Source organism: Xenopus tropicalis, chromosome 2 (genome assembly GCF_000004195.4).
Source record: "Xenopus tropicalis strain Nigerian chromosome 2, UCB_Xtro_10.0, whole genome shotgun sequence".
Lineage (NCBI taxonomy): Eukaryota > Metazoa > Chordata > Amphibia > Anura > Pipidae > Xenopus > Xenopus tropicalis.
Genome location: NC_030678.2, coordinates 141,977,221 through 142,049,309, shown reverse-complemented (window position 1 = coordinate 142,049,309; position 72,089 = coordinate 141,977,221). Strand labels below are relative to the sequence as shown.

Genomic DNA, 72,089 nt, shown 5'->3' with positions numbered 1-72,089 from the left:
AGGCTATTGTGATACTAATATCTACAGTTAGTACTAGTGGTTGTATTTATAGTTTATGAGTGTATAGATTGGTAGGTGTGGGTTAGGTGTGCTGGGTTTACTTGGATGGGTTGAACTTGATGGACACTGGTCTTTTTTCAACCCTATGTAACTATGTAACTATATAACTATGTAACTATCCCACAGCCACAGTTCCTTCCCAGAGGCTATTATTTCCCCACTGCTACTATAGGCACCATCTCTCCCTACTATACCTGCTATCCCACAGTCCCAGTCCCTTCCCAGAGGCTATTATCCCACTTCTACTATAGGCACCATCTCTCCCTACTATACCTGCTATCCCACAGCCACAGTCCCTTCCCAGAGGCTATTCCCACTGCTACTATAGGCGCCATCTCTCCCTACTATACCTGCTATCCCACAGCCACAGTCCCTTCCCAGAGGCTATTATCCCACTGCTACTATAGGCACCATCTCTCCCTACTATACCTGCTATCCCACAGCCACAGTCCCTTCCCAGAGGCTATTATCCCACTGCTACTATAGGCACCATTTCTCCCTACTATACCTGCTATCCCACAGCCACAGTCTCTTCCCAGAGGCTTTTAGTCTATATTATTCGTTATCCTAGTATTCCTACTATGCTACAGCAACAGTGTCTTCCTAGAGGTTGCTAATCTCATTGCCATTAAAAGAACCAGGAATTTGTGGGCTCTCTAAGTATCTGGACCCCTCGTGCTGCACCAATACAAGTTCTGCCTGTAATACTGAAATATTTTTGCATGGATCCTGTAAGTGCGTTTAAGGGAGATTTTAAGCCACTGAGTACACCCTATGAGTATGCCCTGATATATATTGGTGTGTTTATATACTATACACATTACCCCACTGGGAAAAAGATTAACAGACAGTTAAGTTTATAGGTGTTCCTTGACCTCTAGGGTGGTTAATAAATTTCCATCTCTCGCAAAGTTCTCTTCATCTTATCTTACTAGAGATGAATATGGCTAAAAATATAATATTATTTTTTACTGAACTTATTGAACCAGCCTAAAGGTTCAGCATCTCTATAGCAATATTGATCCACGCCTTCAAAGTTGTCACAGTGGCTCCTATAGATTATTTGTTAGACGTGTCAGTGACATTGCACATGCTCAATGGGCTCTGGTTTCTGAGCTGCCATGTAATGAGAATCTGTATTGTGACATTTATATTCTATATATATACAGTGTGAGTGGGTCCCTAAGCTCAGTAAGTGACAGCAGCACAGAGCATGTGCAGGGAATCAGCAGAAAAGAAGATGGGGGGCTACTGGGGCATCTTTGGGGGCACAGATCTTCCCTGCTAAAGGGCTGGGGTTGCCTTGGGCTGGTACAGAAGCACAAAACATAATGTACAACATTTCTGCCCTATTTCATTCATTTAGTCATCATTTAAGGTCTGCTTTTATAATAACATAATACCCTACTACAAATGCCTGTTAACCACCTTCATGCTTCCATTTCCCTCTGTACTGGAGTGCTCATTTACCAGGTAGCCAAATGAACACAATACAAAATTCTGCATGATGATTATGGCTAGCATATGAGTTAGTGTTAATCGAAATCAATGGCTATATACAGGGCAGATAAATGTATGTGTATGTGAAAGTGGCCATTATTTTTCCATGAAACCAAAAGGAAGACTTACTCTCAGTAAGAACAAAGTCAGACGCAGAAAAAAAATACATTATTGTTACAGTTCAACAACAACATTAATAAGCTATCTAAAAAATTGCAACACAGAGGTGGAAATTTCTGAGTGCATTAATACCTGGACAAACAGTATACACATGTTAATGACTTTAATGAACCACAAACAATTAACCAGATAATATTATTTATTTATTATCATTTGAGCATTTAAAAAAAATAAAATCTTTGTGGGAAGAAGTCAAATATTTACATTTACAATTTATACAAAGAATATCATAAAACGTATGCAAATTGATGCCAGATAGTTTTTGTTGGAATACAGGATTTTATATCACTGATACAGTCACTTTGCAGATCTAGTTTTATTAATTCGCAAGTCAGAAGCAGGCAAAATAGACTGTGGAGGTAATGAGAGAGGAGATCTGGAGATAAATTCAGTGATGTAGAATTGGCAGAGTGGCGTGGCTGGAGAGGAGCGGTTGTTGAGGTGTATGAGCCTGGAGTTTCTGAGGGGAAAGGCCAATTTCCAAAGAGTTATGGTATTCAGTATGTGATATGTCGAGAGGGTGAAAGAGAAATTTAGCAGCATGCCCCTGAATATGAAGCTCTATGTTTACATATAGATGGTTGGGCTGTATGAAAAAGGTGAGAAGTGTGAGAAAATTTCAGCAACTTCAATAAAAGAAAAATCCTGTTTATCCCATCTAATAAGTTAAAATCTGGTGGACTTTCAGTATCTGCTTCCAGATACTTTCCAGGTAGGGGAGAGATGGACAGTGCTGGAGCTCATTCAAAGCTCAAAAGGCACCAGTTGCATAAACCTTAACAAGATGAAAGTGATTTGGGGCAAATATATTGAAAAGTTGTTGGGTATAGAGGAAAATCCTTGAATGCAGAGCCACTTGCCAAACTGCTTTATACCAAAAGAACTGATGCAAGTATAACCAATGGTAGCAATGTTATAAGGATTGCCATGCTTGGCCTCCTATCTAGTTGTTTTAGGACTTATTTGCCTGTGCACACTGTTTATTACTAAGTTGGATCAATTTGCAAACAATCAGTGCACTGGTTTACAATATTACAATGCAGATATATTTATGTCAAATTTAAGGAATGTAGAAAAAAATAAAAGCATAAAGGCAGAGTGCCATACATACCAGTAATGTGTAATATGATACAAGTATTTGGTTTTGGACACTCGGCCAAACGTTCCTTAGACAGTGATATTTATTACCTTCCGAGTTACTGATTGCATTATAAGATGTCTCATAACTTTTCTTTCACCCGTTCATACTCTTGTTCTCCATTTCCCCCAGGCTATGATATGCACATACAGGAGATTTCAAACATCTGAATACTGCATATGAGATTTCTAGTCTCTGCATTTAGTATAAAGTCACTGCATATATCTATACAGATTTGTATTATACTGTATATAGTGAATACTGTACTCCCTACATCACTGAGGAGTACCATAACCATATAAAAGCACGAGGCCGAATACCAAGTTGTGGAACTTTGAGCTTAGTTCTAATATCCTCATATTTTACAACAGGGAGTACATCATTTATAATAATACACAAGTTTCAGTGAGGCATGTGACAGAAATTACATCACTGAGCACCAATTAAAACTGATGATATCACCAAGCACTGTTTATAAGGATATAATTTACATGATATTTATGGGTCTTTATTATATATATATAAATTATCTTCCATTGCTATCAACAATCCAACTAAGATACAATACAGGGGTGTGGTATGATGGGTCCCTAATTTTGAAAAGACCAAATAATAAATTACTAGTGTAGATGGTGCCTTAATGGTTATGATATTGGTGGGAGAGCTAAGGGTTGCCCTTCGGTGTTTGATTTCAGATTCTGGAGGCAGGGTCAGACTGGGGTGCCTGAGGCCCACCATGGCTGCCGTCTGTGGACCCTCCCACCCCAGTTGTGAGCTCCTACTTAATATCAACCCCCTCCCCCCACTGTATACTGCACTTCCTTCTTTTGGCCTTGATTGGGGGGATACGCTGGAGCTGGCAGTTACCAGCAGAGGGAGCGAGCCTGGGTCGGCAGGGGCCGTGTGGCCCACCATGCTTTTTCCTGGTGCCCAGTTGGCCCAGTCCAACCTAGCCTAGAGGAATGTACAGTACTGTGTACTGGCCCACAATCAGTCTCAATTATCACCCTCATTGAGCAGTGCGGAGGCATACAATAGGATGGGAACATAAAGACCTTACACACATTTGGGCAGGGGACCCCATGTCTGTGAGTACTGTGATACTCATCCCTGAAAACTAATGAGTCTAGTGCAAATTTTTTTGGACAGCAATATGGACACCAACAGATATATTAAACACTGTAATGGGGAAAGTAGAGTTTTTCTAGCTACTTAATCTATTTTGCGATTTAACAATACTTTCCTGACAGTCAAAGCTGACAGATGTGCCAAATTGTCTGCTCTGCCATTTTCATATGCAGCGCTTTGTACTAACACCTATCTGACTCATTAAATTGCACTCTGGGATTCATGACTCGGACAATAACTTTCCACACTGGAACGATTTGTTAAATTTAAAGCTGTTGTCGACTCTTTTACAAGTATTACACATCGGAACCTCTTATAAAAAGTTAATGATAGTTAATAAATCAGAACCGTAAGTCTTACGAATAGCGTTACATGTGCTTAATGATGCAGTAGTGTTCCCTAAGACAGCAAATCATCTACCTGCGGGGAAAGTCTTCTAAAACATTGGAATAATGAAAAACAAGTTCAAAAGTTATGGTTATATGTGGGAATTTATTCCACCTGAACAGGGGTATATGGAAGATAAGAAGAAGACAGACTGGTCAAACATTTTATAAGGTATCCTTAATGAGGAAGGCAAATTCTACTTTGTGTGCAAGGCAAAATACACTTTGAAAATGTGGTTTATCCTAAAAGAAGAAAACATTCAGAATGAAATGTAATACTGTCATGTTTGTCCATTATTGATTTATGTTTAAGTTGTACATATCCCTGTTTGCTTGTTGCATGCCTCTCAAAGACCCCCAGTGCACCCCCACCCAAGCCTTGTGCCACCTAATTTCAGTCACCTTTTTGCACCTGTTTATTATCATGAAACCAGTCTATAAGCCAAGCTGACATGTTTAATCAGGGGTCTGCCTTGCGTCCAATTCTTGCCTTTAGCATGCAATTAACTGGCAGAGCATTGCTGAGCTGCAAGAATCCTTCTTCCCATTCGTTACTATAGACTACTTGATTTCTCAGCTGCAGTTTGAAAATAAAAGAATCTTGCAGATATATGTGCGATAATTTTCATCAGGATAAGCAACTAATCCTCTATTTCTTGTCTGTCATCTTTACTATTCAGTTGAACTTTGTAAGCTGTGTTATTTCCACATTGCATTCAAAAGTCAAAGCAACTAATTAGTTTCCCTGCATATAAATCTGTTGCCTATCAAACAAATCTGTTGTTTGATATGACTAATTAGTTGATCGCTGTACCCAAACTGCAGTAATTAAATTATATGAGAAGGCACAGTGACCATATAGATCAGGACACAGGAACAATGTTTTGTCTGAATGGTATACATCAGCAAGCAATTATATGTTTTAAACTGCACTAAAGGGGCAAGGAAGGATATTTCTCCAATTAGATATTAGAATTAGTTTATGCAAGCAACTGGAAAAACAATCACCATATTTTACTATGGTGGGTATACCTCCTCTTCAAAATAATATAGATATGCCTCTTGAATTATTATTATTACTATTATTAACATGTGGGTTTATACAATGAACATACAGAATTACATACAATGCAACTTTTAACCAATACAAGAGGTGAATTTAAAAACAAGCTGATCTAAATCCTGCATATCTATCTATCTATCTATTTATCTATCTATCTATCTATCTAGTGCTAGTGTTATTAATGGGGAAGAAATGCAACATATATATATATATATGATAATATATATATGTTGCATTTCTTCCCCATTAATAACACTAGCATCAAACAGCATTTTTACTGGCTGGACAGGTAAGATACCTTCTGGGTGACAACCCTGTGCTAATCTAATTATCATTTGTGTCTATTATTTCTACCCAATATGGTTGACTTCTGTATACAACTGACACAAGCACACCCTGCAGAAAAGTATATAAATTACATTCTTATTTACAGGTGAACATTAATTGCACACTTAATTTTAAAGAAGAACTATACCCCGGGTGCTAAAAGGCCCCTTAACTATCACTGCCTTGATCCCCCTCACCTCTAACTTATCGCATAGTTTTTAAGTTTAAACACTGTCCCTATCGCTAACCCCTAGCTAAAAATGCAGAGTAGCGCAGCGGCCTACCTGCCGACATCTTCTTACCAACTGAAGACACTTCGGGTCTCACCGCCGATACAAACCCTGCTTGCGTATTTGCAGTTGAAGCGGATTTCCTGCTGCCTCCAACTGCGCAAGCAGGTTTGTATCGGCGGTGAGACCCGAAGTGTCTTCAGTTGGTAAGAAGGTGCGCTACTCTGCATTTATAGTTGGTGGTTAGAGATAGGGACAGAGTGTAAACTTAAAAACTATGCTATAAGGGAGAGGTGAGGGGGGTCTAGGCAGTGATAGTTAAGGGGGCTTTTTGCGCCTGGGGTATAGTTCACCTTTAAGGAATTTAAAATTAGCCATTGGGCCATTCCAGATGTTTTACTTGCTGCATTTTTATAGTCAACGGTCCTTGGTCCCACGGCTCCTATGCCTGCCGTTGTAATTTGATCATTTATCCCAAGGGCGATTTCATGGATCTTACCTTTAGTCTACTCTCAAAGAGGGGAATTCACAAAAGTGGTGTTAGTTTAACAAATTAAAGGGGAACTCCAGCTTCTTAACCAAAATGTGTTAAATAGCCGACACAACACAGAAAGCCTTTATTTAGCTATCGCTATAATCTTTTCCTTTAAATAAGCAGGAATAAATAACATTTTTAATTCTGAAATCTGGCTGCAAAACAGCTCTTCTCATTCTCCATTCTTTAAAATCATGACAGAAGAGGAGGGACTAAAACATGATGTTACAAATTGTAAAAACTTCTCCACAGCTCACAGACAGCATGCAGGGACTACATGGACTACATGACCCACAATGCATTGCACTGTGATGTTACTTTCCTTATTGACATTACATGTGCAAGGTATTGTGGGATTTGGAGTATGCAGGCTGAGGACAGTCGACTACTGTTACATTTTTTTTTTTCAGTCAGGCAGATCAGCAGGAGAACAGGGGGCCGGGCATAGGTAACAGTTCGAAACCATATTATTGCATTAAAAATGATAAAATAGCATATACTTCTAAAAAAAAGATTAAGTTGTGTTTGGGTGGAGTTCCACTTTAAGTTGTAAATATTAATAATACAGGTATAGGACCTGTTACCCAGAATGCTCGGGACCAATTGTATTCCGGATAAGGGGTCTTACCATAATTTGGATCTTCAAACCTTAAATCTACTAAGAAATCAATAAAACATTAATTAAACCCAATAGGATTATTTTGCATCCAGTAAGGATTCATTATATTTTAGTTGGGATCAAATACAAAGCACTGTTTTATTTTTACAGAGAAAAAGGAAATCAAGTTTAAAAATCTGAATTATTTGATTAAAATGGAGTCTATGGGAGACAGGCTTTCCGTAATTCAGAGCTTTCTGGATATTGGGTTTCCGGATAAGGGATCCCATACCTGTATTTACAACAGAAAAACACTTAAGGATCAATTAGTTTGAACAAATGTTACAGATTGTTTTCATGTGAGCTCACGCTGAATTTGTGAGATTCACAAGCGTACATTGAATTCATGAATGTTTTGCACAGAGTGACAATTCAACACTGTATAAAAATGCTGTGTTCATGTTATGGAAATAATGTTGAAACTGGACCGGTAGAGACTTCTGCTCCTAGCTTCATCCTATGACATCAAGAAGAGTAGGATTTGTTAGCTACATCTTCCAACTTTTGATTTATGCTGTGTAAATTCTATTAGGCATCAGAAGTACCAGTGATGCGGGGTGTGATGCACTGGAGCTCAAGGCTATGGGGTGCACACAGGTTTTACATGGGCCAATAGACAGCTAACTACACCCTTACAGCCAATCTCAGCATATAGCTACACAGCTATTGCCTGATTCAGAAAAGGGCTAGAATGGCAGTCATATGTGGGGATAGTGGGGAAATGTAATATTTGGATGCCATGGCTTAGAGCAGCACAAATGTAAATACACCCCTGGCATTACTGACTGTAAAAAGTGGCAAAAAATTGTCAAACTGAACCAATGTTTTGCTGAAAAAAATGAAATAAACCATTTTCAGACATCAGGTTATTGGTGTCAGTATGTTTGGTAAAGCTTTAATGACATTACCCTCACACGGAGGCTTATTTATCAAAATTTGTATTTGTGTACAATAATATTTGTACTTTGTAATTTTTTTTTATTACTTCAAATAACCTTGAATTTAAAAATTAATGTGAATATTACCTTATTTATTAAACATTTAAATAAGAAAAATGCATTTGAACAAAACAATAAAAGAAACCTAAATACCTCAAATTTGTTATTTTTGCATCATTTTTAATGGGTTGCATAGCTCGAAAAAAAATTAGCAAAACCATAAAATCCTTAAATTGACTAAATTGTTAATATTTTAGCTAGGGCAGCTCCCACTAATTTCTACATGAGGCCCTGATGGGCCTCCCCGATCTATATCTGGCTGAAAATCATCAGACGAGTAGATCTTAGCATGTATGGCCACCTTAAGATGTAAGTGTGCTGTGACAATAATTAATACACTAATTGAGTTCAGTGGTTCTGTACTGAAAGGGAATTTGTGGTTGCTTTGAAGTCAATTAATTAGCACATTGAAAGGTTTGTCAGCTGATGGAGGAGTTGAGCAGCAGGTCAGGCAGAAGCATGAGATACCCTCATTTAATGGTAACCAGACCATAGAACCTACTACATTCACACTAGCTACATCCTGTTCTTGTGGCAGATCAAAGCCTTGGGCTCCAGTGCTTTGTTTTACTGATCTCCAGGCTGACTATCTATAAACACTTGACCTGGTTTCTGTGAGCTCTGTTCCCCCTAGGCGCAGCAGGAAATTGGAGTCAGGCATGATGGGTGGCATGGGTCATAGTCTCCCTGAACAGTATTTAAGGAATCTAGGACTTGGTACAAATTCTTGAACAGGTGCTGTGTGCTGTTTTTAGTAATGGTGGGGCCTGGAACAAAACGGGCTTTTATATAAAGTAAGACTTCTAACTTTATTGTTTAATGTCAACTCCTCTTTGCACCCAGTATGACAATCAAAACCAGAAGGCAGCATTTACTGGTCACTTGTTTGAAAGGAAGTATTTAATTCATTGCTCTTGGTTAGTAGATCCAGTGCAAATGTTGTACCTTCTATTACTTTGCTGTAATAGTGTCTTCTTACCTTCATCATCTGCTTGTGTGCAGCCACAGGAGGAACTTTAAGAGGGTAATTTAGGGGACATGTTTTTCTTGACATCTAAAGTAATTTTGGTGTTCAGATTCATGGTATACAAGGCAACCCCTCTTAGATCACATAAAATCCATGTGTACAATGCCATTTTCTTTCTAAATATAATTATTGCTTTGCAATTAATGGAAATCATCATCATTCTTCTAATTATGAAAACCTATTAATAGCAATACATTGTCAACTATTTAAAGAACGAGTAGCAGCCTTGTCCTTTTATGTAGGTGTAGTTCCTCTTAGCAACTGAAATGAACCAATACACAGCAGAACGTATCTGTAAATGCTGCAACCCTTGGTGACCTTTGCAATCCATCTGTAGGTCTGAGAACTGAGCCGGATGCAGGCTTGAAGGAACGCCACATTCCTTACATTCTAATCTTCCTACAGGCCCTCTCCAGACAGGCCCTCCTCCTCCTCTGCTGCCTTCCTGAGACTGGAGGGCACACTTACTGCACACAGAGAACATAAAACAATGCAGTTTAAAATAATGATGGGCGAAGTCTCAGTTCTAAGCAAATGCCTGTGTCTTTGCTAGTATGCTGTATAATGTATACTACAAGTTTATTTAGTTTGGAAGAGACTGCAGGTGTTTAAGAAAAACACGTTCATAAGATTTGCATTCTCGCCCTAAGAAATATGGCATATGGGGTGTGTTAACTGCTGCTGAGCTCAGCCATAAAACTGGGACATGCTAAACACCTCTAAACATCTGTCACATTTGCCATAGTGAAATATGGGAAATGCACTGCTTTAAGCAGAGGTGGTGATGGTGGGGGGACCGTCATACAAACGTTAAAGCAAGCATTTCTGGTAGGAGGTCTGCCTGTTACGTCCATCTTTACTTTAGCATGTACATTTCTTATATATCTCTATGGGAAGAGCTGGTAAGCTAGCACGGGTGTATTGACTACCACACCATGTGCTATTATTCCTAAGAAGCCAGTTCCCATGAGCATATAGTTAGTGCCAGCTGCCAATGACTGAAGAGGGCCTAATCTTTGAGATGCATAGTTTTACACTCAACTTATTTTGGAGCAAGCAACCTACTTCTATATTGTATGTTTCAAGAAGAAAAAAGCCAATTTTAATAGAAGCCTTCATCCTAGGGTTTCTTTTGACTTTTTTTTTACAGTCTATTTATTATATGGGTTTACTATGTTACTATGGGTTATGGGTTTTTATGTTACATACTGGAAAAGGATAATAGAAAAGAGTAGTAGAATCTCAGCCTTGTATCTGTATGTATATGTATGTAATAGCCTAGAAAGTTGTAACGTTAAGCAATGTTGGCCGACAAGTGATTTTGGGAACAACTGCAGTCGGCAAGGTTCTGCTAAGCTGAACATGAAGGTAAGCCTTTCTATGATACACTTATTGCTGTAGTGCTAAGAACACTCAACAGATACTGTATCTCTCACAGTACAATTATAGATTTCATGCTCCAAGTTTCTGTAGCAGAAAAGCCTGTTCTGATTCCTGTTTGATCTTTGGATCATAGAGATTTTCTAACAAAGGCAGAATCGCTGCTGCTGGCACCAATCGTGTAAATGACCAGGTTTCAGTAGCAATCATTCCACCATTTAGGTGGGGTGTATAGTAGGAACGGCACATCACAGCTCCTAGCAAAATTGATAGTACAGACCTCAGCTCAATATGAATGACAGATCCCGTCTAACTGACAGTTGCAGACTTTTTCTTATCACATTCAGTATAAAATCTGCCACACTGTAAAGGTGGCCATAGCTGCCGATTTGGAAGCTTCTCGGCCCCTGTGGGGGCAGCAACGATGGGCATGCACGACCAATATCTGGCCTGATATTGGGCAGATGTCAATCGGGCAGGTTAGCTTGTTGATGCAGTCCCTGAACCGACTGCGCCCACTGCTGTTGTTATAATTTGATTGTTTGGCCCCAGGGCCAAAATTTGCCCGATATCACCCACCTGTAAGCGACCTCGCCAAGTGAGCGGATCTTAACGTATATGGCCACCTTTACCCTTCTATAATATTCCTTGTATTATCCTACTGGGAATATTAATAGGCATGTAGTGAATTCCCTCTTGACTTGTTTTCCCAAGCTAATACTATGCAGTGCCAGGCCTGAATAAATCTGGCCATGCACATGGCAGTATGACATTTGGCTAATGACAGTGGAATTGCCAAGGCCCAGACTTTGGTTTCTGACAAATGCCAGAGGGGATTTTGTAAGATGCCATAGACAGTTGCTAGTTAGTGGCCTGGTGAGGGCTGTTTGGGCCTTTGTGTACTTGGAATGCCAGGGCCTAATTTGACTCCCAGTCCAGACCTGCCTTTCAGCACTGGCAATCATTTCAGATTATGCTTAGTCGGGCTACACATAAAATTCAGCTTGATAATGTATGCTTCCCAAGACAACAGGGGCATAAACTAGAATGAAATGTAACAGGGCAACATTACCTTTACACTTCTTTTTATATCCCATTGTTCAGTCCATATATATTGGCCTATGTGTGTGGCAACTTTTGGATGCCAAGCTTGGTCACAAACTTCCTATAGTGCTAAGCATATGTGGCCTACTAACCAAGGGGGATTGGACTTTTTAGGGTGTGGCTACCCAGAAATACCTGCTAAGCTAACCACAGAGCATAAATGCAACAGGATCAACCCCATAACTTTGCCAGAAGAAATTCCCTGTAGTAGTGTACAGGGGCCCTCGGTCCTTTATATCGGATAACCACAGGTCTTAAACCAATTCTTTAGATAAATCTTTTGATCCCTCTTTTTCTCAGTCGTTAATATTAGCTTCTTATCCTATGACGTAATGATTTTGTATAATGAAAAATCAAATGTATTAACCGTGTTAGGTCTGATACCATGTAATTGCTTCTGTATGCCTTTCAGATTCTGGTACCAGATTGTGTGAAAAAGTCCCTCAATTTAGTAAGTATCTGCCTTTAGACTCCATCACCTCTGCAAAGCATGGAGGGGTGGGGTGAGGGGGAGGCTGTTGCTCAGAGCTCAGGAATGCATAGCCAATGTGGCAGCAATAGGAAACAACCTCAGATTATAGCAGGGGGCCCCTGAAAAGGGAAACTTCCAGTGCTCAGGATCAATGTAAACAACCTCATAAAGTAGACAGACTTCGGAGTAATAGTGAGACTTGTGGAAATAAAACAAACATGCAAATATACAAGCACTTGTTTTGCCTCTGAGGCAGGGGGTGTCCAACAGGCGGCCCTCCTACTGTGGCAGGCTAAGGATGCTGGGAGGAAGAATACAATTAAATAAAGGGCTAGAGGTGGCATCACCTGCTTTTGAATGTTGTTCTTTCTCACTTATGTTGAGAAAATAGCTAATAAAATATCTCCAGCTTTAATATACATTTATACTCATAATATTGCCTTTCCTCCTACTCTAAAACTGGATAAAAATCAAGGGCACATTGAAGGGGGAAGAAGACTAACAAGGAGACATTCTTCTCATGGGTATCAGTTCTGTTGATGTTGAGAAGGTAGAAATGGGATTTAGTGAAAAATAGTAAGCTATAAGCCTATGTCATTTCAGCATCTCTTCTTTTTTGTTCGTGTGCAGACTTTATGGTGTCGACTCTCTCCCGCTTACACTGGGTGTCTCAGGATTTCTTGGAAAAATGAAAACAGACCCTGGCGTATGATGGACAAGCTGACTTCTTGTTTGTCTAAAAGTTTTTTTCTCTGCTGAGAGCAAACGAGCGGTGAATTACTCTTCTCACTGTAAAAAGTGCAATTTTAACCCAGCAGCGTGTTTTTTTCTCTGAAATGTATCTGAGCTAATTTCTTCTATATGAGGGAATTTATTTGGTATATAATTTACTCTAAAAGGAGTGCTGCTTATAATATTTCCTACTTATCTGCTTTAGGGCCCCGTGTGCTATGCAATGTTAATGTATAATGAAAATCAAGTCTTAGGTACCATGTACAGTACATATGTTATACAGTACTGTTAGTTTTTTTTTATGGCTTCCAACATGCCCCAGATCCTCATAGAAGTCTTTGTATGACTTAATAGTTTTATAATAATCCGGCCAGCAAACATGTGAACTGCATAAATGGCCCACGGCTTGGACAGCACTACTTTAAAGTCGCAGTTATCTTCCTTACAAGGACCAAACATTGATTAACTTCTATCTTTATGTTTGTGCTGTTTAGCTCAAGAACTAAGAGTTTTTTTTATTAAAACAATAAGAAAATAAGTAAGTTCAGCACAAGCTCTATTCATTGCTCTCATAGAAAAAGAAGGTATACTGCCCATTTAAATAATTACGAAAAGGCAAACTGAACAGACACAGGCACTAAAGCCTCTGATAAGCAAGGCCCTTTCCCCAAGGTTTATCTTTTTGCCATTTCATGTGTTATGCCTTGCAAATAAGCAATAGTTAAAGCAATCGCAGACATCAAAGTGGTTATTTAATCTGGTGGCTCTTTAGAGACAATGCTAATGGCCCTTTTGATGACAGGTGTGGACTGCTGTATTTTCAGATCTGTGTATATGTTCCTGACCCTATTACTTATTTTATGTAGTTAACAATTGCCTTGTTGTATCTTAACCTGGCAAAAGAATAACAAACAAAACTAAATTGTAAAAAAAAAAAGCTTTAAAGGCAACCATTTGATTATAGGCTTTTATGTTGGTGCATGTAAAATGTTCTCCATTCCACTGCTTTGGAGAGCGTAGCTTGTAATGCTCCTTTTAGCTAAACTGAAATTATATGTGTTGCAACTATTTATTTACTGACCTTCAATACTAATGCATGCCTCTTTTTATCCAGTTACATAATGTGGTTTTCATTTATTGGGATTAACTGTAATATATACATGCATACAGGTATATATTTTAATGTTAGTATTAAAGGGGCCACTTCAAGTTAGGGGGACACACTACAATTTAACTTTCTGCATCGAATATCCAGTTAAAAAAAACCAGAAATTCAGCTTCTAAAGTTACAAGTGGCTGCTTTTCGCTGCCCCTTTACCTTACCTAATTGCAAAAATGCCCCTTGTCTGGTATTATCTTTTCCTACCAGTAGATTGCCAGCATACAACCATAACACTGTACCACTTAAAAGGTAACTTTTCACAATGGAGTTTCTGGAGAACTGTGCTTAGAACAAAGGAATCCTGCCAAAAATGTATGTACAGACAACTCTGAAAACTCTTATAGACTCATTCCAGTGGCATCAGATAATACCTGTGACTACTAATTATCATATTAAAGGGTGTGGCTAGCCAGCCCAAAGACAATGGCGAATTTGCAAGCTAAGGCTTTTGTCAAACAGGAAGATAACTTCAGGTTTACAGAGGACTTAAGGTGGCCATACACGAGGCGATTTCGCTCGTTGTGCGATGAACGATTATATCGACAAACGATCGTATGGCGATCGAGTTCCCATACGATATGCCATCCACGGGCAACGATAATTCGGGAAAGATTTCGTCGCATCATTATCGTAAAATACGTACGATCGTACATCTACGTACGATCGAATGTCGTTGACTTCCGCTGCTGGCAATCGTGACATGCGCAGAGAACAATTGTTGAAAGACAAATGTCTGACACCAACTGGCAGATTTTATCGTTAAACGACCAAAATTTTTAAACCTGGCCGATCGATTTTGGGGACGATAATGTCGGCTCGTTTAGTGGGCCGACGATCGTTCGTACACCACCAACTATACGATAACTTAACGATAGCATCGGATCGTTCGGGAATCGGTCGTTTGTAAGTAAAAAATCGGTCCGTGTATGGCCACCTTAAATGAGGCCATACACGGCCCAATTCTAGCTGCCGATATCGGTCCTTTAGACTGATTCAGCAGCTTATCTGCCCGTGTATGGGCACAAAAGACGGGCCTGAAATCGGGCAGATCTCAATCGCACAGGTTTGGTTTTTCTGGTGGATCAGGGACCGCATCAAACCGACGGCACCTATACCCACCACTCTGATTTGATTGTTTTCGACGAATTAGAAGATCGCCAAGTGAGCAAATCTTGCTGTGTATGGCCACCTTAAGATTATTAGGGGACAAAAAAAATGATGTACAATATGGGTAAATGTAAAATGAAAATCAACTTTAAGTAATCAAAGGTTATAAGGAGTGAGGTTATTTTGAAATACAATATTTACTGTGTTAATGACAAGGGTTAAGCAGTGCAATAATCTTACAACATTTGTAAAACCAAGCTAAGAGTCAGATGCACAACATAACGCAATATGTAATTTGTGGGTGGCTGTAGGCAGGTCCAAAACTATGGCTATGTAAGGTAGGTATGTACATTGGGTGCAGTGGGGTTGGGGCGCAGTTCCAGCTGACAGACAGACCGCTGGGTGGGGAAGTAAGCAAGTGTGAGTGGTAGTGATTGGTGGGGTTGTGGGTGCAAGCTGCCAGGGGACACGCTGTGGCAGTGGCAATACTACTTGGTGCAGCTCTGGATATAGGAGGTCCAAACTAACTGGAATTTACTATTCATAGAAGGACGTAGACAAGATATCACATGGTTAGTAATATAAACCTCTAAATATCATTTAAAATAATATTCACAGAGCAAAAATAGGCAGTTTTAGAAAAACTAAGCCACATTTTTGGTTTAAAATATGGGAAAACATTGTGTAAAATCCAGGAAAATCATCCATTGAAATGCATTACAAATTGGTGGGATCACAAAAAAATTGTCAAACATGGGAATATAATTATCTAGGTTTGACTGTAGCTGCTTCTTGTAATTCAACAAACGAAATGTAAATGTATTTCCATCCGGCTACATGTGACAGGTATTAGGCTCCCAGTCTAAGGTCTTTGGCATGCTATTAGTCTCATTTATGACCACAAACTCAGTTGCAGGCATGCAAAAATGGACACAGCTGTTGTGCAGTCTATCTTATTCATTAAAGGCACCCAAAGCTGCTCCTTCCACATAATTGTGCTCGGTGCCTTTGTGTACATCGCACCTACTGTTGTTGAATTCTACAAAACGCATCTACTGACAGTGCTAGTGTCAATAGGCACATTGTACACATTGCCACATTGTGCCTAAAAAATCATGAGCAGACCTCCTTTTGATACTCCAGAAATAACACAATCCCAAATTTAAGAACATTTTATCAGGATGTATTTGCATCAGGTTCATTGTCTCTCAATGCACACTTTTTTAGTATCCCAAAGAACATGGTGCTAAATCTCCTGATGCAGCCCACCAAAGACTAACATTGGAATTGCTTATTAAAACATGGCAAGTGCATGTGACAACCCCATGTAACTGTACCTTAAAACTGCATGGGAAGCCAATAACACCCTCATAGTAGCAAGGGTTGGGCAAGGGTTTCAAAAGGAAAATAATTGTACATTCAGGACTTAATACTTACATAATGAAAATATAAAAACAATTACGATACATTCTCCATACAATGTATGGGATACACAGAGCCCAAGTTCACACAGTTTAGTTATTTTGCTTTTGCTACGTGTGTGGGGACCTTGGTTCTAAGTGATCAAGATCTGCCTGGTTTGGAGGGAATTGAGACATTCAGAACTGAAAATTTTGGTAGAGTATGACCTGAATTCCATTTGTGAAAGGTCATTTGCTGAAGGAAAATGGCACAGGTACCAACAGGGCAATTTGATTCCCTATAGCTCTTCTGATATGCTATAAACAAACAAGGAACCAGTAAACTTGTACTACATTTTGTTTTGTAGCCTTGCTCCAGTCTGAATACTAACATTGACTCTTCATCAATTTTTCCCAGCCTTAAGTTGGCCATACACGTGGCGATCTGACGATGTTTCGTGCGACCATCGGTCGCACGAAACATCGTCAGATGTGCCACACACCATTCAGGGCTGAATCGGCAGGTAAGGAGGTAGAAACAATAGGATTTCTACCTCCTTCTGCCGATTCAGCTCTGAAGGGAGATTTTGATCAGGCGCCTTCTATGGTGCCCGATCAAAATTTTCCAACTGGTACGTCCTGCGATATCGGTCGACTCGCCGACATACCATACACGCACCGAATATCGTACGAAACGAGGTTTCGTACAATATTATCGGTGCGTGTATGGCCACCTTTATGCTATCAGTGGTGTGTCTTGAGGGCTGTAGGTTGCCCTTCCCTGTCCTAAAGGACTCCAACAGAGTACAGTACAGTACAAAAAGAAGAATGAGCCTAAAACTCACTTAGATTATGTTACAGGTACCTGCCTCTGTTACATCATTTGTAGGGGTTATATTAACAATTAACTACAATTCATACTTTGTGTTCCAACACCATACCCGACATATTCCCAAATAAATGATGGTAAAATATATTGCTTTGGTAGCCTTTACAGCCACTTCAGAAATCCTTGTATTAGAGTGTTGTACTGTATGTATTAAGGGATGCTAATGCAGTGAAGTTGCAGTAAATCTGTGCTAAAATGTATATCCTTTATGTAGAATGCCACACAATGTTGTTGCTTTGGGCAGGGGAGTGTGAGGTAAGCAGGGACAAACAGCAGAGTTAACACAATAAGGCAGCGACTGCTGAAAGGATTTCAGGAACGTTCTATTCATTCCATCACTTAATACATAGCATTGCACTTACTTTGCATTGATAGTTGGTAAATAGGAAGCTGGCAGGGTTCTTTCTGAAAAGCTGTTCATAGTCATCACTTTACTTACCTGTCAGCAGGCATTCTGATGGATAAATGTATTAGGCATACAGCAAGAGACGATGAGGAACTTATGTAAAGGGAGAGTAAGTAATTCCTTCTGTGTACACCTAAGTTTATAATGTATTGTGCTACAATATGGCAGGACACAATGAAATCACACTATATACATTTTCCTTTCATGATTTAAAGAAAACTGAATATGGGCATGATTATTATGCCATTGGTGTTGATACAAGGGTCAAAATCAATATTTAGGCCATAAAGTAACTCAAGGGATAAATATGAATTGACTATCGGTACAAATATTTAACTTAGTGGTGCAAAGAGTCGCTGGTGGAAAGCCCGTCGCATCGCTTCCGTAATCTGAAGTCACACAAAGTTTCCTCCTGCCGGCAACTTCGTGTGACTTCTGAAAATGAAGCAATGTGATGGGCTTTCGACCGGCGACTCCTATTGTTGCAAGTGGAAAGCCTTTTTGGAGCTGTTTGTTGCCCGTTCCTGCCTTAACATTTACCTGAAGATTAGATGACTAGCCATCCCTTATCTACTAAAGTCAGGTCATACACATAAAAGTCACCTCATTTGGCAAGGTCCCCAAATGAGCAGATGTTCTCCCAATATGCCCACCTAAGGTTGGCCCTAGAGCCAAACAATCAAATGAAATGACGGGTATAGGAGCTGTCAGACTGAGGACCACATCAATGAGCCAATGCAGCCCCAGATCAGATAAAAAAACTCAAACCTACCTGATTGACACCTGGCTGGTTTAGGGGGCCCTATATACGGGCAGATAAGCTGCCGAATTGATCTAAAGGACTCAAACTGCCAGCTTAAATCTGCCTGTGTATGGCCATATATGGCCACCTTTACTGCATTCCCAAGGACTGCTTCTCTTTTAAGTTGGCCATATAATGTCCTCTCCTCCATACCATATGAGCAGCCATACAAATGCATTTCCTCCCTTTGTTTTGGTTGTTTAGTCCGACAGCAGACAATCAGAACTGCAGGGCATAACATACATGCTGAGACAGTTGGCTAGTATTGGGCAAGTATCTGGGCATGTACGGCATGTCTTACTCCATTTAACAGAATTCCATGTAAATGGAAAGGGTTTTATTACTCCAGCACACAGAGAGTTACCAATGGCACTGTAGCTGCCAACTGACCTCATATTACCTCTGCACTAGAGACTCAAGCCCTGATGTTGTTTTGCAAACTACTGCTCTGTACACAGCTTTTATATGACATGGACAGATTCTAAGCAAACACATGGCCAGGAGGCTTGTATCATGGGCAACTGCAAGCTAATTGTTAAGCAAGACAATATGCCTTCTGATTTAGTGAAAATCTGCCATACGAAATTCTCCATTCTTACCATGTCTAGGACAGAAAAGATACAATACTGTAAGTGTAATTGCATTTTACTGCATAGCTTTGGGCAAACCAACATAAATGTATTGCGAAGATGATCTTATATTGGTAATTTAGACTGTTGTAGACAATAATAAAATAAAACAATTTTCCTTGTTCAAATTCTCTCTAAATGTGACTTCTATAAGTTTGGCCATTTATACTACACACCTTCTGTTCTTTTTCTTAGCCGCAACAAGCCATTTAGTCATTTATATTGTACATCAATCACAGTAGTTACCTGCTCCGCATACCTCATAACAGATCCTGACACTGTCTAAGGATGTGTCCATACCAATCAACATGTTACATCTTGCCTTCCTAACTTGCTAGAAATCAGAATCTGTTTTGTACTACCAGTACTTCTAATATGCATATGTTGACAATATAACATTATGGACAAATTAAAGGAAAGCTAATCTACAACCTGACTGTTCAAACATAATATAATCTAGATAAACTGCAGTCCTATTAGAACTAGGAGGACATTTTTACTAACCCATAAAGGGTCATTTATTTACTGGTCCCCAGTGTGCAAAGTACAATATTGGACAAAATCATCATGGTTTTTCTACAGTATTTTTCCCCCATAATTCCAGATTCATGAAGCAATTACAGATAATGCAGAAAAATTTGTGCGAATGGAGGGCAATTGCTCTGAAAATGTCTTAATTTGCAGCACCCAGCACCAAAATAACTTGTGCAAATTCATAACGCAAGGTGGGACAAAGGCTGCAAAAGCAGAGTCCTGCACAGTTGGGAAGACCAGTGCCCAAACCAGTCCCGCTGACCCACACATCTCCTTCCCTGTCCATAATGCCTGACCCTAGCTGCAAGTTGATAACTTCTAACCAGGCAGGGTACCTGTGGACCACCCTCACAGTCAAGGTATCAGGGGCTTTCTGCTTGAAACTCGACTGTTTTGCAGGTATTTCAAGAGCACCTGACCCAATGCAGGATTCTAATGCAGAGTTCAACTATACAGAAATGAAAAAATCAGCTTTGAACACATATACCTTTAGTGAATGGAATTTTTTACACAACAACTAGAGCGAGAGAGAGAAGGAGAGAGAAAGAGGAGAGACCCCCACCAAACAGAAGTTTAACACATCTCAACACAATCCTTCAGCACTAACATCTATCAATAGGCTAAATAAAGAAAATATTTTTGTTCCAATGATCATTCCAGATGATTGTTTTAATTGAGAATTGATAATCAAAAAGTCAGAAATACAGTAACTTCCTTGCACAAACTATGATCACCAGAAATAATGCTGCACTTCTTTACCTACAGCATGTCTCACAAAATGTTAAGCCATATTAAAGCTGTTCCCTATCCAAATGTCCTAATTAAACATTTTCAGTGGTTTTAAATGGTTATTTGTAAGTGTATTTGCCTTTTAAAGCAGTATTTGTCTCTCACTGTATCCATTCTCTGCATTAAGGTACCCATACACGTTAAGATTCCTCTCGCTTGGGGCCAAACAATCGAATTCTAACGGCAGCAATGGCACAGTCAGTTCGGGGACTGCATCAATGAGCCGATCTGACTGAATCTTTTAACCTGCCCGATCGATATCTGGCCAATTTCAGGCCAGATATCAGTCGGGTATGGCCGTTGTTTCTGCAGATAATGTGGTGCTATTCAGAGACAATTTGCAATTTTTGTGGTTTTTGAATTATTTTGTAATATCAGGTTGCTAGGGTCCAATTTATCCTAGAAAATAGGCAGTGGTTGAAACGAGAGACTGGACTACTAGGAGAGAGCCTGAATAGAAAGATAAGTAGTATAGATAAGTAGATAAGTATCAATGACAATAACATTGTATCCTCACAAAAAAATAATTTTTTGTCTGCCAGGGTCAGATTTGAAGTGAAATGCTAAAAATGGAAAATTCTTTGAAACATGACATTGTCCTATACCACTTTAAGAACTCTTTAAAGAACTTAGGGCTAAGGGGATAGCCAAAACATAATATCATAATATCATAAAATCTCTATCATAATATTGAACTCCTGTTACCACCATCTGTGGAACAAATACGCAAGACCCGCATATATATTCAGGAAATTGCTCTTTAAATGGAGCAGATGAACACTGCCATATACTTTCACCCGTTGATAAAAACACTTCTAAAAATTTCATAGGAATATTTTACACTTTGATAAATCTGCCTCTCAGTTCTACAGTAATTTCCAGTTATAGAACCAAGGATTTTATGAAGCAATATCTTTTTGAATCAAAGTTGGGAACACACCGGGCGCTTCATCCATAAGGGTAAGGGTATAATTTATATAGTGCTTTTCTCCTATGGGACTCAAAGCGCTTTACAGCAAGCAAGGCAGCCAATATAGGAGCACTAAGTATGCTGGTACACCAGAAGATTAAGTAACTAGTCAAGGGTCACAAGGAGTTGCCACAGGGTCCCTAACATGAGATCCCACATCAAAGGCTGACCACTTAACCTCTAGGCCAACTCCTCCTCCATGTTTCTATAAATGCAAAAGGGGTAATATACACACCCAGACCTTCAGAAGGATTTACTTTATACATACATTTATATTGTAAAGTGGATTAAATATATCTGTTCAAGTAAACCTCTGTAATAATCAGCAACTTTCTTTTAGGTCAAAGGCAATCGGGATGTTAGCATTCCCCAATCTTTTTTTAATGGCTCCCTAATAAGAAGGGCCATGCCTGAACTGGGTGCTCTACAGCCTGTAGATGAGTTTGTCAGGCAATTCTCACTTCACACAGTGTATTGCATACTTTCAGGGGATAATAGCCGAATAGGTTATTGAACAAATGTTTTGGAGGGTGGTTTTGGGTGTTTTGGCCAAAGTATTTGGCCTACCAAAAATAGGCAGACGGGCAAAACACCCTAATTTGTACCATGTGTAATTGCTCTTACTGGTCTAGTATTCTTATAATAATAAAAGCATAATTTGCTATGGCTAAGTAGACTGGGACAAACTTTTATTGATATTCATAAGGACCTTTGTTTACAATGAATGCCCTGCACATCCAAAATCAGGAAGGTGAAGGAACAGGTGATTGGGATTGGTTGTGAGCAGGGTGGGGCAAGTGGAAGGTGGGAATGGTGACAGCCAGAGGCTTGCCATGAATGCCCTTAACGTCTAGCCCAGCTCTAGACTACTTTAGGCTAATACTTAATGGAGACCTAGAGATGCTTGTGGATAATAAGGGGGTGATTTATCAATAGTCGATTTTGATTCTTTTTCTCGATTCCTGTTTTTTGGTGCTTAAAAAGCGTGAATTCAAGTTCCACTACTGTCTGTATTAAATACTGCTGCCAGAATTCTCCTCCCCTTATCCAAGAGAGAACAGACCCCTCCCCTGTTGAAGTCCTCATCATGGCAAGTAGCTCTAGCTAAATATATGCATTTAGGGCTCTGGCACACGGGGAGATTAGTCGCCCGCGACAAATCACCTGTGTCTCGGGCGACTAATCTCCCCAAAATGCCATCCCACCGGCGAAAATGTAAATCGACGGTGGGATGGCAAACGCGGCGGAGCGATTTCAGTGAAATTGCGCAAGTTTCTTCTCGAGGCAACTTGCGCGATTTCACTGAAATCGTGCCGCCGCGTATACCATCCCACCGGCGATTTACATTTTTGCCGGTGGGATGGCAATCCGGCGTGCCAGAGCCCTTATACATAGAAGATATATGTCCAGCTAAAAAGACCAACATTGCATTGAACTCAATTAAGTCCATCATATCTTGCATTTTGTAAGTTTTACAAAAGGTAATTAGAGCTTATTTACATTTTAATTTAACAGCTATGTTAGCATTAATTCCCCTTTACAAGAATAGTTTATTGGCTTGGGTGGGGAATCTGATTTCCTTTGGAATATTTTCCTAGTCAGGAAGCTTTATGTTTGTGTGAGAACTACAGCAGGAATTGGGTGCTGCCAAGCAGCATATCTGTGCCACATGCTAAAACATTTGCAAATGGAATACGTTGAATGTTTGATTTTATCATTGCTAGAAACAGAAAGATGTGCCCTCTTACACATAAGTAATTTATTTTTAAGGTTACTCTCTCTTTAACCAGTGTATTTTAGCAGTCTCAGCTTGCTGTTGTCCCGAGTAAATGAATCTTGATGTAACCTAATCGCTTGTTATTGCTTCCCTATTTAGGAGACAAACTGGTGCCTGATGCTATATTAGCGCTTGACTCTTTGAGTATGGGACTCACATGGCTTGTGTATTAGAAGTTCTATGAGTTGTTTAGTGGGTGTGGGGCAGGTGTACATTTAAAGGGGAAATCCTTGCTTAAAAAAAATCCATAAACAGTCACTCACTATGTTTGTTTGCTTGTAACTGTAATATATGTCAAAGTTTAAAGTGTATGAGATCCATTATCCATACTGCCATTAACACAGGTATAACAAGACAATCCAATTAATTGTATTTCATTTTACCATGCTTTTAAGTAGCTGTAAGGCAGGTTTCATATTATAGAGAGAACCAAAATTCAAAAACACCAGAAATGCGGGAGGGCAGGTAGAAACGATGTAGAAAGCAGAGAGTGTCATCTCAATCCAGCCCAAAGTACAGGGCAGGCAGCTAGAATAGTAACGACACAAATCTGACAGTTTTTTCTCTCAAGTAACACTAGTTACAATACAATAGTACATCCCCTTCAACTGACATACAGCACAACTCATTCACCATCGAAGGTCTGGCAAAATCAAGTTGTTTTCTATTGGAGGATAAAAAAATCTATTTGAGAGAATTCACTAATATGTTAATACCTGCGAAGAACCTGGTCACAATATAGGGATTTGAATAAATGATTCTACTTTGACAACATTTCCATTACTACTTTAACAGTTATTTCTGCAGCCTTACCAGAGAATATTTTCAAACTCTTCAAGGTTTATAAATGGGTAGTTCCATTTTTATGGAAACTGGCAAAGTGCATTAACGTAGGTATACTGTTTACTCTTGGTTTATAAACAGGCACATTTCTTCAATATATATTTAAAATGCCTGCTATAAAGTAAGACTAGACACCAACTTTGTTTTGTTTATTCTTTTCCAGAATGGAAATAAAGACAAAAAAGGGCACAATCTGTGACAACTTTAAAGGCCTCGATCATGACTGTTATAGAGATTCAGAACCAGGACTTTCCTTTAAATTCAGTAAGCAGCAGGGGCAATTTCAGTGTTGCCATTGTTCTAGTTTGAATACTAGGGATGCGCTGAATCCAGAATTCGGTTCAGTATTTGGCCAGGATTAGGAGGTTCAGCCAAACCCAAAACACTGGGTTCGGTGCATCTCTATTGAATACTAGAAAATTCACTGTGCCTAACAAATGCCGAAAGCAACTGAACTTAACTGACTGAAGTAAAACTGCTGAAAATGTTCTCTTTTTTTGGCGCTACTTTACGCCATACTGTGTATTGTATCCAGGCCTTAGTAAACTTTTCTTTTCCTAAGAGATAATAAGTCGGTCTACTGTTATTGCAAATAAAAGGCTAAATCAATACTCTGCATACATAGATGAACATTCACAGGCATAGCCTAAGCTATTTTCTTAAATTACTGCAAATAAACTGAAAAAAATGGCTGCATGTGCATCTCTTGCTGCAGAACCATAGAAGATGCCTAGGCAAACTCCTTTATCATTAATCATGTTCATTCTGAGAAGTCACTCGTTGCGTATGTGGAATACAGGGTTTAATTAGTACAAAGCTGGATTTAAATGGTATTTGTTGTTCTGACTTTTAAGGAAATGTCCTGCAGTTCCTACTTGAGTTTTAATTGGAATGACTGAATCCTTAAAGACATGGACACCAAATCTGGTTTGCAACATCCATCTCACTTTCTCTTGTTGTGTAATGGGAACCGAGCACTGGCATGTCACATGACTGTATCCTAGCAACCACTGCTCTTGAGCTTCACACTGTACCTTCCTGAATGGGAGAGCTGTGTAGGAAAACAAGAATGAAATGATCATTCCCCCCTACATGCTCTGCTCTCTGACACCCAGTCTGTGGTGTGTGATAGCCTTTCTTGAGATGTCAGTCTTATTTATACAGTGATGTGACTAACAAAAATATTCCTTCTAGTTTTAGCTTCAGTGGAAATTAAACTGGTAGTAAATGAAGCCTGTCAAAAGCACCATTTTCTATTTATAAACTGGCAGTAGAATACTGTCTCAGCATACAATAATTTCCCCCCCCCCTTTTATAAATCTGTTCAGGATTTGTTTTTATGTGAGCTTAAAGAGTACTATGCAGCTATCTATAATATGGGAGATATTAAGGGATCATTTATCCTTTCATCACACAGGGGCAGGGTGCAAAGTGCCAAAGCTGCCATGTTTTTCACACTTTGCTCCCCTGCCCCATCAGTGAGTGTCCACAGGTCCTTGCACTCCACTTGTTGCAGCCACAAAACACCTGAAAATACCCTACCATAGATAATACTGAGAATTGCCTTTGCTAATACAAGTAGAGACAATTAGCAGTATTGTCTATTTTGCAGCTGCAACAAATCACTGGCTACAAGTAGCTCTGTGTGCCATTACCCTTAGATAAATACAGATGCAGGCAACACTGTATTAACGAGGAGCAGAAGTGAGGCACATAAGCTTCCCTTCTCCTGCACCCCAAGTTGTGCATCATGCAGTTTTAATCTGTGCAAGTTGCAGAGTTCAGATATGCGCCAATCACTATTTTTCCATAATGTTTCTTAAAGTACCACTATTGCATATTAGAGATGGATAGTTTGGATTTATAAAATAAACTGCTGTGGACAGGGTCAGACAGCGGGGGGGTGCAGGGCTTACCAGGGCTCCTGCTCCAGGGGCCCCACACCCCCCCAAGAGGCCCCCGCCCTGGCTGCCCAATTCCCTTTGGGTGGGGGTGTGTCAAGGGGATTGGATTGGGCCAGCGGGGCCCACTAGGGCCGCAGGCCCACCGGGTGTCCCACCTGGCCAGTCCGACCCTGGCTGTGGAACTATTTCCTCTTACATATAGCCTGTAAAAAAGACTACTCCCACTGAAAGCTGTTCAGCTAAAGCTGACTATCTCATGTTCCTAGAATGTGCTATTACACAAAATATCCTGCAGTTACTAGATTCTCCAAAGGTACTGGTCCCTCTGGCGCAAGATGACTTTACTGGGGCCTTGTTGATCCCTGGCTCAGTGGAACATCCTCCTGGTTCAACTGATGGAGGCCATCCCCTTCTAAACACTATAATACACCATGCAGGAAGTGGCCAAAAGGCACATAAGTCAATAAAATGAACTATGCTAATAGCATAATAGATACATAGGCTTCTGCCTAGTAACAGTGAAATAATTAGTGTGGGTGTTTAAAGCTATAGGGATAGTTAACTATATAGGTCCCTACTACCATAAAATGTTTTGCATTTGTACATCCTGACTTCTTTTGTTCGGTTTTTATTGTCAGAGAACATATAACAAATATGACAAATAATATGGCAGAGAGACTATAGTCAAAAATACTGGTTCTTTTTCCTCCATTAATTTTACTTGTGATGTAATACCTTTCCTGGTGCCATCTATGTTACTAACTTCCAACTATTTGTATTTCCTATCTCTGTTGCAATATGTTTATTAAACCCCTTTATCCCTTTTCATAATTCTGAGTCATTGTCCTGGTTTGGAAAAGCTGGTAATACACAGGCAGATTCGATTTGGCAGCTTCTCTGCCTGTGTATGAGCCCTTTCAGACAACTACCCCAACAGATATCTGGCCAAGAAGACTGCGTTGGTATGTTGATGCAGTCCTCTCCTGACAGACCTGTGTAAGCCTCTGTTGTGGACCGACCGTTTGGCCCCCCGGTCCAAATCAATTTGGACCTGCAGGTAAATGGCCAAATGATGCCAAGATCCACCCATTAAAGGAGAAAAAAAGTCATTTTGGCATTTTACTGCCAATAGATATGCCACATTAGTGCCAACTAGAATAATATATTTATTCTGCAGAAACCATTACCATACCTGAGTAAACAGTTTTAGAAGCTTTCTCTGTTTGCTTAAGATTGCAGCTACATTTTAAGTAGCTTCCTTCCTGCAGTCTAGCCGTTATAGCTGAGATCATACATTGCTAAGGGAGGGAGTTCTTAGCATTCTGGTGGGAGGGGAAGCAGGAGAGGGGAGAGAGGAAAGAACTACGCAAACTCTGGCCACGGAAATTAAGGATGTTTCTGAGAGAAGAAAGTCAGACACTGGAACAACATGTTTACAAAAACAGAGACAAGAAATCCTGTGTTTCTTTTGATAGAGGACTCAGTGCAGCATTACTGTAACTGCTTATGGTTGTAGTTACCTTTCTGATAAAGCTTCCTTAGTTTTTACCTTTCCTTCTCCTTTAATTGATCTTGCTAAACAAGTGGATCTTTATGAGTCTGGCCTTAACTGCCCTGTTTACCCACCCCTACTGCTCTTCCCTTTTTCCCACTGCCTCTTGTTCTGCTTGAAAACAGGATAACACAAAACCTACAGAATATTTGTACTGCAAACAGAAGTAAAAAAGCATAAAAGTAATTATTCTGTTTCTTTAATAACTGGAGCCTGATTACACATTCCTTCCTATCTAGTGTCTTTATAAGTAACTATTATTTGGCTTCTGAAAGCACCCATTCTATCTGTATAAATGTCATCTGTCACAACATTTTATCAAAAAGGTTTAATTATGCAGCCCAAGGTGTTTAATATGCCACTCTCTCTCTTTTGCAAAAACTGCCTTAAGATGAATTTCATTGACGTTTAACAGAAAGTGTCAACAAGTAAAAAGCTTTTTTAAAATGATATTGCCTACAAAGATTCTCAATGCACTAGTCCAGTAATGCAGGTGGGGTTGCTCTTGATGCCATGTCATTCTGGGACCAGAGAAAGCAATATATAGGGTGGTGTCACAGGAAAGACTACTTGGGAGATTTGTCCTGTGTTTTTTCCCTGCTGAAAATGCAGTTTCAAATGCCCCAAATTGCCCATAACCACCTCCTAGTACTGTCAGTGGGGAAGCATGTCACCATGTGAAAACCACCCCTTTTTTCGTAACCAACCCTCATTAAGATTAACTGTGAGTAGGACCCAGGTGCAAGTCTGCTATAATTTTTATGAATTTACTAAGAACCTTTACAGTAATATTGTATTGATGTATTTAACTATATATGAAGTGTCTTCTTTCTTCAGTATACATGTAAGAACCTGCTACACAGATACCATCACTATACTTTAAATTCTGTAGCGATGCATTCTTATTCCCAGCTTGCCTTTAAGCACCTAAGACACTGATGGACTCTCTTACAGGCACAGCAATTGCCTGTTAGTACACAGACAGGCAGATTTCAGCATTGAAATGTAAAAGTATGCACCAGTTGGTTGTCCGGCATCAATAGGCACCCTGTATGTGATTCACTGGAACAGACTGGTGGGGCACTTTGGCCATTTGCTGAAATGTACAAGTGCATTGTGCAACTTGGAATAAAAGTATTTTTAATAAATGGTGCCGATTTGCACAAGGACTGCAGCAAATCACACTTAACTGTAACTGCTATAGCACTTTATAAATGACCCCCTATATCTTGGCCAAAAGACATAAAAATCCCACTTTATTTATTTATTTTTTAAAAAGACACCAATACTTATTTATTTTAACACCTTTAGGTAAGGCATGCCTTTTGTTCAAAGTTTTGGGAACAACTCCAACAACTGTAAGAGGTTTGGGATGGTGGGAGTGGATTTCTTTTACCCCTGTGTGTGCTGCCAGTGGTTAAGGGCTATTGGTGTGAGGTCTTGGCTAGTGCCATTTAAGCCATGAGGCATGGTATAAGTGCTTTGTTCCAAAAGAAATTCACAAAAAAAAACCCATATTGTAAAGGAATAAATGTTTCAACTTACTTAGTGAAATAGATGAGAGAGGATGTAATTAAGAAATTAGCAGCACCGGATTTATAATCTGGGTGCCCCAAGGCTCCCCCTGTCCGTGCCCCCCCGCGCGTATGCGCAAACTCGTGGTTGCGCATGTGCAGGGCTTTACACTCACATACGGAGCAGTGGGGGAGAGGTCTCCATTGCTCTGTATGGAAGAAAAAGTTTAACATTTTGGTGTGGTGGGGCGGCACGCCCCCAAATTTATGTCCCCCTAGGCCCGGGCTTTTGTGGCCTTTCCACAAATCCAGCCCTGGAAATTAGTGTTGACTGTGGGCTTATGTGTAAGAAAGGTAAGGCCCCTGACCAACTTTTACATGGGGCTCCACAATGCCCTGGTTACACCACCACCAAGTGGCACTTTAAGTCTATATTGAAACTAAATTACCTGTTAAATAGTTTAGTTCTGTGAAAATAACTTTAGTGAAGCTAAAGGGCAATCTATAAAATATATATATAATTTATTTTGCAACTATTTGGCAGAGACAATTTACTCAGCTGAGGTAACTACCTGAATCAATCCAATGTGGTATAGATTAGGAAGCAAAGTTATTACTTTAGATAGGTAATTTTAATAAAGTATTAGCAAAAAAAGTAAACCAAGTTTAGGATTTCTAATGTGTTGAGCCTGAGATTTATACTGCCCATGAAGTTATTAATAAACTGTTTTTAAAAGTAGAGGTTTGTCTGTATTTTCTGCACTGCTGTTACTGACTCCTAAAATATTGTACCAGAGACATCTGACCTGGAAGACAACTGACTCCTATTACATTGCTTTAAAAATCAGAACCTGAGAAAATAAAGGGATCAAAAATGACTCCAGCTGAGTTCAATTGCAAAAATGTGTACAAAACCTCTGTCAACTCTTAATTATTGTACATTCAAAAGTTGTCTAAATGAACAAATTCTTCTCATCTATAAAACAGTTATTGGTTGGAGCACTGCTGATTAGATGGAGAGCACTGCGTAGGATATTTTAGGGACACTGAAACTCTGCCCAGTAGAACAATGTTCATACCACAACATGTTTATGTCCTATCTGGCTTATTGCCATTTAAATCTTCTCTTGCCCTGAATTTTATCAGTAACCTGTTTATACCATGAAATAATATTTTGTATCACATTAATTAATCTGTTGGACTTGCTATGAGTGGGTTTAAGTGTATGCTGCCAGTGTTTGTTTGTGTACATGCAAAGAAGGAGAGCCAGCAAGTTCCTTACCTCACAGCAATACCAATCATCCTCTGGAGGCAGCTGTTCAGCAGCAGCTGCCGAGGAAATGGTTGGCTATACATTATCCCTGACTAAGAGCATGGGAAGTTTTTACTGAAACAAAAAACAACTCAGCAGGGCTCATCTACAAGTTCTACAGGTGCATTAGAATTGGAATTTACAAAATAGTATTGGTATAGAGTTCCCCTGCACCTCTCCTGTGAGCTCAGGAGCTCCTTAGCTTATGCATTTCAAAAGGCACACTAGAAGCCATTCCAGGGGATACCCATATTCCATCCACCTACCTCCCACACTGTAAAAGGTAGAGCAAATAATAATGCTTTGGGGCACAAGAAGTGGGGCAGGGTACAAACTGCAGAAAACATGGCACAACTTTTTTGCACATTATACCATGCCACACAATAGTAAATTAACCATAAAGACCACATTCCATGAAATATGCCTTATTACAGAGGTTCCCCCTACAGAGTGGGGACCCAGAAAAGTGAGGCTTATTTTTCAAATACAAAAGCAAGATCTTGTGCAATTTTGCACACAATTAAATTCTATTTACAAAGGTACTTGCACCTATACATATTTCCTAGGGCTATGTCACCGACATAAATACACACGGTAACAAAAAATAGATCCACTGCCCTTCCACTCAACTTTAGTGTGCATTGACAGCATCCACATTTCAGTGCACACATAGGGGAGATGCCGCACCTGTTGCGCACTACAGTTGGGATGGAAGCCAGTGAAGAAACAGTTGTGTGACATAGCCCTTACAACTAGTTTATGGCACAAATGGGCCAGTTGTGCCTGATTTCATGAACTTCAAGCAAGGTGCAGAGCACAAATTGGGGTAGCCCTTGTTTTGACTTACCCTATGTGGAAAATAGCTCTGTCTATGTAGATTTTATGTGAACTCTAAAAGTCACAGACCACCTTCTCCCTGTGAGGTTGATCTATAAACCTTGGTGCTTAATTGTACCAATGCAGTTATCTATAGCAGCCAATCAGATATTTGCTTTCATATTGATAGCTAATTGCTGATTGGTTGCTATTGGCAATTTAATAATTTAAATAATTTTAATAATTTAATAATCACTTGTGTCTGTTAATATTCCTCTTTTCTGTACTATTTATGTCTTAAATATACAGTGCTGCATATAAAAGCAACACTATATAACGATACATATAGCTTGCTTGTTATCTAGCTGCTATCCCTTTAAAATATTGTTCATGGCTGTGCATCCCAAATTCATATTAATTATGTCACCTGTGTGGGTAAACTTCTATTGATAGGGTAATAGTTCTTTCCTTGATATTTGTCACTTATTTTTTAATTTTTCTGATGTGGAGAACTCACATATAAACACCACTGCCAGAAATATGTTGTATGTATTTTATTTGTGAGGTGCGACACACAATAAAATAAATACCAGCAACATATTCTGACAGAACATAAACAATAATTGCACTACCATGTGAGTCAAAGTAAGACAAATACTTGTTACATGGAAAAATGCAACAAACAATAATCAGACAAACTTGTGAAACAATGTGTTATGGATAGTGTTAACTAAAGAGCACAACAGCAGCTTTTTTTTTGCATAAAATGGTTGTTTGTAGAGGGCACAGTCAGTTTATTGTTTTGGGACAATGTTGTTGACAATATTTACATTTTGTGCTTCTTCATTTATACAAATATTGCATTGTTACTAGCTATGTTGTTTTATTTCTGTACCTAATGTGATAGCAAAATATCTGTCATTTTGTTCATAAAAATAATTGTTAACATGACAATTAAACAGAGAATGACAAAAGCAATAATACAGTGAGAATATAATACAGAGAGCCTGTGTATATTGTTTTTTTTGCTTTAGTTTTTAGTCTTTTATTTATTCCCTTCCACACTGACAGTCAGGCAAACAAATGCATTTAACTGCGCATATTTTGTGTTTATCTCAAGTTTTCAAAAACATTTTTTATAAACACATCTCATATTCTAAATGGACTGGTCTGTGAAAAGAATCTTCGGCCACTACCTCTCGGTCTGTTGTTGATCTACAGTTCCCAGCACCTTTAGCTTTAAGAGGATGCTGAGAGTTGTATTTCAGAAAAAGCTGAAGAGTCATAGACTCTAATAATTAATACAGTGGAGTAAGTTTTTTTTGGGCTTGGCCGCCTTTACCGCTTGCATTGCTTATTGGCTGCTTTGTATGTAAATCTGAATGTTCAGTATTAACACCATTTATTGTGCAGGTATGGGATCTTTTATCTGGAAACACATTTTACAGAAAGCTTAGAATTACTGGAAGACCATCTACCATAGACCCCATTTGAAAGAAAGAGGAAAGGTAAAATCACTGAGGGTGCCAATATACTCTACTGCGCATGCGCAAGTGAAGCAAAGACTGAAGTAGGAAGAGGATCTCTCTCTCACAACTACCCCAGACTGGTGCTCTTTTCTCCTAAAGGTGGCCATACACGCACCGATAATATCGTACGAAACCTCGTTTAGTACGATATTCGGTGCGTGTATGGTATGTCGGCGAGTCGAAATTGTTTCTACCTCCTTACCTGCCGATTCAGCCCTGAATGGTGTGTGGCACATCTGACAATGTTTTGTGCGACCAGAAACATCGTCAGATCGCCACGTGTATGGCCAGCTTAACAGGAGCACCAGCCTGGGGTATAAGGTAAGTGATTACAATCACTGGATGTGCCTAACATTTTGGCAACCTCAGGAATTGTACCTTTCCTTCACCTTTAATCAAATAATTTAACGTTTCAATAATATCTTCCTTTTTCTCTGTATTGGAGGCAATAAAATTTGGTTCATTTAATATTTAAATAATTTTTCCTAGACTTATAGTAATTACTGAAAGACCACCTTATCTGGATCCTAGATAACAGGTCTCTTACCTTTACAACGCTGCAGAAAATGTTGGAACTTTAATGTTTTTTTATTAGACTTGAAAGTATGGTGATCCAAATTATGGAAAGATCCCTTATCTGGACAACCCCAAGTATAACGCTGTGTAATATGTTGGCACATTATAACTATGTAGTAATAATAATAATAGTAATAAAACAATGAATTCTCTGCAGGTATAGCCATATTACTCCAGACAAATATAGTTAAACCATGAGTTCATCAACACTCCATGACATATAATTTTATATATATATATTTTTTAGATTAATGCTTATTTAAACCATGGTTGTAAGGACTATTAGCCTAATTAGCTAAGACATGACTATGTTCAGATGTGCTACATTTCTGTATGTTAAACATAACCTCAACCTAACCGTCAATGATTAAAGGAAATGTCCTCCAAAAACTCTTTTTTTTCTTATTGCAAAATGTAATTTTAAGTAGGGATGCACCAAATCTAGGATTTGTTTGGGATTTGGCCAAGATTCTGCCTTTTTTAGCAAGATTCGGATGAACTCATGCTCCTGGCCAAACTGAATCTAAATCCTTAAAATCGGGTGACTTTTTGTCACATAAACAAAGAAGTTGACAATTTCTCACCACTTGCACAGTGGTGAAAAATGTGCGCATATAAATGTTAGGATTTGGTTCGGTATTTAGTCAAATCTTTCATAAAGGATTCGGGGTTCAGCCAAATCCCAAAACGTTTCAATATACATTCATTTCATATTTTAATGGTTTTGAAGTATTGGTAAATTTATTTGCTATTTAATGCAGTATCTGCTGTTTATAATCTTGGCATTCCAGTCTTGGGTGGACATCCCTTTTTAATAGCAATGCAGGTTTAGGGTGATGCATCACATTATAAACTATTCCCATGGGAACTATTTTAGGTTCAGACTTCTGAAACAAGGTAGCAAAAGACCTGGGGGAGAAATGAGAGTCAGCCCCAGAAAACAATAGAACAAATACTGCTTTCAGTTGCAAATACATTTACAAATAACTTTAAAACAAATTAACATTTTTAATGAATGTAGCTTGGAAAGCTGTAAAAATAAAAACAATCCACTGAAGAGCCAAATGCGTTCTGTATTGTTTATTGGTTTAGGGATGCATAGCACTACATGTTTCAGACCTCGGGGGGCCTTCCTCTGGTGCAGTAGATTGGAAAGTTGTTTAGAATTACATTTTCTTTTATTCTGCAAAAAATCAGTTTGTGTGTAAAGAACCCTGTCAAATACTGAGGCACCAGGAAGGTTACTGATGGATCTCCTGCCCTTTGTTACTGCTTTAAAGTAATCAAAAAGATAAGTTCAGCAGTTTTCATAGAAGGTCCTCCCTGTTGCACCCAGTATAGGCATATTTCATAATATTCATATTCATAATATACAAGCATGAATATGCTGTGAAATATATTTTTTCTCAGTGGTTATTGAAGCATAGGTTTGCCACAAACCATCAGTGTAAAAAGTAGGTGTCAAATTATAGTAAAACATAGCAGTGGAAAATAGTAATAACCATATCAGTTAAAATCAGCAGTTCTCAACCTGTGGGTCGGGACCCGTTTGGGGGCCAAACAACCCTTTTACAGGGGTCACCTAAGACCATCGGTCTTAAGGTCCCCATACACGGGCCAACTATAGCTGCCGATAGCGGTCCCTTGGACCGTGTATGGGGAGAGCAGGGCGGCCTGGCCGCTGAAATTGGCCCGATCTCGATCGGCCAGGTTAGAAAATCCGGTCGGATCGGGGACCGCATCGGCTCGTTGATGCGGTCCCCGATCTGACTGCCCCATTGCCGCCCACATAATCCGATCGTTTGGCCCCAGGGCCAAACGATCGGATTATTTTTTTTTACCTATATGCTCCCACCCACGCCCACCTGTAGGTGGGGATATCGGGGGAAGATCCGCTCGCTTGGCGACATCGCCAAGCGAGCGGATCTGCTCGTGTATGGCCACCTTTAGTAACCGAGACACCGATCCTCAGTGGTTGGGGGTCACCACAACATGAGGAACTGTATTAAAGGGTTGCGCCATTATGAAGGTTGAGAGCCACTGGTTTAAATAATCAGGATCTAAGTTATAACAATATCATGGTTTTCCTTTTCCAGCATATTCTCTACATTGAACCCAGGATGCTTCATTGTGACTAGAAACTGTCATTTCCTTTACATTATTAAGATATTAGATGTGCTATTCCCTGTATAAATGATCACATACCTCCTCCTTGACTTCAAATATCCTGTTATTCCCTAACAGGGGGTGCATTATTGGGGCCCTGTAGGATCAGGTGACATTCAGTTTGAATAAATGTGCTATTGCTTTTATTTTACTCAATATTTACTTCCCTTTACCCCCCCTCGGCCCCACACAAATATCTGAGTAATTGCTAGAGGGGACATTGGTTGACCCCCTCACAAGCGTATACGTATCGCTTTCCATCTCCATACAACGTTACCTCCCTGCCCACCTATGGCCGTAAATGTTGTCGTTCTCCCGCTCGTCTCTTGCATAAGGGCAGGTGTCGTGTGCAGTTACACATTAACCATTTATTCAGGCTCAATTAAAATTCTACGAATAGAAGAAACGAAAACACAGGCGGATCGGGAGGGGAGGAGGGACAGCAGCAACGAATGGGTTACTTGTATTTTCCCCAAACGTGTTATTTGTTATGGTGGGAGGGAGAGTGCGGTCCTGTCAGATGGTTCTGGTGCCCGTAGCTGCATCGGTGGAGATGCACCCAACCCTTTCGCTGCCCAGGACTTGTGCACTGGAATGTACTTAGGTAAACACTGCATAGTAAATAGCTCCGTTTTTATACTGCCCACAGCCCCGCCAGCCAATCAGAGGAGAGCGCGGTTTCAAGGCTGCCCCTTCTCACTAGCCTGCTCTAGGAAAACAAAGCTTAATTTCCCCCAAATCTTTTATTTTCCCGCCTCTGAAGATCACGGCTTTTAATCGCAAGCCAAAGCGGGGCCCCGAGGTGCAGCGGTAACGAGGTGCGGAGCTGGAGGGAGGCTGAACCGGGGAGGTTGTTTATCTATAGTATTGGGGGGACCTTGAAACGGACGCTGTCCTATTTCCTCTGTTGTTTTGCTTGTCTTTAGTCTGGATTCTCCATGTTGAACCAATTCTGAGATTTGGGCTCGGGACTTGGCTATACAGGAATATACATTCTCCTCTCCAGGATCGGGTTGCACACTTACAATATATTAATATCGGGATTGCTGGGTAGGGAAACAAGTCCTTCTAGGATTTTCAGGCTGGGTGGAGAGTGGAAGAAACGATCTGGAAAAAGCCCCGATCCCCACTGCTTGTGTGCAAGTGTTAGATGGAAAGCAGCTCTATCATCGCCCAAGTGCAGAGAGAAGAGGCGCTTGTGCATTCAAAGCCAGGTAAGGAGAGCCCTCCGGATTGCTATTTATTGGGGGGGATTTGCTAGATTTAAAACGGGACCCCATTAAAAGATACATGCTTGAGCAGTGATCGCTTAGCTGCAGGCTGTACTGGTTTCTATGCAAACGTGCTGAACTTCATAGGCACATAGTAAGTGGATTGTACACTATCTGCTTTCAACAGGATCGCCTGGCAACTTAACTTTGCACCCCACTCACTGTCAGAGTCCAAATCAGCACCATACATACCCCCAGCCATACTGCCTACCATAGAAAACACCCACCTCTCATGTTGGTCTGTGACTTCATGTTATTCTATGCCTAAAGCTTTTACTGTTCTGCCACAGGAGAATGGGTATCTGTCCTATAGGCTGGATATTGGTAGTCAAATGTGACCCTATTCTGTAACCTTTCTTTGCTATTAATAAAATAAATACATAAATAAAAAAAAACAAAATTAACCTGCTGATTTTATAGGCTGTCAGGGGTTGTTGGGAGTTGTAGTCTTACAACTTAGACTAAGTAACTAACTGCATCATTAGAGCATAGAGCTTATTTTGTTTACTTGAGCAAGCCAACCCCCACCTTTGCTCTCCAGCACACTGTGTTTGTGGGCACACATCTGGAAGGGGGGGGGGGGGGCATTCTTATCTGTATTTTAGTGAATTGTGCCTAGTGTACACAATGTTGTTGATGATTATTGCTATAATAGTTATTGAAAGGCAGCAGAGCTTTAGTTCACTCTCTCCTGGTCATTCCAGAAGAGACTGATAGCTTGACTCCAGTTATTCTGCAGGGGTGTGTTCAGCAAACATTTCAAATAATGCTTTTACAAATGTGCTTTTTTCATGTTACTAATCCTTGCCATGTTTCTGTTATTGTGCAGTTCTCCCTATAAATATGACACTTTAATACAAATAAAAAAAAAATATATATATACTGGTCCCATGTGCTAGGGATGTTTATTGGGGTGGAGGGAGCGTGCTTGGTTGTTTACAAGAATGTTTAGTGTGTCACTGTTTGGAAAACTTAAAATAAAAAAATTCTTTGAGGGAAAAAACAAGTATGAATCAAATAAGTCAGTGGATGTGAGAATGGACAGGGTGGGCTGCTTGACTGGAATGGGATTCTTTTGTTTGTGATTTGTATTAAACGAACCTCAGAATGTTCGGCACATTGCAGCCCTCGCAGGATGGAATAAGGAAACTTGCAGAGATGAATTTAGGGCGTTTTATCTGGTTTCCGCCTGTTGGTAGTCAGGGTTATTTTTTTTGTCAACTCTCTTGCTTGCAAAGCAGATTTCTAGATTGCCGATGTCATGTATTTGCTTGTTTATTTTGCTTTTCTGCTTAGGGGGCAGCATGGGGTGTTTAATGTTATATAAAAAGAGCCAAGCGCTGTTTAGTAGGAAGACTGGAAGTCATTGGATAAATGAAAATAGCAAACAGAAGCTTATATCAACATCCCTGCGTTCAAGGGCAGTTGGCTTCTGCACCTGTTGTTGAACTGAAACACTCGGATCCCCTTAAACAGTACTAGCTACCATGGAATGCGCTGTGTAGTATTTAAACAGATCTCTGCCCTGTGATCACCGGAGTGTAGCGTGTTTACGGTACTCTGTGCACTTGCCTGTGTGTCATAAGCTTTTTCTGTACTGTAAATATTACACACTGGTTGACAGGGTGAGCGAGTTAACCAACCTGTTGGCTGTCAGTCACTCTTTGCACACTTGTTTGGTAGCCACAGAAAGCAGCCAGGTTGCCATGTGTCTGTTCTTCGTTACAGTTTAACACAAAGCAAACAGCACTTACGTTGTATTCCCTAGTATTACACAAGAGTGTTTGTGATCAGTTAAAGAGCTGAAGTGTACCAGGTTCAGCAGTCATAGAGAGAAGGTATGGTGTGTGCCTGCCTGTGTGGACTATAGAGCCAAGGCTGTGTGTGTGTTGTTTGTTCACAACATTGTCATCTCTGTGTTCCTATTGGTGAAAATCTGTCTGTGACTGACAAAAACAAACATGCCAATAGCTCCGATTCTTTATTGGTTTATTGAGGTCTGCAGAAAATAGGCTCCATTCTGATCCATGTTTGTTGCGTGATGTTTGTTTCTATACCCAGCCTGGTCCTGTGCCACAGCGCTGCAGAAATGTTTCTCGGTTTAATTGAAGGATGCATGTTTTCCGGGGTGTGCACAAGTACTTTGTAGTCTGGTTTAGCCATATTGTATAGATCATAGGCATTATTAGTAACTATTTCCCTTTTGCCTAGGTCTGTTTTATCTAATCAGATCTAAGGAAATGGGCCTTTCACTGTATTAGAATGAATGGAGCAGGGCTGGGTGTATTTCTGAAAAGGCTAGGAGCCAGACTAAGAGTCGGAGTGGAGTTACTTGTACATAAACATAATTAAAATATTCCAAAAGCTTAGAAGCCAGTGCTGCCTGCCTTCTATGATCTGTCCAGCTCTCAGCAGAAGTTCAGATTAAAGGAGTGGTTCACCTTTTACTTTTAGTATGTTATAGAATGGCCTATTCCTAGCAATTGTTCAGTTGGTCTCCATTATTTAGTTTTTGAGTTATTTGCTTTTTTCTTCTTCCTCTTTCCAGCTTTCAAATGGGGGCACTTACCCCTGCAGAAAAAACTGGTGCTCTATGAAGCTAGCATTTTACTGTTTATTATTCATTTCTTATTACCTATTTAGTCCCTCTACAATACTAATTCCAGTCTTGTATTCAAACCACTGCCTGGTTTCTAGGGAAAATAAGACGCCAATAGCCAGATAGTTATTGAACTACCATACTGAAGAGCTGCTAAACAAAAAGTTTAACTGAAAAACCATAAAAAATGAAGACCAATTACAGGCAGTCTCGGAATATCACTGTTTGCATAACACTAAAATTTAATTTAAAGGTAAACAACCCTTTTGTTTTTTTTCCTCCCTAACCCTATGCTATTGGCACTGGATATTGGATAGCACATATAGCAGGGAGGGATGGTGTCTGTAGTAATAGGGGGATAATAGCCTCTCGGATAGCAGGTATAGTAGGGAGAGATGGTGCCTATAGTAGCAGTGGGGGACTGGGACTGTGGATTTGGGATAGCAGGTCCCAATGATGGTGTCAGTCCAACTTGTCACTCCACTTATATACTGTATATACTCGAGTATAAGCCGATCTGAATATAAGAAGAGGTTCCTAATTTTACCTAAGAAAACTGGAAAAACTTATTGACTCGAGTATAAGCCTAGGGTGGGAAAAATGCAGCAGCTTCTGCTAAGTTTCAATAATCAAATATTTAATAAAAGGACACTCAGCGTGACCCCCTATGAATTCTGCATACATATATAATGTTGGAAGCTGCATATTAAGAGCAATTCTATGTATTATAGTAATTTTACATGAAAATGAGAAGGCAATGAGCTCTAACCTTTCTAAGCGCTGAATCCCCCACCAATCAGAGCAGTGTTCTCAACTGCTGCTTGTCAGAAACTCTAGGTAAAGATCGTCCAGTGGATGGGGATGAGAATAGTTTGCCTAAAGTTTTCCTTGTTGTAATTGTATATATTTTTGAACTTGCATCCATGTTGGAGGAGGTTAATGCTTCACAATTGAGCAAAATCCAATGTGATTATTTCTCTATGCCTTTATATACACATCAATGGTGTATGATCATAGAATGAATTAAGCTGTGTCTGTTCAGAATTTACAGCCCCCTCTCAAGCGAAGGGACAACAATAAAAATAATGGCATCCATTTCTTTTAACACACCTGCACACTAGCTTGTGTCCGAGTAATAAGGGCAGAGTAGTAAGGGCAGCGCTGGATTACTTGTCCAACCGGCCATCCATGTAAATGTTATAATTTTCTTTTTGCAAAACCTGATGGAGCTGAACCCAGATTACTTATCCAACCGGTCTTATACACCCCCCCCCCCAGGCACGCGCGACGGATGGGCCGGTTGGCTTATACTCGAGTATATACGGTACTTTGATTCTAGTCACAGCCCCATGTCACACCAGGTCCCTCCTACTACACCACTATATTTAGAGAGGTTTCAGTATTGCCTTCATAGCGGATTCTCAGCCTCATTACATTTAATATACTTGTGGTTAGCTGTGTGTAAATTTTGTAAAACGATCACTCTCAGTTTGTATGTCACAAATAATTACTTTTTCAAAGGTTTAGATATTCAGTTTCATCCCTTGTATAACAGTTCTTCAAACCAGGTCACCGCCCCTTCTAAAATGTCACAATTTGATGCATTGTCAATACATTTTTTCAGGTGGCACCAGAGAAATTGCAGCAGCTAATGTACTGGTTGCTCTATGACAGACTTCAGTAATGCCAGGGCAGTATGCTCAGTAGGATCAGCAGCTGCTCACCTATGTACCACATAATACATGCAGCCTTTTAAAAAGTCAGCAGCTGGCTTACTGAGCTGCTACTGAGAAACTTGTTACAGGAAAAACAAAGCTAATTAAACTTCAGAAAAACTGCAAAAACAGGCAATTTAAAAAACAAAAACAAAAAACACAGTATTTGCTGGTTACCATTTGTATACTTTTCATAAAGGTGAACCGACCCATTAAAGGAGAACCTTAGCTTAGCAAAGAATCAGGCTAGACATGCTACACCTTGGAACCTATTTATTATGCTGTGTAAAACAAAATTTACTAAAAAAAAACATCAAATTTTACTCCATTATTTTATGTACTAATAGCGGAAGAAAAACCACGTAAAAAAAAAAATTACACCGCTGCGAAGCCTGGTGATGTGTGGGGAATTTTGTTACTGTTTTTTACACAGCATAATACATAGGCCCCTTGTGTTTTGGGCTTCTCCCAGTCCTAGGCCACCACATCTCTTTTACAGCGAAGATTTGTGCTTCCGAAGGTGCCTATCTCAAAAGATGGCCTAATAAAATCCAAGATGGAGAGCTGCCATGGACAACTTTGAAGGCCTGGATCATTACGGTTCAAGAGCTGGTGAAACTCTGGGATGGTACCGAAAATGTAACGGTGTAGAGAACATTTCTTGTTAGATTTTTTTTTTTTTTTAGGCTTCAAATCTCGGTTAAGATCCACATAATTAGCAGATAAGCTACACAGGCTCTTACAATGTAGAAAATATAGAGCATGTGGTGTATCTGAGAAACTCTACTCACCACTAATTTAAGGGATTGTAGGATTGTAAAATATTATTGTTTTAGTGAAGCTACAGGTTACACTGTCTTGCATTCACTGTTGTTACTATATTCATGAACTATTGACAACCATATGGGCTTGTGTGTTGCCTTAAAGGAAAAGTAACACTAAAAATTTTTAACTAAAAAAATCTATTCTACCCTCCCCCAATAATTGCCCTATCCTGAAAATCATTTGTTATTTTGAATGCTTTAGTAGAAAATACCTGTAAAAAAACTTGGCTTCCTGTCATTTGAACAAAGGCGATACGGCGATGCTGGGGAAAGTATCAGGAGATGCATCAACTATGCGGCGATCGATTGATCGAGCCTAGCCTGACTTCTGTATAGGAAGGAGTCAGGCTAGGCTCGATCAATCAATCGCCGCATAGTTGATGCATCTCCTGATACTTTCCCCGGCATCGCCGTATCGCCTTTGTTCAAATGACAGGAAGCCGAGTTTAACAGGTATTTTCTTCTAAAGTATTCAAAATAACAAATGGTTTTCAGGATAGGGCAATTATTAGGGGAGGGTAGAATAGATTTTTAGTTAAAAATTTTTAGTGTTACGTTTCCTTTAATACCTAAGGCGACACACCCAACCTTTTTTGCACATAAGCAAACACTTTTGGTGTTGTGAGCCACACAAGCATGAAAAAAGTTGTGATTGGCTATTTGGTAGCACACACCTAGGCTACAGCACTTCTCTCTTTCCATAATATCACCTAGAGAGGACGCCTGCTTGGCCTTTGCATTTTTCCAAGTTTTTCTCCCCCAGTCTGTCGTCATCCAATTATTAATTTTATTTTAGATATTTGATACCACCACAGGGCCAGTCTAAGCTCTCCTTGCCAGTTTTTGCCAGTTGACTAGCCTCTGGTTTTATTATGTCTAGTATGGAAAGCACTTGCAGGACATGGCAAGCAAAACAATATGAATTAAAGGGCCATTGTACCAACCATACCTGTTTTTTTGGAGGAATCAGTGTATGACACAAATCACATGTGCGGTGAAAGGGTACAGCACCCTGGCAATCAAAATTCCTGCAACCTGTGCATCTAATAGCTTAAAAGCAATGTGGCACTTTTTTCTGCACTATGTAGTAGTTTTAAGGGCCCCTGCATTATTTACTTTTTCAGAAAGGAAAAAAAAAAGTTAAAAAAAAGCTTATGTCATATGTTATGTTATATCTGTGCCAGAGCAACAGTACCTGCCATTCATTTATTTTGTATTGTGTCTTCTATTTTGTCAGCTAAAACGTGAGAATATGATGGTGCTCTCACACGATGCTAGCGTCCTGTAAATAATTTTAAAACCTAATGCCGTTGTTGCAAAGAGTTCCTTCAGAGTGATTTGTAGCAGCCATTTATTTCTATAATGACCTTGGCTTTTACTTCCCTGGCCTCAAATGTGACTGTATCATAACAGCCTCAAGAGCTCCCTATAGAGAAATGGCTGCATATCAGTGTTAAATGAGTGCAATATCATTATGATAAAAAGCAGCAGCCAGAAGTGACCCATGGTTCATGCAGAGGCCTTGTACCCATATGGTAGTGACCAGATGGCTGGGTTGGAAGGCTTCACCATTACCCCCAGTAATACTGAGCCAGTATAAATATTTTATCTGCAGAAAAAGATAATCTTTTGTAACGGTATTAAGTAGGATCATAAAGAAGTGCCTTACAGTAAGTTAAATATACCCTGACTGAGCTCAGTCAGGGTATATTTAATTGGTGCAGACATTTATTTATCTGCATATTTTAGAAATTACATGAAAATGGATTCTTTCAAATAAACCCGCAAGACCAGTGCAATTGGTGTGCTTACCTGGAGGGACAGCAGGAATTCCACACTGCTTTTTGTGGAGGTTATGATAGTGCCAATTGTTGCTGAAGTTTTTCTTTTTGTTTAAAAAGGCCTTATAGTTACTTTTAAAAATTGGTCCATACGGCCGAACATTATAAACACTTCTTACTGCCATCTTTTGCCAATAAAATGGGAACTAAAGCCTAAAAAAATATGCAGCTGCAAATACTGTACTGCTCCAGAGGTTTAGCAGTTCTGTAGTAATAATGATTAATACTTTATTGTTCCTTGTTAGATCATATTTTGCGTGCTACCAGCAATGCACGTGCTCTGTTCACATTCTAATCTTAGGTAAATTTAAATTGATAGGTGAGGAGCTGCTGGGGTTATCTGCAGAGGAGCAGATCTTTACTGCTCAGTGGATACGTTGGCCTTGGGTGTAGCATGTCTAGACTAATTGTTTAGTTCTTCTTTTAAATTGGTAAGGCTATCAGTGCATTATAGGTAAGCACATGTCTGTTGTTCAGCTGAGGATTCAGCCAGGTGTGCTTTCTGTTTAAAAGGGAAGGGTAGTGAGTGCTTGAATTCTGTATAAGCAAACAGTGTCTCACAGCAGCAGTGAATGGGCTGCTCTTTGGCCGATCCGCTTTGCTCACTGCCTAGCTCAGAACTGCGCCCATTCTCTGAATGAAGGAATATGTGTTGTCCCCTTATGAATAGAGGGTGGCGGCACTGAGCCGTGGAATGAATGAGGCCACTGTGCTACACAGCACTAGCTCACTGCTTTGGAGGCAGAAGTTATGACAGCTGTGGGGGACACTTCAGGGCTTATAAAGTAGCTGAGTGTGGTTACTCAACAACCAATCCGCCTTTTACTCCCATTATTCTAGGTGGGAATAAAAACAATAATAATGGCAGGAAAAAGGAATTAGGAATTTTTTCTAGAGGTAAATATTGCTCTTGGGATAACTTTGCACAGTAATTTATTAAAAATTGAAATTTTAGGAGGGAAACTTTGTTCCTTCCCAGTATTCTTGATGTTTCACATACACATGTGAAATTGTAATGTGGAACATTTCCTGGCTCTATAAAATGCAGATCAGAAAACCACTGTTGAGCAACATAAAAGGGTTGTTCACCTTTTAATTCAGATTTTAGTATTATGTAGAGAGGGGGTTCCCAAATCCCCAATTTTTTTTTTTTTACCTGTGAGCCACATTTAGATTTGGGGGTGCCAAATAAGGACTGTGATTGGCTATTTGTTAGACTGGCAGTCTACAGGAGGTTCTGTTTTGCAATACACCTGGTTTTTATGCAATCAAAACTTGTCCCAACCCAGGAATTCAAAACTAAGCACCTGCTTTGAGACCACTAGGAGCAACAGCCAAGAGGTTGGTGGGCAACGTGTAGCTCCTGAGCCACTGGTTGGGGATCACTGAGATAGAGAGTGATATTCTGAGGTGATTTGTGTTTGGTCTTCATTTTTTATTATGCTTATTGTTCAGCAGCTTTCTGGTTGCTAGGGTCCAAATTACCCTAGCAACCAAACAGTGGTTTAAATGATAAATTGGAATATGAATATGAGAGGCCTGAATAAAGAAGATAAGTAATGAAATATAACAATTGCAGCCTAGTAGAGCAATTATATTTTTTTAAAGTCTAAATCAATCTGTAGTTAGGATCTGATCCCAGTACCTTCCAGTAACATATGAGACACACAACCAATACAAATCATAGGATCTCGTATTCTCCGACCTCAACATTAAGCACAGGGGTCAAAATAATACAGGCAGCATTAACTTTCAAAATAATACAGGCAGCAGTAAACTGAGAACTTCCTATTGCTTTTTATTTTTTAGCTTGTTTAACATTTTTAGGCCTCTTACAAATTTGTCAATTGAATTGCTCTCTGATTTATGGGGTTATGGACAAACAGGCGAGTTGTCAGAATGGCAGACTGGAAGATGAATGGGAGAGGGTCAGAACAGAAAGACAAGTCATAAAAGATAATGACATTTACAGATTTAGCATCACAGCCCATAAACCACATACCTCTTTAAATTACGGTGTGAATAGGGGCACACGTTTATTTTTACAGCAGATTGCATCGCTATAAGGTACTTTTATGTTTAAGAGACCTTTATTTGATCACATTTTTTTTTTTTTATTCCTATTGTGAATGAGTCTTGTGAAGGAAAACTCCTTTTTAAACAGTTTCCTGCAATGGTTCCCTGCCCAGTTAGTTTCCTACCAGTGCAGTGTGCCAGCCTGCCTCCCGGGCTGTCCAGGGTAGGGACTGACATTATTATGTCACTAAACACCAGCTGTAAGACTGCATTTTTACATGCCCATTTACATAAAATGTATTATGACATGGTGCAGTTGGTGCCCATTATACCACTTATAAGCAGTTTAATTGTCTAGGTTTATGTTACACTGAGAGCGCAGATTATAATGGTGCATATAATGGATACAGGGCACAGCATTCATTTCAGTGGGAAAATTGGGTTTGGCTGTGTATACCAAATGCTCAGTTGAGCTCACCAGGGACAATCAAACTATAAACAAGATATAGTGTATAATTAAAATATCATTATGTAATGTACAGATTTGTAGCTATGGCAGTTCTTGAGGTAAGTCTTGGAGGGAAAATACTTGGAACCAGCGACATATAACTATAAAAAGAGACAGATCCTATATTGCTGGAGAAGGAATATGGGCCCACTGGGGATTACCAGCCTCCATATGATTCTGAAAAATATCTTACTTAAAATATTTAGGGGGTTCCTAAAATAATTTTGCTGTGGAGCCCAGTACCTTCTAGGTGCACCACTTCTTGTTAATGTCTTCAACCAAAGCCTGCAGGAAGCATATTCTATTGTTAACATCTACATCTTACCGAGGTGCAGTCCTCAAGAGGGGTTGAATAATACTGGTTGATGATAAAATACAGTTTATTCACCATTTTAGGTTGGGTGCTGGATATGTGGAGCCAATGAGGAGCCTGCTTAATAATGTTAGATATGGGCTGTTTGAATTAAATGCATTTGGGGGTACAGGTATGTGATCTGTTATCCGGAACCCCGTTATCCAGAAATTCTGTCTCCCATAAACTCCATTTTAATAAAATAATGCAGATTTTTAAAATGTATTATTACAGAGAAAAAGAAAATCAAACAGAACCTTGTATTTGATCCCAACTAAGATATACTTAATCCTTATTGGGTGCAAAATAATCCTATTGGGTTTAATTAATGTTTTATTGATTTGTTTGTAAACTTAAGATATGGGAATCCAAATTATGGGAAGGCCCCTTATCTGTAATACCCTTGGTCCCGAGCATTCTGGATAATGGGTCCTATACCTGTATAATGAATTATGGGGATAGAGGGACAGGTATAGGACCCGTTATCCAGAATGCTCGGCACCAAGGGTATTCTGGATAAGGGGTCTTTCCGTAAAAAAGGAAATCATTTTTAAAAATTCGAATTATTTGATGAAAATGGAGTTTATGGGAGACAGGCTTTCTGTAATTCGGATCTTTCTGGATAACGGTTTTCTGGATAATGGATCCCATACCTGTATTTGGCTGGATATGTGTTTTCAGTTGTGTGATAAATCTTCACTGTATTCCAATTAGCTAACTGTGTGCAATCTGTATCCTCCAGCACTGATGACCAATTTGCATTCAAGTCAGTTTCTTTGTTATCAGAGCAGCTTCCTGTTTTTAAGAACAGAAAAATGAACATGATCCAGAGGCTTGTTACATAACAGGCACATTTTAATCGCGATTATCTTCATTTATTGTTCTGTAAACAAGCAGTGTAGCATTAGGTCAGGTCTTATCGTGAATACAACAATGTCCTTTATTTATAAATAATGTGACACCATCCTCAACGTGGGTGCTGCTGTTGGAAAATACATGTTAGCTGTATAGCAGCTCCCACAAAGATAAATACATTATATTAAGCAGTGAAATTATGATTTGCTCAGTCATTATTCTATGATGTATTCTATGTTAAAGGAAAACTGCACAATATATAAGCACTACTTTTTTCCAGAGTATATTTTCCTTTTAATTACATGTAACTGATTACATGTAGCGCCATATTTAACATCTAAACATTAAACCAATACTGCCGTGTTCCTATCATTTTAGTGTTTGGTAAGACTACTGGCAGATATGTAGCTTTTCAAGTGATATGCGGCATTTACATGGCAGGATCCAGGGCACTTGACAGTGGTTTCTATTGACTTTAAATAGAGGGTAATTTCTAGAATAATGTCTCCAGAAAACGTTTAGAGGCAGAATGCTAGAATTCACCCAGTCTTTCATTGCCCATACTACTAATGAAGCAGCATTAACTGTCCCTAAGCCACCCTAGTCCTGCAGTGCCTACTTTATGGGCCAGTGTAAGCCTGGGGGCAGATCTATACTTCTATAGAATAGAATTAACATTAACAGAACTGAAGCCTATAGATGCATCATGTTGTCCCCAGACCAACGATAGAGACAGAACCAACTCTACCGTCTCAGACAACTTAAGAATGGTAGGAGTCCTCCCTAGGCTGGGATGCTTCAATAGGCTGGGGCACTGTTTAAACTTACAGACACATTACTGTCAATTACTTTAAATAATACCATTATAATGTATGTAAGTCTGTGTATCACTGTGGGTTCATGATAGTAAGAAGCAGCCATACATTAGTGACTGTGTAGATTACATCCCCAGTTCTTGTGTTTTTCTGTAACCGCACAGATGTTTGCTACTTGCATAGCAGTGAATTCCTTCTTCTTTTTTCTTCCTGTTTTTGTTTGCGCATAGAACAGAAATGGTGCAGCGTTCAGCATCTTCCATAAAAAGTAACCATAATCTTAATTATTGATGGCAAAGCAGATATATGCATTATAAATTGGAACACGGCATCACTGCAAAACCTCCAGACACTATTAAAACCAGCCCTCACTACAGTGGAGTTGTTTTTTCCCATCTAGCTAGACTGCAAGAGGATTAAGCTGGCCATACACGTGGCGATCTCACGATGTTTCGTACGACCGTCGGTCGCACGAAACATCGTCAGATCCGCCACACACCATTCAGGGCTGAATCGGCAGGTAAGGAGGTAGAAACAATAGGATTTCTACCTCCTTCTGCCGATTCAGCTCTGAAGGGAGAATTTTGGTCAGGCGCCTTCTATGGCGCCCGATCAAAATTTTCTAACTTGGCCGATCGGCGAGCCGACCGATTTCAGCAGCTTCCTGCGATATCGGTCGGCTCGCTGACATGCCATACACGCACCGATTATCGTACGAAACGAGGTTTCGTACGATAATATCGGTGCGTGTATGGCCACCTTTAGTGAGTATTTTCCTCCACAGGCAGCAGAGCTGGGAGAGTTCTGATTGTGTAGTTGCCCATCCAGATTTATGGCAGGCTGTGAAGCCTTTTACTTTGTCAGTTACAACTTCCAAGGCCCCCCCCAGAGGAATCTAGAGAAAAAAGGAGGAGAATATACAGTGTGTAACTTTTTTAAATCTAGCAAGAGTATACCATTTGGTGCCCGAAACAAGAAAATTCAGTAAAAGGGGTTTTAAAATATATAAATTTTTTTTCTTTAAAGAAGGCAAAAACTGGCAAGAGAAGTGATAATTTATCAAAGCTGGTGAGATACTGGTTGATTTATTTGCAATCTAAGTGTCTTTTGAGCAGTAGACATTTCCGGTTCATAATTTTGCCTACCCTTTATGATTTGATTACAGTATCTATTAGGAAAGCACATTTGTTTATGGAATAAAATCCTCCAAAAAGGAGGCACGTGAGCAACCAAACATTAGAAAACACCTTTGTAAGGAAGTCTGTGTAAATCAGTGTAAAGGAACCGTGTAATCGCCAGAATATACCTCCTGCAATAAGCATATACTGACAGTGTGATGCCCCTACCAGATAATATCTAGTGAGAGTGAGAAACTTATTTGGTGCCATCATCCTAAGGCTATGGGCACCCAAGGTGTTTTCTCCACCTGTGTAGTAAAGCAGAAAGGCTGATCTGTTCCATTGTAAGGCTAAAGGTGGCCATACACGTTAAGATCTGCTCGTTTGGCGAGATCGGTCTAAGGTAGTGCTGGGCGGTATGACCAAAAATTTATATCACGGTATTTTTCAAAATTATATCGGTATCACGGTATTTGACGGTATTTTTTTTTCCCCATGCATGATTAGGTGACCACCCCAAACACCCGCCACCCGCACCCCCCCCGCCACCCCAAACACCCCCCCATCCGCACGCAGCCCCCCCACCCCCCCATCCGCACGCACCCCCCACCCCAAACCACCCCCCCATCCGCACGACCCCCCCACCCCAAACATCCGCCCCTTCCGCACACACCCCCCACCCCACCCCAAACACCCCCCCATCCGCACACACCCCCCCACCCCACCCCAAAACACCCCCCCATCCGCACACCCCCATCCGCACACACCCCCCCACCCCACCCCAAACACCCCCCCATCCCCTCACACCCCATCCGCACACACCCCCCCCCACCCCACCCCACCCCAAACACAACCCCATCCCCTTCACATAAGTATAACCCACCCACCCCCACCCCCACCCCAAACACCCCCCCCATCCCTTCACATAAATAACACCCCCATCCCCTTCACATAAATAACACCCCCCATCACCTTCACATAAATAACAACCCCCCCATCCCCTTCACATAAATAACACCCCCATCACCTTCACATAAATAACACCCCCCCATCCCCTTCACATAAAATATAATTACTGGCCAGGCACCCCCCGACAGCTCACATTGGTATCCGACTCTGAATGCGTCCTAGCGATGGCGCTTTTGTAGAGTGTGCGCGCTGACGTCACGTGCGCGCTGACGTCACGCGCGCACCCGGAAGTATTCACGCACACCGGTATGGGGGTATGTAGAAAATTCATATCGGTTTCAAAAAAAAAACCAGTGATCGGTTTTTACCGGTATACCGCCCAGCACTAGTCTAAGGGACCGATATCGGCAGCTGCAATCGGCCAGTGTATGACCATCTTTATTATTTATTAGAGTGTATAAGACAACATCCTTTGCTTTTGTTTTCTAACATGTAGGTGATGTTTACATTTAATTGCTGATTGGTTGCTATGGGCAACATGACTGGTGATGGTTGCTTGCACGCTATAATAAATATGCCCCTTAATGCAAGGCTGGTTAATCTGAAGTTCTTTTGAAACGTGCTGGGGTGTTGGCTATTGGTAATTTGTCATACAGTAATCTTTCTTCCTCAGGTCTGTGGCACATTTATTATTATTTTGGGGCGATGAAAAACGATGAGATTAATCTCCTCTGCCAGTAATCTCATTGAATGCTTTCCTACCACCGAGAATGTAAATCGCTAATCGGAAAGCCAAAGTGACACATATGTTTTCCTAAGTCGCTCAAACTTGCCTCGCAAGGAATGCTTGAATGCTTTCCTATAGGCAAGAATGTAAATTACTGGTAGGAAAGCATTTAAGGACATTAGTCCCCACCCATGGAGGAGATTATTCACAGGGCAACTCTCCTCATGTGTCATCTCCCTTAGGTGCTTTGAACACTGTGCTCCCCCCTCACGGACAGTAGAATTTTCCCACCTTTCAGATCACACTAGAACACAGTAATACCTCAAGCCGTTAAAAATTGTGGTCTGAGCAGGAGCAGTTGCAACTTAGTGGTTATTATTGTGTGCTCAGTATTATTGGAAATGCAGAGGCTACAATGGAAAAGAAACCCTGTTTGCACAAGTTAGTAATTATCCCAGTGTGACTGTGGTTCTTGCTGTCCGGGGGTTGATAGCACAGCAGTCCTGTGGCTTGTCCCGCTGTTTTTGGTAAGATATTTAGCGTCATTTCATGCAGGTTTAGCTCCTGGAAGCTGCTTGTTTTCCCTGTTGAGATGGATGAGGATTAGTATAACTGCCCCCTCATATTTCAATTAATGGAGTAAAATACTGTAAAAAAGATTGATTTTCCTGTTTAGTAACAGCCTCTGTATAGTATGGGCCAACACAGTGAATGCAAACCCTGCTAACTAACAAAGGGCAACTTTGTCCATACCGTGTGTTAACAAGCTGCTGCCTTTGTATCTTTGGGATAGACCTTTTATGATCTAATGATTTCTATGTAAAATTATATTTTCTGCTTATTTACTATTTTACTGTGAAACCGTAATGGCAGCAAATTCCCTTCTCTTGAAAGCAAGATAACGGCAGCTTTAGGGACTGTGTTGGCTTACTGGATTCAACAACCAGCAGAATTCTTTCTCTTTTTTTGTGCGCTAAAAAAAACACCACCAATTGTTCAGCTTGGTGTGTGCGGCGTTAATGAATGTAGGGCTGATGGGCATGTGTATATGTCCCATCAACTGGCCGTGTTGCATGTATAATTGCTGTGTTTACAATTCATTCTCTTCCCTTATTCTCCTGGCAGACTCATCGGGGCAGAGGCTCATGCCATACTGCACTCTGACACCGTATCTGAAAGCCAGATTGGATAGCCATCTGCCTGCTAAATGCTAGATGGTAGCTCAGCCAGCTCTGCTCCCCTCTCTCCCAATAAATTATGCATGCTTAGTGTAAGCTTTGACAAGTGAGTTAAGATTCCCTCCCTTTTTCCCCCTTTTGCAGTTTAAATAATTAAAGGATTCAGACAGATCGAAAGCTATTATTTGCTCCTGTAATAATGTCTAAAAAAAAAGGCATGTCCTGCCCAGCACACGTGAGATCACGGGTTGGGTCATGTACACTGCTGGGAAGGGACTGAGGGTTATAATTCAATATTATCCTCTAGTCGAGCACAATAACTAATCCAGGAACATATAATTACATTTCTCCTACCAGAGCAGAGGGAATCAGTAGGCTTTTGATTTGCTCATTTATTTGCTGGTGTAGATTAGTGGATTGATTTAAATGTTGCCAGTTACAGTGATTGATGTGGAACGTGAGAACCACAACAATGGTAGATGGAGCAATAGAACAGATGGTTGAAAGACAAGGAAATGGTTCAGGAAACGATAAAAAAAGATGTTCTTGGAGTCTGATTATATTCTCATAGAGTTAAACTTATCTGAAAATGAAACTGACTTCTGTTCTTAGTAGTTATTCCCAGTCCTAAACTGAATCCTGAAAACATTCATTTGGCCCTATCTGCCAGGCCATTATGGGTTCTTCTACTTGGGTAATCTATAATTGTGCATATGGGATTAAAGTAATAAAAGGCACTAAGGTTGCCCAGGTGCCCTAACCCATAGCAACCAAATCAGCAGGAAGAATTTACTGGTCATCTATTTAAAAGCAAATAGTGCAGATTTATGTCCTACCTCACACAACCTTCTTGTGATTCCAAATTATCCAGTAAGAATGAAAAAAAAAGCACTATGTTTGCCCAGGTTCAGTAACCTACAGCAACCAATAAAATTTATGCAATTCTGTTGGCCAATAGATTCCCAGTAGCCTTAATCTCCATGGGCAGCAAAGGCAGATTGCATTTAAGTTGACTTTTTGCAGCTGTTAAGGTGGCCATACACGGGCAGATTTGAACTGTGGGCTTGGGTACTTCAGACCGTTTTGGCAGCTTATCTGCCCATATATCGGGCGCCTACAGGCCTACCTGAATGACATCTGCCCTAAAATTCACCAGATATTGTTGGCCAGGTTTGATTTTTGTTATCAAAACGGGGACCACATGAGCTCATTGATGCGGTCCTCGCTCCGACGGGTTCCTGACGTTGTAATTTGATCATTTGGCCCACCTTAGGTGGAAAGTTCCGCTCATATGGCCACTTTGCCAAATGAGCTGATCTTTTAGCGTATGGGTCACCTTTAGTGTTTGAAGCTTTGTTTTTCCACCTTTCAGTATCATACGCATAATAAAGCCTCCCCATGTAATACAGGCCTAAAAAGCCACAGTAATTTTTGAGGGAAATTTCAGTAAACTAGGTTCCTATGTAAGTTTAGTCTGTTTGCCTGGCCATGTACTGTGTCTGTTAAAAGCTGACTTCTGGGTGCTTACCCATACCGTGCTGCAGAGCTGGCAGCACTTGGCACTTTTCACTGTAGGATGTCGGCCAATCCCCATTTGACTGACAGGTGGGCAGCTAAGACCTGACAGGGAACTTCAGTTCATCTTTCCTTGTATAACAGCAAAGCTATGATATGCTCCTTCTGCTGTGCTTTTTATGCAAATAAACTATGTTCATAATAATTTAGTAGTATGTACCGTTAGATAATCCATTTTAAGAATTAAGGGTCGCCTACTGGGAACATACCATTTACGGTGCACACAAACAAACCAAGGGCGCACATACATGTTAGGTCACATCAGCCAATGAATGAACAAGTTCTCCCTTACCCTCACATTTCTTCCTGTTACAGTTAGAGCTTCATTGTTTCCTGGCATTGCTGAGGGAACACATACAGCATCACAAAATGGTGGCTCAAGGGAAAAGTTAAAGGACAGTATTTACTGATAGTTTATAGCATGTTAAGTAACTTATCAAAGAATCTTGTAAAAAAAAGTATCTGTTGGTTAAGTATTCATCCTGGGGGAATAGTTCTCCTTCATAGACTCCTGCCACCCAACCAACACCACACGTGGATGTAGTGACCATAGTTTTTTCTTGCCTCTCTCCCATATGGTCAGTCCCTCCCCTGTTTTGTGGCATGTTATTATCCTTGTATCCACACACACAGCTCTGGCACACACATGTACGTTATGTAAATGCAGTTAATTGGCATGATTAATTAGAACTGTGCACTTTTTGTCCCTGTAATTAAACCAATAGTCATCCCTGGAACTTAGGGCTGGAGTTATATTTGCATACCTTTTTATATTATATAAGTGTTCTGGGATGGTTGTATAAATTACTCTGTAGTCCACAGGTGGTTTGTGGGAAGGGACAATTCCAACGTAAACTGTCAGAATAAAATATCTGTTCTTAGCCATTAGTCATGTGGTCCCCTCACTTGCCTCTAAATCTGACACAAATAAACTTCGGCATTAAATAACTTCCTGCTGTGAGTGTAGTTTGAGAGTCCGTATGCAGTAGTAGAACAGAGTCCAGGCTAATGTCACACAGGGTGCTTTCTCTCACCAGAAGCTGGTGACACTGTGTTATGTGCTGCATATGTTTCCTGATCGTGTCTTCCCATGCTGCTTACAAGTGGTTTACCTTAATTGCTCCTTGCACAGAATCATGTACATTCTAGTAGATGGTTTGACAGCAATGCAGGCACCGCAGGGCACAAATTATAAACCGGAACCTCTAATTGAGCTTGGTCCCCACCTTTTTCCCCTTGAGCACACAACACTTGCAGACCATAAAATGTTGGGGCTATTGACCTCCCTACAGAATGGACTCTATACCTTAAGTAGCCATACTCGTCATCCGTTTTCACACTGATTCTGCATCTTATTTACCTGTATATCTGGCCTTCCGATGGGCTTGCCCAACTGATATCTGGCTTAAAATCGGTCAGATGTTGATTGGGCAGGCTTGATTTTGCCATCAGATTGAAGGCCTCATCCGCTCATTGATGCAATCCTCGATCCTCTGGCTCCTGTCTCCTTCATTGTAATATGATCATTTGGCCCTAGGTATTGCTCGCCTCAGGTGGGCATATTGGGGGAAAGATCCACTTGTTTGACATCCTCCAAAACAAGTGGATCTTATAGTATATGGCCAACTTTAGGCCCTTCAGCATGTTAAAGCACTCCTGGACAGATGAGCCATGCATCTGGGCAGAATAGTAGGAACAGATAAAGTTTATATTTGTCTAGAAAATTGCTGGAAGGGAAACATGGCCAATATTTTCTTGGCATAGCAATGTTCACGGTATATGCTGTCGGATAATCTGAGCAGTTCTATTTTTATGTGAATCTGTTCCAATTTAATACTGGTAATCCATGTGGGATTAGTTTAAAATGACTCTCAAATCCAGTGGTAATCCAGTGGTAATTTTTCCTTTGCTCATTTGAAGGAGTTGCAACACCAAAATGGTTTCTTTTCCATAAAAGAAAATCTAACTCTATGCAACTTTCCAATATACATTATTTAACAGTGTTCAATTATTTCAGATTTTAGATGCATTAAATTAAAGAGAATTTGAATGTAGTTTTCTAAAAGGAAAATAATTTTGTACTATTAGATAATCTTGGATATAGTGTTATGGGTGTATAATGAAAGCTTGACTAGGCTATTATTATTTATTGGCAGCGAATCACATTGTAGTGGTGTAGCTTGTGTTTTAAAGGCTACAGGAGCAGGTACTAATATCTTTATTTTAAGGCTATTGATTAAATATGAAGAGGTGAACATAATTTTAAATTTTTTTAAGCCCTGACATCTCTGAGATGGTTAATGACGTGCCATACATGAGTTGCCATTTTGTTTTAGACTGCCTTATGGGGTGTGGTTTGACATCAGTGGTGCTGTAACATAGAGATACCCAAACCATGCCAGTATAGTTTTGTTCTGTACTAAGCCCAATTCATCAGGAACATTTTAGGATCTATAATGGTCCTTTTACCCTTTAGCATCAACTGCATTCATGTAGGAAATCTGAGACTCTGCAACTTGCACATTTATGTGCAGACAGAAGCTCTTTGTCTTTAAGTTGAAAGTGAAAATGCCATGATCTTCGTAGCAAAGTAAATACAAAGCTGTTCTGTTATATGTCCAGATACCTCACATTTCAAGCATAGAGCTGGTATTTTGTCCGCGAGGCAGTCTCCTTTGACTGGTTTCCATTGGTTACGGATCGAAAGAATATTATGTTTAGACTGCCCTCTGGTGGTTGTGATGTTAAGGAACATCCATAGAGAAGACACAGAATTGAATTTGAGTTTGTAGTGTTTTATATGTGTGTGTTATTATGATACAAATCTAATAATAGAAAGTACTCTTAGCTCTATGGTGAATAAAACAATACAAATTATAAGAGTCTCAATAGAACCTCACCTAACCTGATGGCAAAAAAAGGAAATTATTGAGAAAATTCAAACACCAGTCTGTTGGCATTTTGGTAGATTTTAAATGTGAAACAACAGGGACTAATCTGGCAGTTATCCAGTCAGTGGGCCTTTGGGTCAGTTATTAACACTGACCCCTTTGTATTGTCTGATTGCTCATAGAAGCAAAAGAGCTATGGTTCCACTTGTTTCTGCATTTGCTGCTCCACCATCTGCATTCCTAAAAGCAGCAAATACTTTCTAAAGATACCCGTACCCCCAAGCAAACCACCTGCCAAACTGTCCCTCTAAATCAGACAGTTTAGTGTTTCAGATGGTCGTTCAACAGGCAATTAATTGTTACTACATTGCAGTTTACAGGGACGTTAGGCCATAAACTATTTCCTTTAGTACCAATACACTTCATTTAGCAACTATTCAAAATTTCAAATTTGTGTGTCTTTGTGGCATCACTCATCGAGCCAAGTAATCTGACTGGCCCTCGTTTCTCTTTCAGGACTGGTGTCCAAATCCTCCCCAAAGAAGCCTCGAAGTCGAAGCATATTTAAGGCGCTTTTCTGTTGCCTCAGTGCACAGAATGTCAGCCGGCCAGCGGGCTCCATTGAGCCACCGATACCGAAGGAGGAGACGAACGCAACCCCAAAGGTAAATCAGAGTTAAGCACAGCGCATTACAGGATTCTATTACCTGCCCAGTGTTTGGTGTCATTTAAACATTTTCACTCAGATCCAATTACTAACACTGCCATCCGGTTCCGTTATATTTGGTCTTTTTATTTATTTTCTGGTAACAGATTATTGCTTTCCTATGTCTGTCCCTCATTGTTTCAATGTTGTCATTTAACAACTGTCATCTTGAAAAGCAGGTTGTCATTAAAAGTTCCTCTGAATGGCCTAAGAATCCTGTGATCCAGGGCAAAGAGAACCTATTCTGCGTTAAGAGGCTGATCCATGTTTTCATTTAGGCTGCGCTAGAATTTGTGTTTTATGGGAAATCATAGAAAGGTCAACTTTTCTGCCATGGTTTTCATAAAGTAATTATTGCGTGAAACATCAGCCCAAGTTTCAGCAGTTTGTGCCTTTCCCTTGGTCTGTTAAAAACCATGGCATCTAAAGTGCCTGATGTACCTTTGCCTTTGGTAATTTGGTGTTTTGGGTTCAGTACCAACTACATAGTTTGTACTTTATTATATAAACTAGGGATTGCCTACCTGCATGCTGGGAGGAGAGTGGGTTGGGGGGTGATGGTGGTTGATAAACAATACTATAGAATACACGATAGTTTTTTACTATAGTTTTTACTCCCAAAGTGTTAAACAGTGCATTTAACCAATACCTATAAAATACTGGTATTGAATCCCTCTTTTTTGGAAGAATATATCCATATTTGTTACAATTAGATTGATCCATAACGAATCAATCCAATTTGTTTAGAATTAATATTGTGGTAATAACTTCAATTGATCTTTATTGATTGTCTGGATGTTGATCATTCAGTAACAAGTATTGAAATTTCTACTCCACAATATTGATCTTCACACAATATAAAGACATCACACACAGTGTGCAGCAATTTAAATTGAAATTATTGCACCATGACAATTTATGGAGAGTACACAAATTCCAGCAACTCACTTTGCAAGCACAGGATGTACAAAAGATTGTTTTTGTGCACATGAGAAAAATCTGCCTGAAGTACCCAGACAAATAGGGAATGTACTGTGCAAACATGGAGGAAGGGGCTGTATTTTACTTGCTTTTGCACCAAGCATGAAAGTCTAGAGTTTGATGCCTCTTCTGCCATAAACTGTAGCTTCATCCCAATTTATTGGGCAACTTCTTAGCCAAGCGTGTGCACTGTTGGTGTCTATTGCCTGTTTGCTCCAGCTCTTGCTTTTGTGTGTTTGCTCCTACTTACCCTACTACTTGTTTGCTCCAGAGCCTTTGATTTTGTGTGTTTGCTCCAGCTTTCCCTATTGCCTCTTTGCTCCAGCTCTTCCTATTTTGCGAGTTAATTGTAGTTCTGTGTGTTAGTAATCCAAACCAGCTCGTTAGTTTGATTTAGGTCTCCCTGTATTTCTATATCACATCTGCTCCTCCTATTGCTGCTTTGTTCCAGCCCACTTCACTGCATAAAACTAAAGGCAATAAAAGCAGATTTCTGATATTCTTCATCTAACAGTCATTCCAGCATTCCTCTCTTGTCCTGTGAGGCAAGCTTGACCCTGTCTTGCTGAATATATGTAACATCTAAGAGTCTGTCTTCTCTTTTTTCAGTCGGATTTACTCCAGTGTCTTCAGTATCAGTTTTACCAGGTATGTGTTCCCTGAGTGCCAGCTTATATCTAGCTTTTAATAAAGATTTTGTAATAACCTAATTGCTGCACAACATGTGCAAATAAATAAATTCTACCCCAAAAAAGCTCTTTCATGCTTCCTCTGTACAGTTGTGCTTTGCCTTGGATGCATTTTTTTGTGATCACCTATATGGCTTTTATCATTTTATGTACAGAACTGTATTTTATCCTTTTATCTGTATGGGATCTTACACCCATGGCTCCTCAGTTGCTGAAATGTACTGTATTTCCCAATCAACTGACTACAAGGAATGCTGCAAAGTATGGCTTCCCAAGTTCTTATTCCTAACTGGCTATGTGTTACTGCACCTTAGACTGTAGGCTTCCCTGTATTTATGCTGTATAACAGGGGATTACGGTACTAGAATAACAATTTGCTACTCATGTGTTTTCAGTCTCCTAACTGTGGCTGCTAGAAGCATTTAATGCACTCTTGTAATAAGCAAGAAATAAAAATACTCACCTTGGCTAAATGCTAGTCATTGCTAGTAAGGCATATTGATATCAAAGGTACAAGGGGAAGAGTGTCTAATTACCTGGCTTCCCATAAAAGGGCAACAGTGAATATATAACTCCTTTCTGTTTATGTGCAGGCTGGAAACTTTTTGTGGCATAATGCACTGATGTCTCTCAGTTTCCTTGGGCAATACAGTAGTATATTTTATTTATTCTGCAGTTAATACCCCATGTGTTGGGCACCTTAAATGTGCAATACATCGGGCCTCCTTAATAAATTAATACTTTCCATAACAGAGGTGTCATTCTGAGCTGCATTATATGTGCCACTGTGCCAAGCACATAGCCTCTAAACCATGGGTCCCCAACCACCATTGCTGGGCCGGGTGCTGTATATTACTGGGCCGGTTCCCGGCTGGTGTTACTCATTACATTTCTTACTCGTCCTACTGTGGCAACTACATACTGTAGGCAATGTCGCACAGAGGTAATTGCCCTGCTCCCCCTTCCCCGGTCCTTGGAAAAATTTTCTTGACCATGGTGCAAAAAAGTTTGGGGACCACTGCTCTAAACTGCGTTAGAAATATTACACATGCCCTTCATTTGAGAAACCAGATTCCTAGTGATATATTCCTTTGAATGACTTGACATTTAATCAGGGCATAGCTATAGTTTATCACAAGGGGAGGAAGCAAGCGTCAGACAGGTTGCATTAGGAGGAGACAGGATAAAATTACAACTATAATGTCATTTTAATTGACCAGTTGTGTTTGTCTGATGAAAACATTGACATATTTTTTTCCCACTAACACTTTTATGAAGGTGTTAGTGAGGCCACTCAGTCTAGCCTGAAGTTTTCTTGTACTGAGTCTGCCTGATAAAATAATTATACAATTATAATTCAATCTGAATAAGTCATGGCCTTGAGGTGGAAAATGGGCTGCTATGCTCCAGTTATTGCAGTAGTCAGAATATCAGCCTGCTGTCTGTAGCACACGTTTTGTTGTCTGCTGCTCCCATCTGGTAAAAAACAGCAGTGGACAAAACACACTTCTGTCTGTCATCACTGCTAAAACTGTTAAGTGTAGAGCTCCCTGTCCAACCCATACGATGCATTACACAGGGTTCGTTATATGCAACAGCATTAGCTATGATGACAGGGGTGCTTTGCTTGCTGTTGTTTTCAGCCAGATGGCAGCAGCAGGCTAAATAGCCCTTAAGCAACTGGTTTGACTGTAGTTATAATGTGCAAAGGCATATGTATGATATCGAAGCTAGAATGGTTATCCCTGTGTACTAAGTACAATTCAACAGTACAAATGTGTAGTTTAAAGTGTCCTTCTGTGAGAAAAAACCCAGTATTACGACTCCTATACTATGTGCTTCTGGGTGTGCATGGACATCTGAAACCTGGAGTATAATAATATCAGTGTAAGATTCGATCAAGTACTGGCACTGTTTCTCAAGAGTTTCTGCTGCCTCTTCAGAAATCTCCCCTAAAAGCAATAAAGAACAAAGCACCGTACCATAGAGGAAGGTTGGGTCCCCAAAACAGCACTGGAGGGCCACAGGTTGAACATCTATTAATACAACTGTAAAAACAAATGAAATAGTTATTAGAAATAAAATGTAATATGTTTGAGGCTGATAGCTCAGAGCTGTCTGTGGGCTGTTTTCTCCATTTCCAGTGTAAATGCAGGCAGCCTCCAAAAGTAGTTGTGTTAATGTGGCATGATCCAAATTGAGTGCAGTCACACCATTGCCTGTACTGAATGCATTCCTCATCTTTTGCCCCTGAAATCACATCCCCAGTCTACTCTCATTTCTGTGTGTAATCTGTGCATAATTCATGAAACTCCAGCGAGAACTTTCTGAAATGCACCTTCACCAATAAGCTTCTTCCACCTGCACTTTTAATGCTTCAGCCAGTGGAACCGAAGAGGTGGCTCAGCCAGCTGAGACTCCTGCCTGGAAGCATCAATGTGACCTGCAGGTTGTAGGATCTAATCCCGGCTAGCTCTGCTCACTCTTTCATCCTTTCAAGGTAGATAAAATGAATGAGGATGGATGATCGCTGATGTCTTTGTAAAGTAATTTTATCACTGAGGATGAAATAGAAGTACAAACATAATTGTCTGTTTGTATGTCTGTGTATTAGTTGAGACTTGAGCACTCCCTTTTCCTTGCCCTCCCAATGGTAAATCCAAGTTTAATTGGAAAATCTTGTTTCATTTTCTTTGTACATGCCATTAAAAGAAACATGCACAAAATGGTATAAGGTTTGTAGAGACCAATTATGACATTTGATGTCTGGATTTTGTTGGAGGGTAAAACAATGGTGCTGCCATTTCTGAGAGACGCGTATTTCAGTGGTCATTGCTCAGTACAGCTAAGCAAGCATTCTACTATTTTACATAAACCCATGATTACTGGAGGCCACTACTTCACATGTTCCTCATCAGAGCAACAGTACTGTAATACAGATACATAAGCTTTTTTTTTGGAAAACCTATAGTGCTAATATAGTGCTAATATGTTGGAAAATAAAATTTCCTATTTTCCTACTCAGGTCAGACTTGCAAGGCTAGGACTTCCCTGTCAGCTCATCCTCATATCCCTTTTATAGCTAAAGCCCTTCACTAAAGGCGGTCATACACAGGCAGATTTCAGCTGCCGATTTGGATCCTTCATACTGATTTGGTAGCTTATCTGCCCATTACATGACCGATATCTGGCCTAAAATTGGTCCTTGTATGGCCACCTTAAGACCTTAAAACAAATAAGCAGAGAAATGCTCTTCATTTACAAAGCAAAAGATGGCTAATACATATTTATAAGCTTTCATTTGATGGAACAGTTTAATAAGAGAAAACGTTGACTTGAAATTGATTTTCTTCTTCTTATTATTATTATAGGCTTTCAATGTTGGAAAGAAAGAAATAAAGAAAGAGAAATAGGCTAAAGTCATGGTGATGTGCACTGTGACTATACCATTTGCTCCTGTTTTGGAGTGAACAGGTGCTATTGTTCCTACTGCTTTACCTGTGGGCAAAGGGCTGGCAGGTGGGCAGTGTTACATTTCACCCACATTGAGAATGTGCCTGAGCACGTGCACCCAGCAGGGCTTTAGTACAGTTCACGCTCACCTTTGGCTTGTCTTCAATAGCAGCCTGCCGTTGAAGAAGCAGTCCACACTTTGATGATAAAGTTGCAGTGTAACTTCACCATTTCACAACTTTCTACCAGTGTTTAACTTGTAGCGTTGTTATGAATATAAACATAACTCCTCACCAATGCCACCGCTTACCCAATTAATTTTAATATTTGTTTATTAAAGGGCATGTTCATACCTTTGCTTGTCTTATTCTTTTGCACCGGACTCTATAGGAAAGGTGTATAGCACTGCCACCCTGCAGTCTTCCATGCCCCCAGTGTAGTACTACAGATGCTGCCATATTGGTTGCTCTGAAATAATCTCATGTGAAGTCCATTGAATGTCAATTTAACCAAGTCAAATTGTCATGAAACATGGTAGGACGCTTGCTTTGTTTTCAAAACAATAACTCTCACACAGTATACTCATAGCATAACAAATTTAGACTAACTATATATAACAAGCACAAGTCATTTTTAGTTATAGTTATCTTTTAAAGTTACAGTCTTTAATAATTTAACCCTTGTCTCCTTTATATTTTACAAAAGTAAAGCTGTCCTCTCAGCACAGCCCATGTAACCCAATTAAAGTTAATTTAAACTTATGGTTAAGCCGGTTTTTGATGCATGTTTTATATGTGTAGTAGGAATGGCATGCACACTAGTATGGGGCATATTTATAAAGCTGTGTAAAAAGTGCTGTTAGAATACCCTCCATACCAGCTGTGCCACAGCATGTGAAATTGCTCTTAGTTAAAAGGCTGTGCCATCAATGGAAAATTTGTGACTTAAAAAAGTGTGGCCAGATTCTGCCTAGTGACTTTTTACAAACCTTTATAAATATGGCCTTTTTTGTGTGTGTGTATAATATATATATCAGGGGTCTCAAACTCGCGGCCCGCGGGCCATTTGCGGCCCTCGTTACAATATTTTGTGGCCCGCACCAACGCCTTCTCAAAAGCAATGAATGGATCGCGATTTTTATTGCGATTCAAGGGATAATGCAAGGCACGGCGGGCGGGAGCTGCTGATTGCGGAAATGACGTTATGCCATCATAACAGTTATTATGGGAAGACGTTCTGTGTGCACAATTAGCTGCTAAGGAGCTAATTGTGCACACAGAACGTCTTCCCATAATAACTGTTATGATGGCATAACGTCATTTCCGCAATCAGCAGCTCCCGCCCGCCGTGCCTTGCATTATCCCTTGAAAGCCAATTTTTTGTGAAATCCCTTATGCGGCCCAGCCTCATCCTGACTTTGCCTCCTGCGGCCCCCAGGTAAATTGAGTTTGAGCCCCCTGATATATATATATATATATATATATATATATATATATATATATATATATATATATATATATATGGGTGTCTCACTCATACTTGTTGCTTTTCCTACTGTTCTTTTAGCTTCAACTCCCCTAACCCCTAGATAGCAGAAGCCTGGAGGGCTGTGACCGTCATCAGGCTTTATAGAACCTGTACTCCTGTACATTTATATTGGGTAGTACTGCATATAATGTTTAGTGCAATTCAATGAAACACAAGATAATTCTTTCAAATCCACGGTTTGGTCTCAACACTGGAAATAATATATGTTTTCCCCCTCTTTAGATTCCAGGTACCTCTTTGCTACCTGAGGTAGCACCGAAAGACAAAGAAAAAATATGCATGGTGATCGACTTGGATGAGACCCTGGTTCACAGCTCATTCAAGGTAAGTGCTGAATAAAGTTTAAAGGAGGGCTACAACTTCATTTAAGAATGATATAAATGGTACATTAATGGTAAATAAATGGTACAAGGCTGATTAGTAAATCAGATTCACGTTATATGGAAGTATGAAAACCATTGTATTTTGCCTAAAGGTTAATAAGCAGCAGGTATCATTGGCTCCAGGGACAAATATAATCTCAATTTTTGCTGCTTATCCAGAATACTTGGGACCTGGTGTTTTACAGATAACGGCTCTTTATGTAATTTGGATCTCATACTGAAAAATCTTTTAAACATTAATGAAACCAAGCAGGCTTGTTTTGCCTCCTATAAGGATTCATTATATCTTAGTTGGGATCAAGTACAAGGTACATTACATTAGATTACATTACATTAACATTTATTTATAACGCGCCAACATATTCCGCAGCGCTGTACAATAAGTGGGTTACATACATTGGACATACAGAGTAACATATAAAGCAATCAATAACCGATACAAGAGGTGAAGAGGGCCCTGCCCAAAAGAGCTTACAATCTACAAGGAACCATTTTAATTTTACAGATAAAGAAGGAAATCATTTTTAAAATGAAGAGATGGCCTTCCCATAATTTGGAGCTTTCTGTATAACAGGTTTCCAGATAACGGATCCCATAACTACAAACTATTTTTGTTTGTTACCAGCATTTATATGCCACTGATAACCTAGAATTAGAATTGTTCTTATTAATACACTGCGATAGCTGCTGTGGTTATCCTGTGTCTAACATGAAACATCAGCTGCATGAATAACCCCAGTTTTTCTTTGCTTTAGCCCATCAGCAATGCAGATTTCATAGTTCCAGTGGAGATAGAGGGAACAACACACCAGGTGAGTACAATATCCAGATTTCTTCTAATGACAGCTTTGTTCTTGGAAGCTTTATGTTCTAGAGCAGTTGGACCCAAATACCTAACCCTAACTGCCCAGCTAATTTGTTCTATGTCCCTTTAAATCAGTTTTTTTTATTCCCTTAACATCTGCTTAAAACTTTGTCTCTAATCAGTAGGTACTCAATAAAAGACTTACTGTGCTGTTGCTGAGCAGATATTGCATATGCTCTTCACAGGGATCTCTCTATGGCTCGAAATTTGGAGGATAAGAGTGTTAAAAGCTGTATATATTCTATGTGATAACCATGTATTTTTCTCCTCTATAATAAGCATTTTATATTTTTTTGACATTGGAAGAAATGGCTGCTGCCTGGTTCAAGTAATCCAGGATAGGCTGTTTCCTCAAAGCACGGCCTACTCTTGATTACTTGTTTCAGGAAGTAGCTCATGTTACATCAGCGTCCTGACATTATTGTGATTTATATTGTAATGAATTCATTTTATTTTTGAATATTATGATATGCTAGTAGAAGTTATTTGACATGTCAATGCACATTGATTTTTTGGGAGTCTCCATATAAACCCCCACCCTCTTCACCTGGTCTCCCACAGTAACAGCACAGTCACCTACTCCCAGTAAAGGGGGCCATAAATGGGCAGGTTAAAGCTGCCAATTTGGGTCCTTCCTGACTGACCTTCCCGACTGATATCTGGCCACAAATCGGCTAGAAGTCCATTGGGCAGGCTTTATTTTTCTGTCAGATCAAGGACCACATTTGCTCATCAATGGGGTCCTTGCACCAACTTCTCATATCCCCTTCATTGTAATGTGATCGTTTGACACTAGGGCCAAATGATCGAATTCGCATGATATCACCCACCCAAGGTTGGCATATCGGGAAAGATCTTACCATGTATAGGCACCTTAAAAGGCATATATTGCTGTTCTTGGATTTTAGAACCCACTGACAGCTCACAGGAAGCTTTGTCACAGTCACACAAAACCCCCCTTTCCTTTTTTTTTCGCTAAGAAGGCACAATAAAAACATGAATTATTCTGTTTTATATGAATTTGCATAGACTAATGTATTCCTTAACCCAATGGGACCAACTTTTCTGCACATGAACTGGATGGTTTGTTGCAAACTGCAAGTCAGTCATTGCTGTATCAATATGAACTCGACCAAGTTACATAGTGAGACCAGTACCTCTATCTAAAAGCAATTTCTTATGCTTTCCCTTTCATAATCCCACAGGTGTATGTTCTAAAGAGGCCTTATGTGGATGAGTTCCTGGAGAGAATGGGACAACTGTATGAATGTGTGCTATTCACTGCCAGTTTGGCTAAGGTACTGCATCTACTGACTACATATATGTATATAATAAATAAAGTGAATAATGTACCCCTTTTTGTAAAATATAAAGATAAGTCAATGAGGAGTTCCATGACCATATGAAGGCAGTGCTTTTCTACAGGTCGTGGAACGTCAAGGTCACTTTTAATATCTTGTATTTTACAACTGGGATACATAATTTATTATAATACATAAGTTTCAGTGAATCATGTGACAGGGATGACATCACTAAGCATCAATTCTAACTGATTACATCACTAAGGATATAATATACAGGATGTCCAAGGTACATACTATCACCTTTGCCATCAGAATTTATGCGAAGATTTGCATTTATAAATCAAAGATTTGACTCTTGTTTGTGTAGATGTAACTTACTTATGTACAGGGTATGTTTTGCTATTTTAGCAGGTATAAAAAAAAAAATACAGGTCCTTTTTTTTGAGATAGGAATTTTGGGTTTTCATGAGCTGTATGCCACAATCATCAATATTAAAACAATAAAAGGCATGAACTACTTCAGTTGTGTGTAATGAATCTAAAATATATGAAGGGCTAATGTTTATCAGTACATTACAGAAAATAATGAACTTTATCACAATATGCTAATTTTTTTAGAAGGACCTGTACAATAGTGTAACTTTACAAACACAACATCAGTCAGCTATTGTTTACTTCCAGGGCTTCAGCAATTATACAGTTGGTTTCATTAATGGAAGTGTAAGCTATATTTGTTGTTTGGTTTTTCCTGTATAAGAACCATCCGTCTTAGGGAGGTGGCACACGTTGAGATTAGTTGCCCGCGATAAATCTTCACTATTGTGGGTGACTAATCTCCCCGACATGCCATCCCACCAGCAAGAATGTAAATCACCTGTTAGATGGCATACGTGTTGCTTCGGTTTCCCAAAGTCGTCAGAATTGCCTTGCTAGGAAACTTCAGGTGACTAAAAATCAGAAGCGATGCGCATGCCAACTCACCTGCGATTTACATTCTTGCCGGTGGGGTGGCATGTTGGGGGGAGTAATTGCCCGCAATAATGAAGATTTATCATGGGCGACTAATCTCCCCGTGTGCCACTGCCCTTAGGCTACTGAGCTGTTCATTGACATGCCAGTTCTTTACAGAAACACATTGTTGTCTCCCTAGTATGCTGACCCAGTGACAGACCTTCTAGACAAGTCAGGAGTCTTCCGCTCACGGCTTTTTAGGGAAGCCTGTGTGTTCCACCAGGGCTGCTACGTAAAGGACCTTAGTCGCCTGGGGAGAGATCTGAAGAAAACAGTTATTTTGGACAACTCCCCTGCATCCTACATCTTCCATCCAGAAAATGCAGTAAGTGAACCATACTTAATTAGCTTATGTTTAACTGCTGATTTCTAATCTGCAATAACAACAGGCTCAGTCAGAGCTCTGCTACCTTGTCACAGGGAAGATCCTTTGTTAATACCTGTCTGCATCAGACTGATGCAAAATAATTGCTGATTGGATGCTATCGGTTACTATACAGGGGCATGTATAACCCCTGTGGCTTTTAGTTGTAAGTTTATGGCTGTGACTGTGCAGCTTGACTAAAGTTGCAAGGCACCTTGCTACTGTTACATCCAACTGTGTAATTTCCAGCACCCGTAATTCCTGTTTTTTCCATTACAACTGGCCACTTGTATAAGATCAACAAATACTTGGATCCTTGAATGATTCCGGCATTCAGGCTGTTAGCCACATCATATTGATCTGATCATATGACACCTGCACCAAATATTGGATTTTAATAGGGTCCTATTCAGACCAGTCAGGTCAGTTCCTTGATCTTGGCATGTAAAGCCTTCAAGAGCAAGGGCGAGTATGAAGCAGCATAATGGACAGAAGAGCTAACTTTTTGGCACTGGACAGAGGCACAGGATCCAGGACAAGGCGGAATGGGATTGGGACAAACAGAATGGGTAGATGAGAGAGTGAAGAATAAAGGGATAAAGCTGCATACTTAACATTTAGTAAAAAATATAAATCCATGCATGAGGTGTGTTTGGAAAAGATGTGAAGAGCACACTTCAGGCTTCAAGTTGCCATTTTATTTCTAAACAGTGTTTGTCTGTTCCATTAATATTATGTCTGATAAATGTCTGTTCCATTAATATTATGTTTTCATAGCATTAATAAGACAATTTTTATTTTTTCCAGGTCCCGGTGCAGTCTTGGTTTGATGACATGTCTGACACAGAGCTTCTGAGCCTAATCCCAATCTTCGAAGAGCTCAGTTACTCAGAGGACATTTATACAAGTCTTGGGCAGCTGAAGGCCCATTGAGCTGTCTATACTGCCTTCCCTTTTAAAGGAACTTTTTATAACTTTTAATATTCTTAGGTTTTTTTTCATTGTTTTCCAAATACTTCTCACAGTGCCTTTGGCCTCAGGTGAAGAGGAACCAAAAGTGGAGTTTGTGACGTGTCCGAGTGGGCGTTTCTCACAAACTTGGAGCAGTAGCCTATGAGCAAGAGAGCTGCTAGCTTTCCTGTACCAAGCATAGCGTCATGGCTCAGTCCTAATAGCCAGCGTGTTGAGTGGCATGTTGGCCACAAAAGCAGGGATACATATAAATGCCATTACTTTGGTGCACTGTTAGGGAAAGTGTCCTTTTTATATGATAGTGGTACCATGTACCTAACTTATAGTTATGCTGGAGTCTGGTGGCTTTTGGCAATATCATTTAATTGGTCTTAATGTACCATATATTTGTACAGCCTTCCTGTATGGATGCAGAGCCATGCAGCTGATCCATATAACACACTGGTACTTCTGATATAGTGCATTACTAAGGACGAGTGTGCCTGAAAGCCTGGTGTGTTTTGGAAAGTGTAGGGTTCTAGGAAAGATCTTGAGAGGTGTATGACCAAAGGTAGGTGTTTTCCAAGAGTCTCTAAGAAAATGTAGGTGCTATAATCGGTAGTTTTGTTTGGAATTTGATGTCTTACACATCTGCATTCACTGCATTCAAGCACTAGCTGTCATCACCTGATAAATTATTCACTCAACCCTCGGAACAACTGATGGTTTTCAGAGGTGCCTTATTGGTGTTTTGGAGTCTTCCTTATGTAGTAGGGAGATGATTTAGATGATTTTCCTAATTTTGAACCTTTCACTTGAAAGTAGCTTTACTGAAAACCCATCTGGTCCAGCGAGACCTACGGCACATCACTTTTCTGGCACACAGCAGGGAGTTGGGGGCTTCTCTATCTGGTTCTGAAGCTCTAGACAAAAGGTTCTCCATTGACTTTCAGTACAGCTCTCTATATTAGAAATGCTGGAGGCTGGCGTGTTTTACAGGGATTGCTAATTTAGCCTTAGCTTCCTGTGCAACCGCAAAACATTCCCTTGTGTTCTCACTAGACACCTTTTACATTTTGTTTTGTATTTAACAAAAAAGCCAAAGGGATAAGTATTAAACGTTCTTACCCCACTTTCTAATTAATGACTTGAAGAGAAAATCATCTGCAGTTTTGATTTGTTCTAATTTTTATGTTTTTATTGAAATTGGTGATTTGCTACCTAAATTCTTGAATGCAACTGTTCTCTTAAGCTGGCCATACTCTTGCCTAAATTGGCTTCCAACTCAACCACTTATTGGTCCATGAATGGGGTGACAATGATGCTTGCCTGACCTACAACTGCTCAGGTATTGGCTAGATATCCTTTGGGCAGGTTTAAGAGTCCCTTTGGGTGTGGACCTATTGAGGTCCTTTCCTGACAGACCTTTATAGGCCCCATTTGAGATGTGATATTTTTTTATGGAGGCCAAACAGTTGGAACAGTCCGGTTTGACCTACCACCAGGGTGGCCAAATCGAGCAAAAACCCACTCACAAAACAAGTGGATCTTTCTGTGTATGACCAGCTTTACTTGGTAGTAGAAAGGGCATTACAAACATTCAGACTATAGTATATTTTAAGGATGTCCATTATCTGACTCTGCAAATCCCAACAAGCCCAGTAGCTGAGGGGCAGAGGTGTTTCATCCTGATCCTGATCCATGTAGCTGTGCCAGATCAGCACGTTATAACACACACGGGTACCACAAAAACTAACCTTGGCTTCTGCATTCTCTGCCATCATTGCATCACAGAGTTTGGTCAGGTAATACACCATGCCTTGCCTTCTTTGATTCTTTCAGCAGAAGAGCACACAAAACTGAGTTTTTGTTATTGAAATATCTACTGTGTTATAACTTCTACTAATTCCACCCTGCTTGATCCATGCAGTGTTCATCTCCAGGCAGTACATTGCTGCATGCTCAGGCACTCTAGGATTCCTAGGCTTCCGCTGGACTGTTACAAAATGGACCTCAGGGGAAATGCAGTATCCATCCTGAATGGAATGATTGCACATTTGCTGTCTAGGCCTCTTCAAATTAACACTCCTAGAACTTTTATTTTTCTTCTGTACCTTTGTCAGGTGAAAATGAACATTCCTGTGTGTCCTTGATTTTTATCAGAATGCGAGGGCCGTGTCTTTCTTGGACAGCGGCCCATAAAAGGTGTTCGATTTTGTGGAGATTGAAGAATGAAAGGGCTTTCAGCACATTGCTGTGTTAAAAAAAAAAGTTTCCCAGTACAAAAGGGGTTAATCATTATGGTGTGTAATCTCTGTCACAGAGCATGCAATAAAAGTATATTTTTATGCCCTAAATTGCGTTTTGTTTTAAAATTACACAAATGTTTATTGGCTTTCTTTATAGGAGTCCTGCTATTGGGCCAATAACATTCAGGATACACTCACTCTGCAGGTAATTGGGTTTAACTTGGGCTGCACAGACCTAGTCTTTGGCTGAATGTATCAATTAAATGATTCCTTAAATGAAAATTAAGCATCATTTAATATATAATAAAATATCTGGTTGCTGTTGGACAATATAAAAACAGAGGTAATAGTGTGCCTGTCTAATAACTACCAATCAATTACATTTTTATTTTTAAACAACAGCCCAGTAAATGGTACCTGTCTAGAGAGAGAGAATATAAAAGGGGGTGTAAAACGTGGAAATGTAATTACCATTTAACGTAGTATCTGTCCATTTCTGCACTTCTGTCTCAGTGTAGCAGCATTGCTTGTTTCATCACTGGTCTGTTAATCAGCTTGCTGCTGCTACATTGTCAGAATAAGTCAGAACCACCAGATTTAGAAAAGAGAAAGCCAAAGAAACACACAGTGAATCATTAAAAAAAAGGCAATGTCTACAATGGCCAAGTGTAATATAAATGCAAGTGTCATACAACATACAACAATTTATCTATGTTCCAATGTAGACATCAATAGGAGTTGTCCTATCAAAATATATACATTTTGACGGTTTAATTTGATTGAGTTTTTTTATATT

The 72,089-nt window shown here is 39.9% G+C and overlaps 1 protein-coding gene and 1 non-coding gene across 3 annotated transcripts; both read left to right on the top strand.

The window, feature by feature from the left end:
- The first annotated feature begins 36,118 nt into the window (after positions 1–36,118).
- Positions 36,119–71,401, top strand: ctdsp2 (CTD small phosphatase 2). Of its 2 annotated transcripts, XM_012956751.3 has the most exons (9): positions 36,119–36,413; positions 36,522–36,809; positions 57,306–57,454; positions 59,086–59,124; positions 64,389–64,490; positions 65,305–65,361; positions 66,620–66,712; positions 67,869–68,054; positions 68,901–71,401. In XM_012956751.3, the coding sequence occupies exons 2-9, from the start codon at positions 36,746–36,748 to the stop codon at positions 69,024–69,026; spliced, it is 816 nt and encodes a 271-aa protein (XP_012812205.1). In that variant the 5' UTR covers positions 36,119–36,413; positions 36,522–36,745; the 3' UTR covers positions 69,027–71,401.
- mir26-1 (microRNA mir-26-1) lies at positions 65,725–65,809 on the top strand. Its single transcript, NR_049551.1, has one exon. It is a non-coding gene; the product is annotated as a microRNA mir-26-1 (primary transcript).
- Positions 71,402–72,089: the final 688 nt, after the last annotated feature.

Excerpts from the sequence above, each read along its gene's own strand:
- ctdsp2 (XM_012956751.3), top strand. The coding sequence starts at position 36,746 with ATGGAAAGCAGCTCTATCATCGCCCAAGTGCAGAGAGAAGAGGCGCTT. Across the intron at positions 59,125-64,388 it reads TTCAGTATCAGTTTTACCAG|ATTCCAGGTACCTCTTTGCT; the intron begins GTATGTGTTCCC and ends CCCCCTCTTTAG. Across the intron at positions 68,055-68,900 it reads TCTTCCATCCAGAAAATGCA|GTCCCGGTGCAGTCTTGGTT; the intron begins GTAAGTGAACCA and ends TATTTTTTCCAG.